This window comes from Rosa chinensis, chromosome 7 (genome assembly GCF_002994745.2).
Source record: "Rosa chinensis cultivar Old Blush chromosome 7, RchiOBHm-V2, whole genome shotgun sequence".
Classification (NCBI taxonomy): Eukaryota; Viridiplantae; Streptophyta; class Magnoliopsida; order Rosales; family Rosaceae; genus Rosa; species Rosa chinensis.
In genome coordinates this window covers 38475587-38538796 of record NC_037094.1, presented here as the reverse complement: position 1 = coordinate 38538796, position 63210 = coordinate 38475587, and the positions used below count along the sequence as shown (strand labels likewise).

General features: G+C 38.0%; 2 protein-coding genes and 1 pseudogene across 2 annotated transcripts; all 3 read right to left on the bottom strand.

The window, feature by feature from the left end:
- Positions 1-2710: 2710 nt before the first annotated feature.
- Positions 2711-3406, bottom strand: LOC112177894 (annotated as a pseudogene).
- A 16320-nt stretch (positions 3407-19726) lies between these two features.
- Positions 19727-31902, bottom strand: LOC112175352. The gene is made up of 12 exons (XM_040512231.1): positions 31680-31902; positions 31368-31594; positions 30291-30365; positions 29546-29617; positions 29361-29459; positions 28968-29036; positions 28783-28897; positions 28128-28196; positions 27670-27967; positions 27506-27593; positions 27365-27413; positions 19727-20184 (listed from the first exon to the last, which is right to left on the bottom strand). Exons 1-12 carry the CDS (start codon positions 31849-31851, stop codon positions 19742-19744), a joined length of 1776 nt encoding a protein of 591 aa, XP_040368165.1. The 5' UTR covers positions 31852-31902; the 3' UTR covers positions 19727-19741.
- Positions 31903-49572: 17670 nt separating this feature from the next.
- Positions 49573-57597, bottom strand: LOC112176810 (auxin response factor 1). Its single transcript, XM_024314899.2, has 15 exons — positions 57403-57597; positions 56775-56862; positions 56501-56613; positions 55665-55760; positions 55489-55545; positions 55212-55364; positions 54963-55047; positions 53634-53724; positions 53377-53541; positions 52822-52941; positions 52668-52743; positions 51503-51668; positions 50911-51407; positions 50452-50642; positions 49573-50176 (listed from the first exon to the last, which is right to left on the bottom strand). The coding sequence occupies exons 2-15, from the start codon at positions 56818-56820 to the stop codon at positions 50005-50007; spliced, it is 2028 nt and encodes a 675-aa protein (XP_024170667.1). The 5' UTR covers positions 56821-56862; positions 57403-57597; the 3' UTR covers positions 49573-50004.
- Positions 57598-63210: the final 5613 nt, after the last annotated feature.

Genomic DNA, 63210 nt, shown 5'->3' with positions numbered 1-63210 from the left:
AAACTTTGTCTAAACAAGTGACATGTGTCCCATGACTGTTGTAATTGTGAGTGGCACATATGGCTGCTACTCCTTGGCCACCAAGTCATGCTTTCGGCCAATAATGAGTCGCCACGTCGTCACCTAATTTGTTTTGCATCCAAACTTCAAAAGATTCCTTAAAAATAGCTCGGGAACCCGAAAAATTGACCGAAAAATGCTGTGAACTCGTGGCGACATCTACTTTCCATTTCCAACCTAAAAAATAAAATTTGACAAACTTCAAAATTCAGGATCTTACAGTTTTGGTGTAGCAACTCTAATGCATCCCTCTCGTAGACATACTACCTACTTATGGTGCTGATAAGAAGACTCCACCTATCTCTGAAGCTGTGATACTGCTAATCCACACTCAAGCAGATTGTGCTCTTTTTCTCCTTCGATCAAGGTTATTTTTTCCCACATGGTTTTTATTAATTGGCAAGGTTTTTGACGAGGCAACTTAGAAGCGCATAGCAGGGGCAACACTATTGACATGGAATATCCAAGGGGGAGTGTTGTAAATATTAATGTGGCTATTCATGTAATAGCAATTAGTGTTGCGTGATATACGCCAATTAAAATTGATTGGTGATTAACATAATATAATTAGCGATTGATTGATTGTAATCAGATGAGTAATTGATGTAATCGTTAAATAGTTACCTTTTGTAAACTTGAGATACTCCTATATAAACCTCATTGTGAGATGAATAGAATGACTTCATTCTTCACACTCTCTATTCTCTGTGTCATTTCTCTCTTCTGTCAAACTCTCTTACTTTTCATTTTACAACAATTTACATTTATTTTTTTCCACTCAAAACCTAGCCTTTGTGACAGTTTTTGGTTTTGCTAATTCACAAGTAGGGATGGTAATGGAGCGGGTTGGGGATGGCGATCACAATACCATCCCCATCCCCCGGGGTCATTCTCCACCTCCATCCCCGCCCCAATCCCCAATAAAAATATACTGGGGATTCCCCGTTCCCATCCCCACTGGGACTAAGCCTCCAAACCCGCCCCAAATTCCCAATAAGAATTTAATAAATAAAATAATTTTTTTCTCATATTGTCTTTTTTAAAATTAAAATCTACAACAAATAAAATTAAAACATGATTAAATTCATAAATCATAATTCAGTGAGTGCACAAGTAAAAAAAAACTATTAAAGTAAAAGTATAGCCATTAAAGTAAAGTAATAAATGTATATATTTGTGATTTATATAATAAAAAATTAATATATATAAATTATATATATATATATATATTATTGGGGCGGGTTTGGGGATGGGGATCATAATACCATCCCCACCCCATCCCCAATCTTAGATAGCGGGGATTGGGGATCCCCATCCCCATTCCCCATTTGTCCCCGAATTCTCCCCCCATTAGGGGCGGGTATCCAATGAAGCTCCGCCCCGCTGGGGATTTTTGCCATTCCTATTCACAAGCCTATTCAAAGACAGTTTTTGGTTTTGCTTAATTGCTATGGGATAACATGGCTCAGCCACAAGGGTTATTACAACCCTTACCCAACAACCTAGCTAGTTAAGAGCTTAAGACCAACTCCAAATTGAAAGGAGGCGGTATCGGTTGTTGAGGATTTACTCAGACTTTCCATCATTACAGATTCCATGATTTGGCAATCTTTGTATGGGAAGTCAACAGTGCAATCTGCAACGAAGTTCCCATTCAAGGTTATGAAAGGAAGCATCTTCAGCCAGCCAGATTTGAGCATGGTTATCTCTTTGGAGTTGGTTAATGTTTGATTCCTATAAATTGTGTGAGTTTTTTATTTTTTTTTAACAGTATAGCATATGTGTTGCACTTAATACACATATACTCGCAAATAAACACGAGCCAAAAAAAATGCAAAAAATTATAATTGTTTAATGAATTTCTTTAGCCACTTTGACCTGTATTGGTTTCTCTTGCATAATGTTCATCTGCTTGCAATTAATAATTTGGTTATGACAAACGTGAAATCTGGAAAGGCATTCGTCATAACAACAAAAGATTCAAATACATCCAAAAAAAAAAAATTCCATTTCTTTTGGCACTTGAAAGAAATTCAACCTAAAATAACCCTTTTACAATGTGACTGTGGGAGCAACCCCAAAGATAAAAATAAAAAAGAAATCTTGGTATATGTTGATAGCAAAAGAAACAAAACTTTAGTCCGAAGTTTGCGAAATCGGAGCTTGAAAAACAGCTTGCATGAAGATAAAATTGAGTTGGCGCCCCAGACATTTTAAACAGACTTGAGGCCCCATCTATTTCCAAGTGAGAAACTTGCAAAGACGGGTTGCTGTTGTGAAGACTAGCGATGATTAAAGATACAAGAAGATCTTACCTTATAAGATAACAGCTCCATTATCAAACCAATCTCTGATACAATGTCCTACAAAAGTCAAAAGCCAGTTAGTATACAAAATTGTATACCTAGAGAAATATATCTGCATGCAGAAATTATAGCTTATGTGCAATACAAGACTAATGCAGTGCTTGATATATGTGATTGCTCAAAATAATTAGAACTTTTATGTATCAAGCAGGCATTATATCCAAAACTTTAGGGATGTCACACATGCACTTACTGGAAAAATCACTCTTCTAGCGGGTAAGCTATGCTATAGGAACTAGGAAGGAAAGAAAAAATATATATCTTGGCAACGGTGAGATGTAAGTTCAGAAATGCCATCCCCTAGCACCTCAAATTCTCTGTGCCTTGTCAAAAAGACGAGCAGCTTTAATCTTCAAATACAGCTTATAAGCCCTCTCTAACTTATTTGAAGCAAGAAGTTTGTGACTTAGTTTGCTATAGGTAAGCCTGCTTGGGCAAAAACCTTTCCGTATAGACTCTTCCATGACAAGTAGAGCATTTTCAAGCTGGCCTATTTTGCAAAGTCCACTGATTACAAACTCATAAAATTCGATATCAGAAGCATAACCACATTCCTGCATCTCATCTCAAATATTTAGCAACATTCCACATTTACCAAATGTAGAAAAGAGCATAAGCAATAGCTTATAAGCAGTCAATGATATTCTACATCCGACCTTTCTTGCTTTCTGGTAGATCATCATAGCAGCATATGGTGGACCATAGCTACATAAGGGCTCCATAAAAGAGGTTATAGTCCCCATAGTAGGAACAAATCCTTGACTTAATATCTCATCAAACATCTCCAGTGCATCTGCCACTTTCCGGGCTTTAAGCAAAGCAGCAATCAATTTGGTATAAGTATCAACATTTTGATCACAACTATTACTCGACATACACTTGAAGTAGTTTACACATTCATCAATATTCCCAACAGAGATGAAGTTAGAGATCACTGCATTGTATGCACTGATGTTTGGCACGCAAACTTTCCCCTTCATGCTCTCAAAAATTTCAGCAGCATCGTCAATCCGATCAGCTCTTCCTAGACCTCAAGAATGTAGCTGAAAGTTGCATTATCAGGACTAAACCCATCTGCTACCATTGCTTCCAAAGTCCTCTCCAACTCACAAACTTTATTCATACTCTGATTGAGCATTAAGAGTTTAAAAGAGAGACGATGAAATTGGGGAATGAAGGTGAAGCAATGGACAGTAACAGATTGAGAGTGGTGTGTTGTCTGAGTGCCAGGCAACATTGCCGCCTGATTCTTTTATCTTTCGATTTTCAGTACCATTTCATCTCAAATGTATGTTACATAATTTTATAAGAAAAAGACTACAAAATTAGATTCTGGGGCAAACCTATATAAAGATATCAAAGTCTTATGTAGCAACAATGATAGGGGAAAGATTACGACTTTATATAATGTTTGCATTGAGTAGGTAACTCTTCTTTGATGGTCCATCAACAGAGTCAAAAAAAAAAAAAAAAAAAAAAAAAAAACAGTAAATCAATTGATATCTTGAATAATTGTTTTTAAATTTGAAAGCAGTTCATCACCTCTGCTTTACATATTGAGCTGTTGGCATTAAAATCTGGAGTGGAATTTCTCCAAGCTTTGGATGTAACGAGGGTAGTAATCCATAGTGATTGTCTGGTAGCTACTCAAGCTATTAACTCAGCAGAGGAAGATTGTTCTTCTTTGGGTAGTATTGTTGAAGATATCAAGCTATTACTAAGTCACTCTCCTCAGATCTCTTTGTCGCATGCACCTAGAACTTCCAATAGAGTAGCTCATAGATTGGCTAGCCATAATTTTGAATTAGATGTTCAATCTGAATGGTTTACTCATGCTCCAGACTTTATTCTGGATGCCCTTTTGTACGATTCTAATCGTTTTTTTTTTTTTTTTTTAGCGCAAGACGATCAACTATATTAATGAAATCAAGAGAATTACATTAAGTACAGAGGAGTTCCTCCAGTATTGTGGGAACAGATCCACACTCCGAGAGTGCCAAACCTGTGCCTAGAGCACACTTGGCCAGCTTATGAGCTAAAACATTAGCATCCCTACCTACATGAGTAAATTGGCAGTTCTGGAAGAACAAAAGAGCATGAGAGATATCATCTGCTAACCTACCAAACTCCGAAGTATCTTCCCCATCAGCTTGAATGGCATTAACTAGCTGCAGGCAGTCAGTTTCAAACACAACCGGAGCCAAACTAAACTGCTCCACCAAACGACAAGCAAGCCGCCTAGCAAAAGCTTCAACCAAAGCAGCGGAGAGAGCAACACCTATCCTAGCACAAGCCCCAGCAATAGTCCGACCATCAGTATCCCGGACCACTATCCCCATACCACCCCTATGAGCAACTGCATCATAAGCACCATCCATATTAACTTTTAGCCAACCTGCGGGAGGAGGAGTCCACGGTCTAGAACGACGCCCTGACCAAAGTATGATCAATAGAAGAGAAAAGTTGTTGTTCCAGACTCTCTTATTAGCCAAATTTGTTGTTCCAGACTCTCTTATTCCTTTCTTTCCACACTGACCAAAGTATGATCAATAGAAGAGAAAAGTTCCCACGTGAAAGGGAAGCATTACATGCCTTCAGCCAAAGCAATAGTGAATCAGAGGACAATACCGATAGCACCCCTTGCAGCGAAGGCACCATCGTTAACAAATCCCGTACAAAAGGACAGTCCGCCATAATATGCATAATAGACTCATCTTCCTCATCACAGAAATAGCAACCACCCACCAAACGCACCCTCTTCCCACGAAGCTGAGATAAGGTAGGTAAAATGGATTGACATACCTTCCATGCATGCACTTTGACCTTGCCAGGTACCTTGGCAGCCCAAACACACTTCCAAAAATTAGGAGGTTCAGATGAACTAGAAGCCTCCACCAAAGCAGAATGTAGTGAACCAAAGGCCAAATGATATGCACTTTTAGTCGTAAATCGACCTTTAGAATCATAATGCCAGACAACTCGATCAACCACCCTATTGTTACTTAAAGGCAAAGAAAGAATTAACAAGACATCCTCAGGACTGAAAATAGTCTACACCAAATCCCTGTCCCACTCCCCATTCCGAATCAACTCACTAACCTGAGAGTAAGGTACATCCTGGAGCCGTAAAGGCCTGAAAAGGTGAGGCTGTGGGATCCATGGATCCTCCCAGATGTGAACAGAAGAACCATCCCCTATTTGCCACCGTATACCCTTCCTTATAACCTCAATAGCACCAAAAATCCCACGCCAGCAAGCAGAAGGAGACCGGGGGCTCGGGGCCTGTAAAAAGGAAGTATTGGGAAAGTATCGTGCTTTGTACAAGCGACTTACTAGAGAATTCGGATTCTTGATTATGCGCCAGCCTTGCTTAGCAAGTAAAGCCAGATTATGAGCATACAAATCTCGAAAACCCATTCCGCCTTCACATTTGGGCAAGCAAAGCTTCTCCCAAGACAACCAATGGATTTTCCGATTATCATCCTTACTACCCCACCAAAATCTAGCACACATTTGATGCAAAGAATCACAGAAGTCTTTAGGAAGCATGAAACAACTCATGGAGTAGGATGGGAGAGACTGCGCCACCACCCTAATCAATAGATCCTTTCCAGCTCCACTAAGGAGCTTAGCTTACCAGCTAGTTTCTTGCTCAGTCGCTCTTTGATATAGGCAAAAGACTTCGTCTTCTATCGACCCAAATAAGTGGGTAACCCTAAGTACTTCTCATGCTTTCCTTCTATCATTACACCGAACAAAGCTGCCATCGCCAGTTTATCATCCACAGGGACTTTCTTACTGAAAACAATGCTGCTCTTAGCAAAATTAATTTGTTGACCCGACGCCAATTCATAATCCTCCAACACCGCTTTTATGTGATTACATTCAGCAGAGTTTGCTTTACCAAAAAGCAGACTCATCAGCAAAAAGTAAGTGATGAACGGCCGGAGCCCCTTCACAAACTTTAATACCAGACAAGGCTCCCACAGACGCTTTACTTTCCAAAAGAGCTGAGAACACTTTCGTACATAACAGAAATAAGTATGGAGATAGAGGATCCCCCTGTCGGAGACCCCTAGAGGGAATGATATAACCCCGAGGTTGACCATTAATCAAAAAAGCATATCGGACTGTAGTAACACATTGCATAATAATTCCAACCCAGGATTCATCAAACCCTAGCCTCAACAGAACCTCTTCTAGAAACTTCCATTCCATTCGATCATACGCTTTGCTCATATCAAGCTTCAAAGAGAACACTCCCTCAGTACTGGAATAACAGTTGTGGATATAATGAGATACCTCATTGGTTATCAGAGTATTGTCTGTAATCAATCTTCCCGGTATGAAAGCACTCTGAAAAGGAGAGATGATAACATCCAAAATTTTCTTTAATCTGTTCGCTATAACCTTGGAACAAATCTTATAAATAACATTACAAAGAGCAATTGGACGTAAGTCAGCGACAGACACAGGATTCTTCACCTTTGGAATCAAGCAAATATGAGTGAAATTAATTTCACCCAATAACTGTCCTGAAGTAAGAAAACTCTGAACTGCAGATACAACATCACTCCCCACAACATCCCAATATTTCTTAAAGAACAACGAGGGCATACCATCCAGTCCTGGAGCCTTAGTAGGATACATTTGAAAAAGTGCAGCCCTAATCTCCACCTCCGAGTACGGAGCATAAAGGTCTGCATTCATACCAGCAGTGACTCGTGGTTGGATTAAATTAACTGAATCATGCATATGATTAAAATCAACTGTCCCAGCCGAGAACATCTTTGAAAAGTAATGAAGCACCACTCCCTCCATCCCTTCCATAGAGTCTTTCCAAACACCCTCATGATCAAAAAGCCCAAGCAACCTATTCTTGGCCCTGCGGTTAGAAGCTTTGCGATGAAAAAACTTGGTGTTCCGATCGCCTTCAGTTAACCATGTAACCTTGGAACGTTGTTTCCAAGAATCGAGTTATGGAAGGCGTATAGCAAGGAGGAGAAGATCCACGGCGGCGCTACGTTGGGGGCTCATCGGAACTCGAGATTTCGGCCACTTCAGACGACAATTCTTGAGGGCTTTTAGAGCCCAAAGGACGTTGATACTTTTCCCCCAAGTGGCTTGCAATGATTCAAAGCACAGAGATCAAATTTTGGAATTGAAATTCTAGGGTTTCAATCGGCCCTCTTCCTTCCAAGGTAAATTTCGGCCAATTGGCTTACAATTTGACTTCAGTGTAGTTGTGAAAATTGTTATACATGTTGTGAGGAAGATTTTGGCATAGGTATTGTGACCTAATTTTGGAGGTTGCCGGCAGCAGCGTCGTCGCCTGTGGAGATGCTTGAAGGCGTTTCCGGCCATGTCAAGGGTAGTTTCTGGTTCTATATACTATCTACTCGTTGATACGAGCATTTCGATATACAACATGTAATTTTTAGAGATCATATGAATATGTTAGGTTTTTACCGGTTTTGATCGTCTCGATTTTTGATCCGTGAGGATCCAGCCCTTCAATCGACTTGCAGCTTTGTTGTATTGACCGTAGAAGTGTTCTTGGGACTTTGGGTAGTCTCAGATGAGGATCTGACCGTTGGATGATCGTTTGAATTGAGTAATTGATCTTAGAAGTGTATTGGAATTGTGATTAGGTGCTTGATGGAATTGCGTTCAACGGACATTTTGTGATTGTGTGATCTTGGCTGTTACAGAAGGCGCAGCTGGATTTAGAGGTGAATAAATCTCACGAGGTTCATTTATGAACAAAATTACTTTTATTAGGAATTATTTGTTTAATTATTAAATCATTTTCAAAAATAAATATTTGTTTTAAACTATATGAACTTGATCGTCTACAGTTCATAGGTAAGTAAAATTTTTCATGGGTTTTATATTTGTGAGCTATAGTTGATATTAGTGGCATCCCTGAGCGGATGACTACGTGTGTGTGTGTACGTGAAATATATATATATATATATATATATATCTTGGTGGAATTGTGTGTTCAATTTACAATTATTGTGCAATGTGATGTTGAGGAAAATAAATGAATTTGGAAAGAAAAGACGGTTTTGTCGGCTTTGAGTATTGAAAGAAGTAGGTATGATTTTGGTGATGGTTTTGAGTTGAGAAAATAATAATTGGAAAATGATTTCGTTATTTTTTTGAGGTTGTGGAGATGAGGAAACAATATTATGTGATAACCAGTGTGGTGATCTGTGTGATGATTTTGTTAAATGACGTGGGTTGTGGTTGTTGAGTGATTGGTGTTATCAATGATTAAGTGTGTATTGTTTTCTAGCTTATTTCTATTATTGAATTGCTTTTTTTCTTTTGTAATCTTCTGAACTAAACTATATGCAGGGATTATTGTTTTTCTGAATTGATTGGCTTTAATATAATCTCCTGAACTAAACTATATGCAGGGATGACTATGATTTTGGTTTGTGTGATTTTGGTGATCTCCTGAACTAATTTTCTATGCAGGGATTGCTGGTTTTGTTAATTTAATTTGTGAGTGCAATTGTGGATGAGACTCGTAGCGAGTTTAGAAATGTTTTATCACGTCATTGTGGTGATAAATGCTTCCTGTCGAGAGGAAAGAAGAGTGATTCTTTGATTTGTTGTTGAGCTTTCAATTGCTTTGGTTTGTCATGGTGGTGACATGTGTTCCCCTTAAAAAGAAAAGGATTTCAATTTTGGAAATAATCATTGTGTTGATTTGTTTTCCTTGAGTCAGAAAGGTGTTTTGTGGTTATTAGGGTTTACTCACACGAGCTTGCAAAAGCTTACCGGATTTGTTGTTTCAACCCGGTGCACTATTAAATGGTGTAGGGGTTATTGTGCAGGTCAGAGTAACCCTCGTCGAAGCTAAGGTTTTGTATGTTGCTGTCGTAGCATGGATATGGAAGTGTACTTTTGGTTTTAGGATTCCACTGTGAAGTAAGTGTGTTTACTTATTGAATTATTGTTCAGTTTAATTTATAAACTCTCTGTAATGTAATATGTGACTCTAAAGAACGAGTCGGTATTGACATTTGTAGTTTAGTTTGTTTTGTTGCTTAGTTTAAAGGAAAAAATTTCTGAGTGTTCTTTCTTGTGCTTGTTAAGTTATTACGTTTCGGATTCGAATTTCTTTATTCGAAATTCGGGGTGTGATATTTTCTCCCTATCCTACGGCCGACTAGGGTTTTTCAAGAGTCCTTCGCTCTCGTCCGGTAGTCCCGCGCCATGCCTGGCCGGCTGGCCTTGTCGGGGTGTGTGATGTGCTATCGGACGAGGAGTTTTGCGGGGGCAATTTTCGATTCCCGATGGAGAGGCGTGCTCTAACTTGGTCGAGGTCTGTTCTCGGTGGGTAGGATCCGACGATGTAGGTCTAGGCAGGCGGAGCTGTCGAGTGCTCCGATTACTTTGTTTCTAGGTGATCTAACCCTTCGGGATCTAGGTTCTGGTGGCGTTGAATGGCTTTCATCTGAGTTGCGGCGCAGTTTTGGGGATCGGGTGCTTGGCTTCTTAGGTGATGGCATTCGACGGTTCCCTCGGGCTCTAGGCGCCGTTGACTGGTGGCTGGAGGTTGGGCGGCAGCAGCGGGTGTCGCTCTAGTTTCTGTTGATGGACTCTAAGGCCAGTTCATTCTTAGACCAGGCCATTGTTGGGCCTGCTTTTGGGTCTTTTGTTTACTCAATAAAGCTCCTCCTTTTTGGACGTTGTAGTGGGCCTCGGCCCTGTTTATGTCGTGATCTTTTTGTTGTAACAGTGTGTTCAATCCAGTGGCTAGTATTGATGTACACCAGGAAGGTCTTAGGCGGATATATTGGTTTATTGGTTGAATTTTGTTGCTTCAATTTGATTAAGTCATTTTATATGTGCAGTCAGTGCACTACTTGAGCAATGAATGTAATGGGTGATTTTCAGATCCCCTAGATTGACCTTGTATGGTCGTTATGATCTTTTCGATCATTGGAATATAATCCATTCCCCTTAAAAAAAAAATGTAGATTAATTTCAGACAATACTCTAGTAGCGACTAAGGCGGCTCACTTCATGCATAAGCTTAAGACACAAGAGGAAGGTTTTTTCTCTCTTAAGCTAGACATCAGTAAGGCCTATGATCGGTTGGAATGGCCTTTTAATTTCTACATGCTATGTTAGTAAAACTTGGTTTTTCGACCAAATGGATTGCCATGGTTATGAGTTGTGTCACATCTGTAAGTTATGCTATTCTTGTGCATGGGGAACCTTCTGATCATATTTACCCCACTAGAGGCATCAGGCAGGGTGACCCCCTATCACCATACTTATTTATCTTGTGTGCTGAAGGCTTATCTGCTTTAATATCACAAGCTATTGATTAGGGGGCTATTCGGGGTTTGAAAATGTGCCCACAAGCTCCTACTTTGCATCACTTATTCTTTGCAGATGATAGTATCTTATTTGGAGCAGCTACAGTGGAAGAATGTCTCACTTACAGAAATATCTTGAACACATATGAAAGGGATTATGGTCGATCAGAAAGTTAACTTTCAAAAGAGTAGTGTGGTTTTTTCTCGGAATGTTCATGTGGACACTCAAGCTGCTCTTGCTACCTTATTGGAGGTAGAACGTGTGGAGGAGCATGACAGATACTTAGGCCTTCCAATGCGTGTGGGCAAATCAAAAACTTAGGTTTTTCAGTACATCAAGGAGAAATTGTCCAAGAAACTGGAGAACTGGAAAGCTAAAATTCTAAGCTGTGCAGGTAAAGAAATTTTAATAAAAGCGGTTGCTCAAACTATGTCGCTTTATGCTATGAATTGCTACTTGCTGCCCAAGACTTTATGTGATGATATCCATAAGCTTTGTGCTTCTTTCTTTTGGGGTGACACAAATGAAAAAAAGAAAATTCACTGGCGAAGTTGGGAACGGCTCTGTCTCACAAAGTATGAAGGAGGTATGGGCTTTAAAAATATCTATGCGTATAACCTTGCCATGTATGTTGGCTAAACAAGGTTGGAGGTTAGTCACTAATCCTACTTCACTTATTACAAGACTATATAAAGCAAAGTACTTTCCCAATTGTGAATTTTGGGAGGCAGAACTCGGTGATGCTCCCTCCTTGTCTTGGAGAAGTATTCTTGTAGGAAGACCTGTGTTGAAGGCAGGAACTAGGTGGAGAATTGGAGATGGTACGAAAGTGCATATTTGGCATGATCATTGGGTCCCAAACTGCTCGCAGTTCCTTATCCAAAGGTCTACATTTTCTCCAGTTGAGTATGTAGCAGATCTTATTGACTCCCACACTATGCAGTGGTTACCGGACTTAGTACATGTTGTCTTTCACCCCACAGTAGCCCCTAAAGTCCTCAGTATCCCTCTTGGTCGTCATCATAAGCCTGACAAGCAATGCTGGTGCCTGGAACGAAGAGGATGGTTCACGGTCAAAAGAACCTACTGGATTGCTAGAGAACGAATTCTAGACCATGTTCTTACGTCACCATCCGGTGGTGATCCATTCCGAGAATTGTGGAGGAGACTTTGGAAGGCTAAAGTTCCTGGTAAAGTGCAAATATGTGTTTGGAGAGCTTGTTTGGACATCTGCAATGCTTCTCTAGTCCTTACAGAATATGGGACTTTAATTGATGACATCCAAGCTGCCTTCAAGAACTTGCATCAGGTACGCTTATGTTTTGCTCCCCGAACTTGTAACCGGGCAGCACACAGACTAGCTAGCATAGCTTTTGATTCTGATCTCTGTAACAATTGGTTGAACTCAAGCCCGGAATGTGTCCGTGACATTGTACAAAAGGAGTCACCTCCTACTTAATCCAATAAAGCTTAGTTATGTTTGCCTTCAAAAAGAAAAGAAATGTAGATAACTATTAAACATATATTATTTGAAAGTCAAATTCTTTAAATTTTTTAAATTTAGGTTCATACTTTAAACCTAAATTATTGACTATTAATTGTTCTAAAGTGAATTAGTTATACATATTAATTAATAGGGATTCAGGGCGGGTATGAGGACTTAATCCTCAAAGGGCCAAAGGTTACAGGGAAGGGTAATCCCCAATATATTATAACGGGGATTGGAGTAGAAGGAGGGTACAAAATGAATTCGGTTACGGGGATGATAAAATAATTTGCATCAATCTAGAGAAGTCTAGAGCAATCAAGAGAAGTCTAATCTATAATTATCATGTAATTGTAGTAAGATCTAGGAGGATCATCAAGATAGTCTTCAGCTACATGAATAGGAAGATAATCAAAGATAATGAGACCAAGCTCATGATCGATACTATCCTTAGCCAAAGCATCAGCAGTCATATTGCATTCCCTGAAAGTGTGAGTAAGATGAGCATTCCCCATAACAGCCATGACATTTAAATAGTGTTAGGATCACAATGTGTACTAGGCCAATAGTTATGCATGAGCCCATAAGTACTGAACCCATTTTTAGTTGTGGTTCTGATACACGTGTTGATCTACCGTAGCGTCAAGGACAATACAATCCATCTTATATTCTCTGGATTCCAGCCATTTTGAGGCATCTATGAAAAATCAGTCTTTATCTTGTTAGTTTCTTTAGCTTTAATCTTAATTCCTTTCCTCTGCGATATCTCGTTCCATGGCTACGATCCCGGGGATGGTAACAATTGGTATCAGAGCCCGCAACTGGGCACTTCTCTGGCGGGTTACGGCGGTGGGATCTCCGGCGGGTATTACAACACACTCCTTATCATCCTTACGGTAGCTCTACCTGTGCGTTTACCCAATTTTCATCGCAACCAAACCCTTACCCACCATTGCAACTCAACCCTTCCGCAATCATCATCAATGGCCACCTATTCCCTCATCAATTTGCAAGTGTTGCTCAGCAGCCTCTCACCACCACTCCTCGTGACCCATACATCCCAACTTACCACTCACCTCATCCTAACCCAAATCCATGGCTTCATCCTTCAATTTCACAAAGCCATTCACATGAACCATCAATAAAATTCCCACAGTTTGTCCCCACAAAAACCATGACTGCACAACCTATTTACCATTCTGCTCCTCCACCTCCCGCTTGTGAGCAACCACATACAATTGCAGATCCAAACCCACTCTGTCTCATACCCGAGTATGACCGAATTTCTCTTGAAACTGACCGGGTACATAATTGGGATTGATTCATCCTACTCCTCTTTCACACCTGAGCCTACGGTCAAGCTTAAGAGGGCTGAGAAACCACCGTCACCACCACGAGGTTCCGGCCAATTACAAATTCATAAAGAACACACAGATGCTAAGCTGTGTGAGATGCAGAAATCTTTGAAGAGCTCGATGGATACCTTCATATCTGAATTCAAGGAAGAGCTACGGTTGTTGAGGGGTTCCGACGAGCCAAGTTGATACTCCACCGTCATCAACACCCAAATTAATTGCAGCTACAACTGAGGCTTTGTCATCACTTATTCCTGCTAATAATGGTATTATTCGTAGAACCCCTGTCGATTGTGAATTGATTTTGTCTTCCACTGATATGATATTGGGATTTAGTGATAATGCTAGTATGAATCATGTTGTGGGCAGTACACCTACTGCTTCAATTGCTACATTAGTTTGTGGTGATCAAAGTATGGAAGTTGTGGGAGGTGTTAATACTAGTTGGAAAATTGATAAAAAAAAAAAAAGGTGTAATAGATGGATTCAACCCAGATGAAAGCAAGGAATTTCAGGAGTTGCTTTATGATAGCACTGATATTCATACTGGTTATATTGGAGATGATTCAACAGACTTGTCAGGCGGCAATTTTCCCCAGCCAACAATTAAACAACATATAGATAAAAGATCTATGTCAGCTGAGAGGGCTCCATAGCTTTCCGATGGAAATAGGGACTGTGCAATTGTGGCAGTTGAGAAGATTGTTCCTTGTATCAATGGAGAACGATCTCATCCTATATGTGCTCAAGTTGAGAATATAAATGGGCAGGAGTCAAAGGAACTCTTGCATAGTTTTCCTTGTCAAAAAGAGATCTAAAGAACATTCTGATGTTGAAATTGAGGTTAGCAGTGTGGCTCATAAAGGTGGGTCCAAATTGTTCCTAGTGGTTGAGCCGCTCAAACAAGAAGCTGTTGAAAAACTTGTTTCTGGTGTCAAAGGTGCACAAAATCAGCCTCCTCTTTGCATGTTCATTCAAATGTCAAAGGTAAAAGGGTTATCTCTCTATTCAAGGGTTATTCCTCAAGTGTTCAGTTGTCAGTTTCGTGACTTTATCTTGTTGAAGGCAAATCCTTGTCAGCCAACAACCGCTGCACAAATGGTTTCTTTCAGGTTTGACACTGTGATGATTTGCTTGCTGATTCCAAAGGTAAAGCCCACCTTCATTAATTGTGGGATGACTCATAGAAATTTAACTCATGCTGCTCCACCTAGTGTTTTTTGGTATGTTCAAATGTGCAAGGACATAGTTCTGTTACAAACCTGTGGTACAATAATCATTACAATTGAAATGGGTGTCATTTTTGAGAATATAATTAGAGCAATCTTTCAGCCAAGAAGTTTTTCTATTGTTGAAGCTATTGATTTTCTCCAAAGCAATTTTGCTTTCTCATCTTCGGGGTACCATTCTTGTCCAGTGGTTCTAATGACTACAATTGCTATTCAACCTATTGTGCACCTAACTTTCCATGCTTGCTTGCTGTTGATTCCTGAAGATAAAAGCAATATTGGCAAGAGCACTTCACTTCTTAAATTTCCATTTTCTACTCTGGTGCCACAATGGTTTCTCTTGAAGCCTATCTTTGATTATTGCCAGCTGTGCTATTTGATAATATCTCTCATCACTCCCACTGGAGCATTTGCTACTAGCCCTGTTTTTTATTTTGGTGAAGACTTGCACATTAACAACTCAGATTCACAAATGGCTCACTATAACATGTGTTCGCTGCACGCAAAGGTGATATCACTACAATCTCACACCACTTGTACATGGGCATATTACCTAATTTCTTCTTACTGTGATCTTATGTTTGTCTTGAGAAACTTCAAGGACAACATGGTACAAAATTTTGAGGGAGCTATTTCTACATGGGGTTGTTCTGAACACAAGAATGAAACAAAGGTTATGTTGTCTGTGCCTCAAGTTGAATGTAAAGTGGATGTTCTCAAGGCCTTACATTTCCTTTTCACACCAGTAGTTAATATTGCACATCAGGAGGCATGTGGTGCTATTGAAGCATATCATGTAGAGTTGAAAGTGAAATTGTTTGCTGATTCACATCTTGGAACACTCCAAAGAGTTCATTCGTTAGTACACAAGTTGACAACAGAGCTGCACTCAGGCTACGGGCTGGACCAATATGCTGATAAATGTGGTTCTTTTCAAAACGTCAATGAAGAATGTATTGCTTCTAAGTCTTGGCACAGGGTACTGCAAATTTCTGATTCTACTGTTACCATGGATGATAAAAGCCTTCTCTTTGCCAAGGTTTCAAGCCAGAAGAACTGTAACATTATACATCTAGTGTGGATTCCGGGATTAGAATTTTCCTTTTGTGACTTGTGTGGTCGATGCGAGGAAACATTTGCAAGCATGCCACCAAAATTAATATGATCTGTGACAGTCTTCAAGGCTGGCCCTATGCACTTACCACCACTGCAGTTTCTGAAATTTCTGAAATTTCACGTTTGGTTATCGCTGCAATTTTTGAGAAGACTTGTAAGCCGCATGTGTTCAGTGGGCAACAGAGTTTTGGAGATCTTGTTAATGAGTATGAGGAGCACTTTAAAGAAATTAAAGCTTTAGGGATATTGCCCAACGTCATGTGCTATTGCATGATGCATCTTGTTTATGCAAGGATTGACTGGTGGGATGATGTCACTAAGTTGCTGAATGAGATGCTCACAAATAGGGTATCAGATATTCATCAAGTGATGGAGGAGATGATCAAGGGAGACTATGATGGCAACTCTAACTGGCAGATGGTGGAGTGTGTTTTTGACAAACTAAAATCTGAGGAATGTGGGCTAGGAATGATGTTCTACAACACTCTGATAGAAGTATTTTGGTGGTTAAGTCAGAAACAAAGAGCTGAGCTTTGCATATGTACCTCAAGTCCTCCTTCAGGCACAAAAACATCATTTTCCGATGTTGATAGTGTTCGGTATAATGGCACCAGTTCAGATGCAACAAGTAGGACGATTGCAGCGACAAATGCTCTTTCTACTAAGAAGCTGTCACTCTTTCTACTCACAGGCTATTACTATACCAATACTCTTGGTCAGCATACAGATACAAGAGCTACTACGACCTGCGGTTTACTGTGTTCTTTACCAAGGCATGAGGACATGCCTTCTTTCAAGGGGGGAGGATTGTTAGGATCACAATGTGTACTAGGCCAATAGTTATGCATGAGCCCATAAGTACTGAACCCATTTAGAGCAGCCCATTTTTAGTTGTGGTTCTGATACACGTGTTGATCTACCGTAGCGTCAAGGACAATACCATCCATCTTATATTCTCTGTATTCCAGCCATTTTGAGGCATCTATGAAAAATCAGTCTTTATCTTCTTAGTTTCTTTAGCTTTAATCTTAATTCCTTTCCTCTGCGATGTCGTTCCATGGCTACGATCCCGGGGATCGTAACAAATAGCCATTAAGAAGAGAACCGAGGTGATAAAGAGAAAGATCAGCTTTCTGCATCAGCTGCACTAATATAGCAGAAACAAACTCCACTTCAAGGTTTGAAATGTGAATGCTTGAAGCTAATCTGAAACCTAACAATATTCTTGAAAAATTAACAAGACAACACAACATTTTAAAAGCTTTATATGCATTTAAGTACGAATATGCAATTTCTTAAAGTAAATTCCACCGGTGAATATATTGAGATGTTCTGGTACTTTTGCCTTGATGACTTTTACCGCTTTCCTTTTCATCAAGTTTGTCATTGACCAGCTGAGAGAAACAAATGTTAAAAGCAACGTACAGTTCCTTCAGTGATTTAGTAATCATCATCAATCATCTCAAATTCTTCAATGACAGTAGAACCATATTGACCCATGTGTTTATTGAAGTCATATCTTTGTCGTGTCAAAAAAAAAAAAAATTGTGAAACATAAATGTGAAATTGTTTGGTTTGGGATTCCATTGTGTTATACAATTGATCCTGCAGTAGTGACTACATTGGATGATTGGCTTTTAAAGGTGTCCACTGTCCACACAACTATCATCTTCTAAATCTGGTTCAAAATTTCCTATGTGTTGGGTGGCTTTTACATTATGAATTATTTGGAAAGCGAGATATGAAATTGTTTATGAGCATTTGTCCCCTAATCATCCTATCGGCATTATTCATAGAATAGGAGCTGCCGTTGCTGAATTCCTTGATACTACTAAAGTTTCCACTCCTATTTGTGCTATTTTGCCAATCTTAGACTCTGATGAGTTTAAATGGATAGCTTCTTGCCCTGGAAGCATTAAAATTAATTGTGTTGGTGCTTGGGATGCTGTTACAAGGAGGGCAGGAGGTGGAATAATCATCTGAGGCAATTGGTGGCAGGCTCTACTATCTCTTTTATTTCAAAATCTGCTATTGTTTCTGAAGCTTCTGCTATTTTGGAGGGGTTGAAGTTGGCAAAATCACATGATTTCCAGGATGTCATTATTGAAACTTATTCTGAACAGATGCTTTTGGCTGTCAAGAATTAGTCTCAGAAGATCCTTTGGGAAATCTACCCTCTTCTCATGGACATTAGAAGACTTCAGAGTATGCTTCATTGTTGTCAATGGAATTTGGTTAAGAGATCTTCAAACGCAGCTGCGGATTGGCTTGCTTGTCAAGTTAAAAGAGGGATGGATCTTGGTAATTGGGTATTGCACCCTCCATCCTCTCTGTGTAGAAATAGAGGGCTTTCTACAAAGCTGAAATAAGCTGTTCAGTTACTATCTCAATGATAGTTTCGTGAAAAGCACATTCCTTGACTAAAGAAAGACCCTCGATGACAGTAAAAGCTTCCAGTTGCAGAGTTTAAGCCTGAAATGAGAGACTTGGTTTCTTCCAGCAATCAGGCTAGGGCTCTTTGAATGCAAATTGACCATTTAAGGAATAGAATCATAGCAAGCCTCCATAAGAGAATTACTAGCTAGCCTATGGAATTCCAGGGCACTCCCAAAGAAGCTTCCAGACCTTAGAATTAACATTGCAATGAGGGTTTAAGCCTGCCACCATGACTCATGGTAACCAGATCTAATTGGAAAACTCCCAGATTTCTCATAGAGCCAAATGAACCAAAGCAGATGCTAGTGGGATGGACTCGGAAGAATTAATAGTGTCCTCGATTGTAATGTGATGGTCAAATTCCAGCATAAATTCACCCAATCCACCAGATCAGTAAATTTTTGATGTGGAAGCAGCCAAATGCTGAGCTTGGAGCAGAATCCCAGAAACACCAGGAATCCATCTATCTGCCAAAGTAGTACGTTTCACCATTCATCACTAACCCACATAGCATATTTATCAATCAACTCCAAGCCAGGATGATCTAGAACCCCGAAAAAGTGATATCATTAATATCCCTGGAATCCAACATAGAACAAATATTGGTAATTATGAGTGGTTGGAGAAACATTAGTCTGGCTAGAGTTGTTAAGAGTCACGCTCTCACCAGCTCAACTTTATGCGGTATACCTAATCATGTAATGTCTTCTTTGAAGTGTCCCCCTCAAGTCACTAATGCCTTTGGATAATAAACAAAGGAACTTCTGGGGTTCTCATGCTCAAACTTCCTCGAAAAATGCCTCCACCCAAAAATCGATGGCTTGATTTGGGAGTTTAGCCAGAAATGGTGAAATTGATTTCAATATTGCAGCTCTGGCAAATCTACTGAGATTTCATCTTTGACGTCTTATGACATATTCTTTAACTTCCTAGGCATATGAAATTGATTAGAGCATATAGCATATGGGATAATCACATCTACGTGAAAGAGCTTATGGAATCCATCAATCCAAAAGAAGGGTCATCCCACCTGCATTCAATAGTTTTGCAAATTGCAACGTAAGAAAATTTGGAGAACTTGTTATTGGGGGAAAAGAACAGAACAAAAATCAACTCTAGTCGTTTTCAACTTCGCATACATCAAATAATACATTGCCATCAATTTAATACAATGTAACAGTAGTACGTATGTCCAGCATTGTCTGTCAGCTATACAACACACAAAATTGGCTACAATGCACAAGCCTTGAACAAAATGGGGAAAAAGAACAGAAAAAAAAAAATATATATATATATATATATATATATATGGGGGTTTTGTGAGGTACAGATAATACAGTGGATTGCCGGTTAGAAAGCATTCCAATTATCAGATCCCTTCTTTGGATTTTGACTCGAAGAGCCAAATGGATCTGCGTCATCGAAAGAGTATGTACTGTGGCCGAAATCTTTTGTGCTGTTTATGGAATCGAACCTTGTGAGGCCATGACTTTGGCCAAAGTCTTTGCTGCTGCTTATGGAATCCAACCTTGAGTGACCGAAATCTCTAGTGCTATTCATGGAATCAAACCTTGTGAACCTCTCAGGTTGAGAAGAAAAACCACTGTCTTGCCTGCTGCTGAATGAATCAAACCTTGAGAAATTGTCAAAGTAGTGATCCCCAGCCTCACTATATCTTGGCGAGTTGGCAAACCTCGAGACTGGTGTGCTAGGAACAGAGTCTTCAAAGAAAATGCTCTTCTTCTGAAAGGCGGTATCTGCATTGGGGGACCCAGTTCTTACTGGGTTGACACTGTAAAATAACCATATACATGCTCACAACATATGCACACAATCATAAAAGGGATTAAGGCTTACCTTCAGCAATTACTGGCATGGATTCCATCTTATGCAACTGCAAACACGAACACTGAATATAGCCTTCTGTTACTTACCAACTTGCTTCTCAATGGACAGAACAATATGCAAAACGTCGGTAGTAATCAGGGACCAATTCATCTGTATATATAGGTGACTTAAACCTCAAGAAGCTTCCCATTAAAGCTATCCATATCGGTTTAGGTTTCCTAGTTAGATTCTTAATGTATCACAACTTGTAGCCTTCCTTGTAGACTAAGCAATAGATTACTATCCTTAATGAATTGATACACTATTCATTAAGTCACTAGTATTGATTTACTGTTTGTATCCATGTTAAACTAGGATTGATATTAAGCTAATCATCAATTACTTTATGATGATATGTGTTATGTCCATATTTGATCTTACAATCTCCCCTTTGGACTCACACATATCATGCTCGATGATTTGCACCAGAGAACATCAAAACCTACTTAACTTACTGAAGTGCGCGCCAGATAACAAACTTAAATCGAAAATCCATTCCAACATGGTTAGATCACAGTTACTTATGCAGAGCAAGAAACAGTATACATTTTAACAAAAATGCAGAGTTTCAAAACCACAAACACAAGCTCCTGCAATCCACATATGTCAAACCAGAAGTGATACAATATATGTTAATGTGTATCAACAAGTAAACATATATTAGGTCCTACTTTATGTTTCTAAAACCAAAAACTCAAGCAAATTTACTGAACACTGATGGCTTAAAGATATTGCTTGAACCTTAACATCATGCTTCACATGATTTAAGCCATCTGATAGCAAGTATAACTTTAAACACAAAATCGATAATTTTCAGAACATTCAACAAAAACTGCAGTAATAACCAAAATCTGAAAATACCTCAAAATTTATTAATAATAAAATCTGTCATTACAAACAAGTTGTGATAAACAAAATAAAAGATCACAACTAAAACACAAGAACTCAAAAAACCTTAGAATTTTAAATGCTCCAACTGGACTAACTCTCTACTGAACCTAAGCATCTATATTAGCTAAAATTCCAATGCTTGCTGTATGTTTCTGGAATGCTGCTACTGACAATGCCTTGGTGAAAGGATCTGCTAGCTGTGAATTTGTGTCAATACTCAAAACAGCTATTTCACCATGCTTTACTCTTTCTCTAACACTGTAATACTTTAGATCAATATGCTTGGAATTATTTGACCTTTTACTGTTCTTGCTAAAGAAAACTGCAGCCTCATTGTCACAATAAATCGCAAGTGTTCCAGCCACAATGTGACTCAATACTTTGGTCTGCATGAGAAAATTCCTAATCCAAAGTCCTTCACACACAGTTTCATATACTGCAATAAATTCAGCTTGCATAGTAGAAGTTGAAACAAGTGTTTGTTTCATGGTTTTCCAAGCAATAGCACCTCCTGCAAGCATGAACACATATCCACAAGTCGACTTCTTGGAGTCTGGATAATTCCCTGCAAAATCCGAGTCTGAGAATCCTATGAGTTTCAGATCCTCCACTTGCCTATAAACTAGCATATGGCTTTTAGTTCTCTGCAGGTATCTCAACACTTTCTTCCCAGCTACCCAATGTTCATGGCCTGGATTAGATTGGAATCTTGACAAAATCCCTACTGCAAAAGACAAGTCTGGCCTAGTGCAGACTTGCGCATACATGAGACTTCCTACAAGTCTGGCATAAGGCTTTGACTCCATATTTTCCTTTTCAACATTACTATTGGGACTTTGCTTCTTGGTTAACTTATCTCCTTTGGACATGGGAACTTCTCCAGCTGCACACTTCTCCATACCAAACCTCTTTAAAACTTTGGTAATATAATTGTGTTGAGACAAACCAAGTAGTCTCTGTGCCCTATCTCTTTTAATCTCAATACCTAGTACATAGGATGCTTCTCCTAAGTCTTTCATGTCAAAATTCATTGACAGAAAACTCTTAGTATCTTTAAGCAATTTAATGTTACTGCTAGCCAAAAGTATATCATCCACATAGAGTACCAGAAAAATAAAATTGTTCCCAACAGTCTTCAAATAAACACACTCATCAACAAGATTTTCTGTAAATCCAAAAGTAGAAATCACAGAATCAAATTTCTTGTACCACTGTCTAGAAGCTTGTTTTAGGCCATAAATTGATTTTCTTAACTTACACACTAAGTTTTCACTTCCAGCTTGTACAAACCCTTCTGGCTGCCTCATATAAATCACTTCATCTAGTTCGCCATTCAAGAAAGCTGTTTTAACATCCATCTGGTGCAGCTCCATATCAAAATGAGCCACTAAAGCCATGATTATCCTAAACGAGTCTTTTGTAGAAACTGGAGAAAAAGTCTCAGTAAAGTCAATGCCCTCCTTCTGTGTAAAACCCTTGGCAACTAATCTTGCTTTATGTCTCTCTACATTGCCATTTGCATCTCTTTTGGTTTTGAAAACCCATTTACAACCTATAGGCTTCTGGTTGGGGTCAGGTTCAACTAATTCCCAAACTGCATTTTGACTCATGGAATTAATTTCTGCTTCCATTGCTAGCTGCCATTGATGAGATTCACTACTTTCAATGGCCTGATTAAATGTAGTTGGATCATTGTCCTCTGCACAGTCCATTTCAATTTCTGCTTCTTGTAGATAAACAATGTAGTCACTCTCTTCCCCCCATAAGTTGGTTTTCTTGCTCTCTGTGATCTTCTAGGTTGAGCTACTGGAGGATTTTGAGGTTCAGTTACTTGACCAGTTACGTGGTCAGTTACTTGGTCAGTGACATGGGCAGTGACTTGACCAGGTACAGTTACTTGGGTAGTTACATGGTCAGTGACATGGGCAGTGACATGGGCAGTGACTTGATCAGGTACAGTTACATGGTCAGTGACTTGGTCAGTTACTCGACCAGGGACAGTTACTTGGTCAGTGACATGGTCAGTCACTTGACCAGTTACTCGACCAGGGACAGTTACTTGGTCAGTGACATAGTCAGTTACGTGACCAGTGACATGATCAGTTACATCTTGTTCTAAAGGCAATGCTACACTTAAATTCTCATCTGACACAATTTCCTCAAAAACTGAGGTTAAATCCTCAAGGTTTGTATTGTGAACTTTTTCACTTAGAAACTTTACTTGATGTGTTTCAAAAATTCTAGGTGAATGATGAGCAGAATATAACTTATAGCCTTTAGATTTATCTGGATAACCTACAAAATAGCAACTAACAGTTTTGGGGTCAAGTTTATTCAAGCTTGGATTATAAATCCTAGCTTCTGCATGACATCCCCAAACATGACAGTGATGAAGACTAGGTTTCCTGCCACACCAAAGCTCAAAAGCAGTATTTTCTATGGCTTTGCTAGGTGTTCTGTTGCAAATATAATTTGCAGTTTTTAAAGCCTCACCCCACAGAAATTTAGGCAAACCAGTTGTACACATCATGCATCTAACCATGTTCAAAAGAGTCCTATTCTTTCTCTCTGCAACACCATTCTGTTGTGGATTATAGGGTGTTGTGTATTGAGCTTTAATTCCATTGTCTTGCAAAAACAAGGCAAATGGACCCTTTTGTTGGCCGGATTCAGTGTACTTTCCATAGAACTCTCCCCCTCTATCTGACCTTACTGTTTTGATTTTCTTTTCTAGTTGATTTTCTACCTCAGACTTAAAGATTTGAAAGGCTTTCAATGCTTGTGCCTTTTCTGAAAGTAGATAAATATAACTGTATCTAGAAAAGTCATCAATGAATATGATAAAATACACATTCCCACAGATAGTTTGATGCCTAAATGGTCCACATATATCAGTGTGTATGAGTTCTAATAAATTTTGGCTTCTATATGCAGTCTTCTTTCTAGTATTAGTTATTTTTCCCTTAAAGCATTCAACACAGTCTGTTAGATCAGAAAAATCAAGTTCATTTAGGATGTTGTTTTTCACCAAAATTTTCAGTCTCTCTTTTGAAACATGGCCGAGTCTTCTATGCCATAAAAATGCAGACTTTTCATTTAGTTTGGTTCTTTTAACACCTGTTAAAGTGCTAGTACTGTTTGTGTTATCTTCAACAAGTAAAATTTCTTGTTGAGCCATTGAACAACTTAACTGTAAATAATCATTCGAGATAACACCAGAACCAATTTGAACAGAATTTTTAGAAATAAGAATTCCATTACTATCAATAACAAGTCTACAACCAGATTTTACTAAAACAGAAACTGAAACCAAATTCCTTCTCATGGAAGGTACATAAAAAACATTATCCAAAACTAACAATTTTCCTAATCCTAGATCGAGCTTTAAGGTTCCAATAGCCTTGACTGCCACTCTCATGCCATTGCCTACACACAGGTTCACTTCATCACTTTTTGGGATTCTGCTCCTTATGAATCCCTGCAAAGAATTAGTAATATGAATAGGTGAGCCTGAATCTATCCACCAAGACTGTGGTTCAATATTTATAAGATTAATTTCTAAAGAAAAAACTGTATTAGAAAAATCTTACCCTTTTTGGCTAACCAATTTTTATAGCCAGTGCAGTCCTTTTTCATGTGTCCTACTCTTTTGCAAAAGTAGCACTTGAACCTAAATGGCCTGTTTTCCTTGGCCACTGCAGCTGTTGAACTCTTAGTTATGGCTTTGGTAGGCTTGAGCTTATTCTGGGGCTTTTTCTTCTTAGGCTTCTCTATGAGATTTATGGCTGTAGCAGGTTCTTTTTCTTCCTTGATCCTAGCTTCCTCATCAACACAGATGGATATAAGTTCATCTAAAGTCCAGTTTCCCTTTTGAGAGTTGTAACTGGTCCTAAGATGACTAAAACTGTTAGGCAAGGAATGAAGTGCATAATGCACTACCTGCTCATCCCTAACGCCCATCAAGAGCTCCCTGAGTCTGTCATTTATATTGATCATCTTCATAATATGTTCTCTAACTCCCCCTGAACCCATGTACTTCAAATCATGAAACTCCTTGGTTAGTCTAGCTGCTTCTGCCTTTTCACTTTCTTTAAACTTAGCACCTATGAGTTCCAGAAAATCTGATGCTAGCTCAGGTTCTTCTATACTTCCCCTGACAGTCTTGGACATAGAGGTACGAATGAGATTCTTAGCCATTCTATTGGATCTATGCCACTTCTTGTAAAGGTCAGTTTCTTTCTTGGTGCTCTTTTCATTCAACTCTATAGGCTTATCCTCAGTAAAGCAATAGTCTATATTCTCATGCATTCCCATATAGTTTTCTACAGAATCTAGCCAAGCTCTATAGTTGGTTCCAGTTAGCATCAAGACACTGTTCAAGTTCATGTAAGAGTTACCTAAGGAGCAAAACAAAAATTCGTGTGAGTTCTCAATTTGTAAAGAAAATAACTTTAAGTTTTCTGTGTTTTATTTAGCTTTAAGCAACCAAAACAAGAACATACAGAAAACCTAAACAATCCATACTTGCATTCATATCAGTCCATAACCAAAAATAATGTTAAGCAACACTTTTGAGCAGAAGCATAACATCCTGGAGTTCTTTATCAATATACCATGTTCAATGAAAACAAGTTATCCAAAGAAATTTATCCACATCTTTAGACAGAAGAAAAATTTCTAAGTATCCGTATTTATTTTCATCAAGCACGCATATTGCTGTTTTGTATTCTAAAACCATACTTGACCACTTCTTTGGAAGATAAAACTGAGGCATAGTTTTAAAACACAAAACACAATTTCAGTTTTGTTATTCGATCAGTTACTTGATTAGTTACCTGACCAGTTACTTGGTCAGTGACCTGGCCAGTTACATGGTCAGTGACCTGGCCAGTTACATGGTCAGTGACCTGGCCAGTTACATGGTCAGTGACCTGACCAGTTACATGGTCAGTGACCTGACCAGTTACTTGGTCAGTGACCCGACCAGTTACATGGTCAGTGACCTGACTAGTTGGTCAGTTACCTGATCATCGTTTTCTGCCAACATCAATGAAGAATGCTTTGTGCATCATAATCACTTATGCCAACAGAAAACCACAAAACCCATGAGCTTTTAACTTTATATTCTACCCAGATTCATCCTTGTAAGAAAATTAAGCTCTCGTATCTGTCAATTTTAATAATGTGTAAACAAAATCTGGGAGATTTTTGTTCTTCATGCAATTTTTACACAATCACAGATACAATACCATATCATCAATTAATTCATCATGCATATTCAAGCACAATCAAAATTGTTTCGATTCCAAGAAACCACAGAACAATCAAGAAATTGTAAATTTCATCCGGTCACCATCTACTCTAACCTAACGCACGCCGGGAATGCAACTAGTGTTCTTGAGCACAATCAAAATTCAATTATCATGCTATGAATCGAAATCAATTTCACAGAAAAACCTGTTTTTGCTTTTTCCCCAATTTGCTGCTAAAAATCACAGCGGAAGCGTGAACTTGATATTTAACCAGATGCAGCAATTGACTTAAGTAACTTACCTTGATCAGTTACATGACCAGTTACATGGTCAGTTACCTGATCAGTGACTTGGTCCGTAAAGCAAAAACCCTTTTTTTTTTTTTTTTTTTTTTTTTTTGTGTTTGTTTTGCAAAACCCTAAAACGATTTTGATACTTGTGAGCCTATGCTCTGATACCAATTGTAAAATAACCATATACATGCTCACAACATATGCACACAATCATAAAAGGGATTAAGGCTTACCTTCAGCAATTACTGGCATGGATTCCATCTTATGCAACTGCAAACACGAACACTGAATATAGCCTTCTGTTACTTACCAACTTGCTTCTCAATGGACAGAACAATATGCAAAACGTCGGTAGTAATCAGGGACCAATTCATCTGTATATATAGGTGACTTAAACCTCAAGAAGCTTCCCATTAAAGCTATCCATATCGGTTTAGGTTTCCTAGTTAGATTCTTAATGTATCACAACTTGTAGCCTTCCTTGTAGACTAAGCAATAGATTACTATCCTTAATGAATTGATACACTATTCATTAAGTCACTAGTATTGATTTACTGTTTGTATCCATGTTAAACTAGGATTGATATTAAGCTAATCATCAATTACTTTATGATGATATGTGTTATGTCCATATTTGATCTTACAGACACCATAGTCATCAGATCCAAAGAAATCTCTGTGCTTCTCAGAATCTGTGCCCTGCAAGTTGACATCATACGTGGGAAACATCAATGCATTTGCTGTTGTCTTATAATCACTAGCTAGAGCGGCACTTCAGATGTTAGTCTCACCTTGCCCTTGTCAGTATTAAATCCCCAAACAGAATCAATATCATCATTATTGTCAAAGGCACCACCCCAGGTCGATTCATCAAAACTTCTGTCACCAGAAATACATGGTATCAATCAGCATTAACCTAAACAAATAGCATGGAGAGAATTATATTAACACCTACCCGTGTGTTTCTCCATCTGCTTCGGAATTTTTACCATAGTGGATGTCTGAGAAGTCTCGAGACGGGCTGTCAACAGCAGTCGTTCCAGCTAGACTGCCATTGGGACTTCTTACATGTTCATCTTCACCGTGGGTGAAAACAGATTCACTTTCATGTGCATGATCACCATTGCTGTAAGAAATTCCTGACTTTCCATCAGTAACCGATGATGAATCAGCAGTTGAACTACGATCTGGGGAAGCCTTTTCTCTCTGGACAGATTTTGTTGAGGAATCAATTATGAGATCATTGCCAAATCCTGAAAAGTTATTGGAACTCCTATTACTAAGAATGAACAAGTATTTTCACATTTTGGTTAAAGTGCATCTGCATATCAAATAGGAAAAAGAGATGAAGGAAAAAAAACAATCATGAGGTATAGTAACAAGAAAATCTGCACTAGGAAATTTAGGACAAACCTTCATCTTCAAACTTGTCCCAATCTTCGTCCCAAACAGCTGCTCCGTCTTGAATTCCAGGTTGCCAACCTTAAGAACCACCACATGAAAAATGTCATGGAATAAAACCAAAATAAGAAGGCAGATTGTTATGATATGCGATAAGGTAATTTTCAAGAATAATGAGTGCATATGGAACAATATAGTCACATTCTTTAAAATTATCTGCCTTGGCTCCAAAAGTTAAGGTCTCCTTGATGATTATCCTTTGGGGTATAATGGCTTTACAAATAGAAATGATGAAGCCAAGGCAATCAATTACTTTTGCAATTTTCCATGCATGTGTTGAAACAATTTTGTATAAAACAGAGGTGAATTATGTTAATTTCTATACTCGTTGTTTGTCAGGCACATCATATTCATCCTAGATCACTCATCAATCACACAATGAAGTTTCTTCAGATATCTCTCCTAAAGTTTTATTTACAATTTCCATGTTCTTCTCACTACTTCCCTCATTTCTAACTTTTATTAGTTTAAAACTTTGAGATATCCATTTTCGGAGACTAATATATTCAGATATTGGGCATAGTATGGCATTTTCCTCCAGTGCGGGTCCTTGCTTAATTGAAACAACACAGAATGAAGGTTGGAAAAGATACGAGAGCCTGCATACCAGTTGGAAGCTCAATTATTGCAGCTGACTTCATGTCTAGCCCATGTTTCTTGCAACGTTCAGTAAGAGCCTTTATTAGCTCCTCAAGATCATATTGTATACGATCAGCTCGGACGTAGAGCAGCAATAATCCATCAGCGGTAAACAAATTAATAAGCCCATATAGCTAATGGCAGAGAGTGTACCTGAAGGATACCATCAGCACTACCTCCTTGCTCCATTTTAACAATTGCTTGATGCAATTCCATCTTCCTCTCCCGAGATGAATCAAGTGAAGTCAAAATAATGAAATACTTTCTCATGAATAAAACACTAGGTCATTCAAAGAAGATACACATCTAGACAGTCACCGAACAAAACATCAACAATTATTTGCAGCTATGTGACTGATCTAAGGATGTCCTAATTTGTAATACCTTCGCCCATAAAGAGAATGTAGAAAAGAAAGCTTGGAAAAAACAGATAGAAGGAAAATGACAGACATGTTCATGCGCGAAACAAATGGCATGGTTCTGAGCTCACAACATGGAAACTGAAGATAATAGTTACTACCCACTTGAAATAAATAATGGTATTACCTGAACTTCACGAAAGGTGGCCTCTTCAATGGTTAACTTAGATGCTATTTCTGCCACTTGTTTATATTTCTCTTCATACTTCTTACCCAGTAGTTCAGCCTGTACAATCACTTGTTAGGACAAACTAAAGGGATACCACTTGTGCCAAATGAGAGCATTGTGATTCTGTATGAATTAGCAAACACCTCACGCTTGTCTGCCAGTGCCCTTTCTGTGATCTCATTTAATCTGTTATCACATCTGCTTTTATACAGAGCCTGTAAGCAAAAATAACAAAATAGATGAAGCACAGAAGAGTCAGCCATGACCAGAATTCTACTGTTCAAAAAAAAAAAACAAAAAGTACATGATATCTACATGAAATATCTAGACAGCTAGTTAACCAAACAAGGAACCAAAGGCAACGAAATAATGTACTTATATCTCATAACTTAAGTTACTTTATAAGATAATTCAAGCATCAGTTCAGCGAATAGGTAAACCCTACTCACATAGAAAGATTACTAAGACGTTTGCGATTACCAAATCAAATTTTATTTAGCATCTGTGTTTAGGGTATGTTCAAGCTGTCAACCAACATTACAGAATCACTAGACACCCAATAATGATAAATTGTGAACCAGCATGCACTTCAACTACTTAGTTTTTGATACCCTGAAATCCTCAACCCCGCTTCACAGAACAAGGCTTGAAACTGGGGCCACCTTCGCTAACCCTACAATATTTAGGAGGCTGAAAACCCTAGCAAATAGCTAGTTAGGTAAACTGAAACCCCAACCACATGAGCAAGGCCTGAATTGTTCTTGCATCCGTTTTTATAGATCAGCATAAAAATATATATGTATCTGAACCTTTGTACTTAGCAAAATTTAAACAGCATGCCTCTAATGACAAGGAGGACAGGAATAAAGAAAGATAGAAGCTACTTACAAGCTCCTGCATTTTCGTGCGATAGAACTCAATCTTCTCTCTTGAGTCCAAAATCACATTCTCAGTTTCTTCAACCTATCAAATCCAGTGATATATAAGTATGAATGATTTGCAAGGAAGTAAGCAAAAGGCACGTATAGGACTTGGGAAAGAAAGAAAAAAAAGGAATTTGGAAAAAAACAATGTGGTAAGTCAACTAAAATATTGAGGTTTCTGGAAGCCAACTAGCAAGGCGTAGCCTAAGTAAAAGGACGAGCCAAATTAATTAAAATTATAGATTTAAAGATTCAGAATGAGAAAAGGTCATCCCAGTCTATGCACAAGTGAAAGCCAGGGTCACAAGGCCCAATCCAACGCCAAGGGCAAGCAAACACCTAGGGCAGAGCCAATACGAAGGCTAATCTAATGCTAGGGCAAGGCCAAGCAAACACCACATCGAGCATTGGCCAATAGGACGAAATAATGTCACTCCTAAACGATATGATGAGACCTAAATCAATTATTCTAATACTGTGCAACTTTCAAGACTGTTGCACTTCACCTACACTTTCAACCAATATCTTGAATAATAATTGACATAGAGGGTGTGGCAGGTGACTCAAACTAACAACGTTCCGTTCCGGTTATATTTATTTAGTTGGGATGCATCAGGTCACTTTTTCCAAAGGTCTTAGTTCAGTTCATTCTGTCTAAAAAAGTGTAAGGCGTACAGAATTTTTTCAAACCTTGGGCTTTGTATCTCTGTGGTACTGACTATCTTTTTTGAAAAAGTTGCTTGACAAAAGATAATGCTTTATTCCATAGGGGAGCAAAAGGAAGAGCAAGGTAGTTTGTTCAATAGGACTACATGACCAGCCTCTCAGTGCGGTTCTAAATTATTTAGGATAAATCCTAATCTGGAATTGCTAGACTAACTCATTAGCTTATACAAAACCTGGCTAGTGACTATTATTACTTTAATAACATCATCATATCCCCATCCTATCTCCCAAATGAGACTGCAGAAAGTTAAAGGGCCTGATATACATTTCAAGCAAGATTGTGGTGAGTGATAACTGAAGGGTCAAAGGAACTTGCCTCTTTCCCTGCACCATTAGGGTCCTGAGGTCTTGAGTTGGCTGAATCCTGCTTCCCATTGTCAAGCTGGTTTTGAGCCAAGCCCTCCATCCCTGGCACCCTCAAATTTTGCTGATTCGGTTGCAGTGTACGATCAGCCTGAGGGGCGTTTCCCTGAATTGGTGGCCTCAAACCAGTGCCAGGTGGCATCATCTGGGAACCTTGCATCCCTTGATGTTGTCCAAAGCCTAAATGCAAGAGAAAGAAATATCCCACCCATAAAAATCTAACAAGTAAAATAAAAGATGTCGGAAAAGAAACCCAAAATGTTACAAGGGTGGGGACTCCAAGCTGCATTTCCATAACCCACTTTTGGTTGACCTGTCATTGACAGCAGTGTCTCATCCAACATAACATTGCTTGGAAGTGTAGCTGGAAGAGGCCGACCTTCCCTGTAACGTTCCATCAAATAGAGAGAAAAGCAGAACTCTCTCAAGGAAAGCATGCTGTCATTATCCTGATCAGATAAGTCCCACACCTGCTTTAGAACCTCTGTGAAAGACCCAAATGGATATTATTGAGCATTTGCAGAACCAAACAAAGTCTTCTGAAAGAATCTCCAAATTCAAGTAAAAGTATATTCATTTCTACTACACCGTCATTATCAAGGGTGTCATAAACATCTTCGACGAAAATCAAAGTACCAAAAGTAAATGAAAATTCTTAAGGTGTCCGGTAACAAGAAATTATATTATATCATGAAAAAATTAGGATGGTTCCCAATTAAATACATACATGTTTGATCTCCCATCTATCCCCCCCAAAAAAATAAAAAAATAAATACATAAATGTATAATCAGCATTAGAATGGGAAACTGATTAAAGCAGCCAAATTCCCACCTAAACTTCATTAGGCATTATCTTTCTGAGATGATTACCAAGAATTTCCTGTTCTGATAATAAAAGCACACCAGATCACCCTACAATCCCAAAGTCAACCAAAAAGATATCATTTTAATCAACCCCTTCACGAGGCACACATTACCAATTTGATCTAACAACCAAGAAACTTAAACAAAAACCATGTAAGCGCAGAATGATGGCCTGAATTTCAAGAAGAAATCAGTAGGTTAGTTAGTAAGTTTTCAAAATCGTCAATCAAAGATTAGTCATCCAACCCAGTGCATTGTCTATGATTCATCCAAATGGGAAAACCCTTACCTCTTGGTAACGTGTTGATAACGTGTTATAAAGTAGGAAAAAGATGAAGAGAGAATAGTAGGAAGGAAGTAGTAGTGTTTTCATTCAGTCTCATTAGCCTCTTTTAAATAGTAGAGTTTACATCAAAGTACACAACTAATGAGTATTTACGTGGACAGTCATATAGATAATAATATTTACAACATATATTTCTTTTTCTCATTGTATTTTTTTTTTTTTTTTTGTCTTTGGTTAACGTTTTTGTGTTTAGCATTATTGTTTGAGTCTTGGCTTATAATGCTCCACCATTAGGCAGTGTTTCGATGAGGGAGATTCAATTTGGAGGGAGATAGAAATCCTCAGATCAATGTCCCTTGTTTGGCAAAATGATGTGAAGGGACCTGATCGTCCCGTTCCGCCTCCGTAACTTTCAAATTCTCCGCGACAGTGCGAAACTCGCAATTTGCTTATGGCTTTCGTCTTCCTCCCTAGCTAATCTCTATGTTCCATGTCCTCTATGGTCTTTCATTTTCTGTTTCTATTATAGGGTTTTGTCCCAGATTCACTCCCAATTCTGGTTTTGTCTTCTTCATTGCCTTCATCAAAGAAAACAACACTGATCATCTTGGGTTGAAGGATTTCACGAACCCACTGTTCCTCTCTCTCGGATTTGATGGCAAGCAAATTGGGTTGTGCAAAATTGAAGGAAAATCTTCGAATCAAGTTAAATGGCAGAAAGAGCTACAATTCTGCATTGTTCTCTGTTTGGGCTTTATTACATTCATTGTTATTGTTCTTGTTCTTAACCTTGTGCGCTGTAACTGTTTCAACTATGCATAAGCTATTTGCCATATCAAATTGTTAATTGCTTAATTAGATTAAGCCAGATTGAGGCTGTTCCTTGTTAAGTTTTGACTGCATTGAGCAGAATCTTTATTTGCATTTTATGCTAGATTATAGATTAGCTATGGTAGTTAATTAGTTGAATATGATGCTTCTGTGGTAATATATTGATTTGTTGGTTGAAGTTTTGAAACAGGAAAGTTGTAGAGAAAGAGTGAATCCCAATATTTCTTGAGGCTGAAATGAGTTGCCTCTGATCTAGGGAACTCAGGTTTCAGTGACTTTCTGGTTTTTCTGCATTTGCTTCTGTTTGGTTCATTTCATGTGTTGGTTTCTCGTCTTTTCTCTTTCCTCTGAATTACTGGGTTGGTGAAAAGGTAGAGAGATAACACAAAGAAGATTTTGGTTCTTATCGTATTCTGTTTCTGTGGGTGATAGAGAAGAGTCCAGAGTTGTAGAGATTGAGAGTGATATGGAGCGTTCTATTTATAGCATTTAATTTCAGCATATTCTTCAATTTACCACTGGAGCATCAGATTCAACTTACCATTTCCATTTAATCAGTATTTATAGGCATCTTAGTGCTTCTAATACGTGTCTCAGATAATAGGACATTGTTTTCTTATTGAAGAAAGAACTTGTTCTTTTTCATTCACCAGGCATGATACGGTATATATCAATAGGTGTTGATACTAGAAATAGTTGTAAACTTTCATGTGTTTGTAGAGTAAAATGAAAATTAGAATTATTGTGTATGTTAAATGAACTAACCAACAAGATCTTGAACTGGCTGGGCAATTACATAACTGAGAATTGGACCTTAAGACACCGATCTCACCAGTAGCAGAGAAAGGCAAATGATAAGTGAGGCACTGGATCATGTTAATTGTCGCCCTATATATAGCAATTTTCTGTCAGAAATTTCAGTCGACTCTGGAGGCCTACTGTTCTCACATCGGAAGAGCATAAGCTTTTTCTTTTCGATCGGAAGGTGCTGAGAACTTTTAGGACAGTCATCATAACTGGAGGAAGAAAAAAGATGGAAAGACAGTGACGAAGGGCAAGGAGAAGCTTAAGGTAAGCACATCAATTGTGATGTTATAGGTTCAACACTTTTTTTTAAATGTATATTATAACAAACTTGATTCTAGAGACATGATAGATGTCAATACCTACAATTTGATGAGGTAGGGTAAGATTTAGAGACTCTAGATTGTGATACTCTGCTTAGAAAAACAGAGTGAAACTTAAAAGGAAGCTGGATGAAAAGTTCATTAGGTAGGAGGGATGATTGTTTGTTGAAGATTGATTATGTTAGGAAAAAGCTCAGGTTTCTAGTGGCTCGTGGAATCTGTAAGTTAACTTTCATAGGTTGAAAAGTAGCTAAAAGGAGTGTGTATATAAGGTTGTTCTTAGAGCAATTCTTGGTGGTCTTTCTTTACGTCTCCACTTTTTTCTTTCTTTCGTTTTTCTTTCCCATTTCCAATGATTGCTCTTCCTTTTTTAGCTTACATTAAGAGTTACTTTCTCAGAGATTCCTTTGTTCTCAAATTAAAGTTACTGATAAAAATTACATCTTTTCAGGTTGGAAATGTTAAGGTGTTTCGCTGCTACTATGACCATGGAGAAGAAAATAGGAACTCAGGATGGATATTTGTCGTAAGCGTGCTAGAGAAGAGAAGGAGAAGGGGGAGGTGGTGGAGGATGAAGAAAGGATAGGGAAAATGAAAGCCTTTTTGGCTGCTGTAACTGGATTTACAGAAGCAATAGTAGCTTGGTAGCATTGTAAGTTACTCACAAGAAGAGAGCCATTGCCTGATTGGGATGAACATAGATGATTCTATTTGAATCAATTGAGTGGATCTGAAGTTGAGTGTATGAAAAACTTAAAAGTTAGCATGTATGGATTTTCAAAACTTTGCCAAGTCTTATATGACAAAGGTGGATTACGAAGAACAAGGCATGTATCCAATTGAAGAATCTGTATTTCGCGAAATCAAAGAAGAGGAGATTAGAACTGTTGAAGCCACTAATGAGTCGACTATATTTCATGATCAATTGGTGATGGATATGTTTCTTGACTATTAAAGGCATCGAGCTTAACAAGCGTAGCAAGAACAAGGAGGACCTTGCAAATGTTCCATAATTTCGAAGTTTTGTTCTGATCTTTAGGATGTTATCACTATAATGTTATTAAAATGTTGGCGTTATAAGTCTATGAATTCAAACAATACCATAATCGAATTGTGACTTTGAAATTTCAGTTGTTGCATTTTTTAAATTTCTAGTTCCTTCATGTTTTTTTTTCATTTTAATGGAAGTTTGGGAATTAATTGGTGAAGCACAAATTTTTTTTGTTTTACATCTATTTGGTTAAAAAAAAATGTAATTAATTAGAAATAGCAAAATATAAAAAAATATTAATCTTGTCAAAAAATAAATATATTTACAAAATCCCATAATTAAATCCCGGGTTTTTTGCACCAATAGTGTCTGGAGACTTGGGTGACTGACAATATGATACCCGAACTTATAAAGTTATCAAAGTGATACCCAGACTCAATTTTTCGTATCTCTGTTATACCTGCGGTCATTTTCCGTCACGTTTCCGTTAATTTGACCACGTGCAATGCATGTGACTGGTTAAATGAGGCTAAAAAGACTGATTTGCCCTCAATTCGTTTTTCTTTTTTTTAGAGAGAACATTCAATTCGTTAAATTTTCTCTCTCTTACTCATTATCCCTACCTTGAAACAGATTGGAGTCACCCATCATTGTTCTTCCATCAAATTCAACCTCTTGCAATTTGCTTTCCCATTCAAATCCACCACCAGCCCCATCTCAGTGACAGCAATCAAGATAAGTATTTGAACCTAGAAATTCTTCATGTTCATCATTTTAAACCCAACAAAAAAGCAAAAAAAAGAAAAAAAAAAAACTAAGAAATCCCAGCATTTGTTCATGTTCTTGAACCCATTCATATTCATCATCTCAAACCCAGCAAACCCATCTGAGCTTTCGAGAGAAGAGAGATTGCTGATGGCGGGATCACTCGATCCCAGCCTCACCTCTTCCAGCCCGCCGCAACACCAACAAGAAAACGAAAACATTAAATGCGCCTCTTCAACAATCTCCACCCAATAAAACCACCCAGCCATATACTGTTGGTGCCACTGGCCACCCATATCTGCAAGTCCAAAATGGCCGTCGACACCGCCTAGCCCACCTCCTCCCCTCGACCCACAACCCAATTGTCCGAATCCGCCCGGACCCGGACCCAATCCCGACCCACCTTCACCTCCTCCTCCTCCAAGCCCTCCACCTCCATCTCAAACACAAGCTACAAGCTCTCCTCCACCGCCTCCACCTCCAGCCAAACCTCCCTCGCCAGCTTCCACCTCTCCCTCCCCGAAAACCCTAACCTCTACGACCTCTCCGAAATCTGCGCCGCCACCAACAACTTTCTCGCCAAGCGCTTCAGCTCCTCCTCCTTCACCCCCTCCTGGCGCTGCACCCTCCGCGGCAGAGACGCTGTCGTCTTCCAGAGCAAGTTCCGCCACAGGCTCGAAACCCAAGAACTCAAGAACCGGCTCTCCATGCTCTGCCACAGCCACCACACCTCCATCGTCAAGCTCTTCGGCGCCTCCATCTCCTGCGACAACGTCTTCTTGGTCTACGAATTCGTAAGCAACTGCGCCAGCCTCGCCGCGTGTCTGAGACACAAGAACAACCCCAATTTCACCGTGCTATCGACGTGGGCGTCAAGAATGCAGGTCGCCGCCGACCTCGCCCAGGGCCTCAATTATATTCACAATAACACAAGCCTCAATGTCCCGTGACCTCCCTCTCCACCGATTGAGATTTTTGGTTAATAAAACAAAGTAATAAAAATAATTTTTCAATATAATAATTTATTCAAAAATTTGAATTTATTTATTTAGAGTTTGATATAGTGGAAAAGTCTATTTTGCCCTCATTTCGCTACTGATGTGCGTCACACATGGTCGAGATTGATGATGCCGTGACGGAAAATGACCGCAGGTATGACAGAGATACGAAAAATTGAGTCTGGGTATCACTTTGATAACTTTATAAGTTCAGGTATCATATTGTCAGTCACCCAAGTCTCCAGACACTGTTGGTGCAAAAAACCCTTAAATCCCTTCACTCAAAAAAATTACCCAAACAAGTCATTTAAATAATCCACCATTTTTATCCCCTCCTTTTAAGATCTCATCACCTCATAATCCCTTCACCTTATAATCCCATCACCTTGAAATCACTCGGAACCTCCAAATCCCCTACCCAAGCACTACCTTAAAGAGTCATATATGCATCCAACTTACATTCATGTGTAGTCATGCATTGAGCTTCCACCTAACATGCCAGCAATTTGATCTTATATCTAGCTTGATTCAACTCCTTCCTATATTTGATTTAATGGGTTAGAACTTGAAAAAAAAAAAAAAAAAAAAAACATGAAAATCCGTATGAGCATGTTAGAACTTTTGAAGACGCATGTATGCAATGCTTAGTAACAATTCTATTCCATAGATCTAAGGTTAAAATTGTTCATTCTCTCTCTCTCGAGTATTCAGTGCATTGACGTGCACTTGCACCAACAAAAATGAAGGGCTGGATAATATCAAGTACATCTTTTAATTATTAGAGAAAAGATTGCCAATAAATATCAAAAGTTGAGTGATATGCTAAAAGTAGCACCAATTTAACCCTGAAAAATGTCATCGTTAGTATACAGTTAATAGGGATCGTTCAAATCCGAGGATTGAGGGTACACATGTCATTGTAAAACAAGTAAAGAATTAATAAAAGTATAAAGTATAATATTTACAAAAATAAAACAAAAGATATATACAAAATAATAAAATAAGGGGGGTTTTAACATTAGGGTTTCAAAAATTAAACTAAAAAAAATAAAGAAAATATAAAAACACATGTACAAGAATGAAACGTAAGAAACAAAGATCAAAACCAATTCCATATGATTATTCACATCCTATAATTGATCATCTAAGTCATGAGAAAGAAGTTGATCATGTGAAATATTCGAAGCAAATGATTACCCATATTTTACTTTCATTTACTAATTAATCTAAATGAAAGCACCTAGATCAGTCCTATTAAACATGTAATCAAAGTCTAGAAAGCTAGCTAATCAACACATGTTCAACGCAAGAAGCATAGAGAAAGGTTATCAACTTAAGGGCACAACCTAGTATGAATAAGTTCATCTATTTGCAATCCTCTTCAATTGAATTCGACATTTGTCCAAAGCCTTTACTACTTTCGATCTAGGTTCACAAAACTATTAGGTGAATTGTTAACCTAAATCTAGCACCAATTACATGCAAATCCTATAAGTGTCGACCCATATAAGATAAACATATAAAATATTTCTATCAAGCAAATTCAATCGAACAAACTCACATAAGCAACTTAGAATCACAATTATGGAATTTGAAATCTTTATTTAAAGATAGAAATTGGTCTTAAACTTTGCCCTAAAAGTTAGGTTAACTAGTAACAAATTCATACGAAATCAAACAAGGAAATCAAAAGATTACAAGGAAAAATAATGAATTACACCGTGAGGGAAGATGGGGATGGAGAGCTTCAACGTTGGATCTTGAATCTTGGAAGCAAGTCTTCAAGGTGGATGATGGAGGCTAGGATCTTCACGGCTCCTTCTTCTTCTTCCTCTCCTTGCTTGAAAACGCATAACTTGAAAACTAGAGAGTAGAGAGAGAGGGAGAGCTTATGACGTTATGGGAGAATTTTCTGAATGAGAATGTGTGTGTAAAACGTCAAGCATAGGGGGGTTTATAAAGGGGACGGCCAAACTTCATGAATCTTCTTTCATTTTCCCAAGAAATTATCCAATAATGCTACACAACTTCGACCAATCACGTAGCTCCATGTCAGCTCTGTTGTGTCATCCAACCAATCAAAAAACTCCAAAATAAGTCCATAATCCTTTAATATATATATTTGCCGAATTTCCAAGGATTATTTCTGATTGTATTCATCATTTTCGGCTAAATATCTAGGGATGTACCTAGACAACGTATCTGGACGCATTTTGAACATTTTCTCCCTTAAAACTCTCCATGGCCTTATCTTTAATGTCTCCCCTTGATTTTCTCTTGATTTTCACATTAAAATGCAGATTTTATTCTTTATTTTCGTCCAAAATATCTTGAGGGGATTTAGGAACGAATCTGGACTTGTTTTGAGCCTTATCTTGTTGCACAATCCCTTGAAACTCTCCAAAGCATATCCCAACGTCATTTTCTTGATTTTCTTCTGATTTTTCACATTATCTTCATGATTTCCCACTGCAAAATCAGATTTAATTCCCAAAAATCTATCTTTGACGTCCAACAACCCAAAATCCAATGGGCCTTCTCTCATTTGCCGAAATCCAAATTAATCCAAAAGATTCTTGGGCCTCCATGTGTCATCTTCAAGCCATTTGGGTTGTGTTTGTTACGTGGGACTATTATCCCCCACCTTATTTCCTATAATAGTCTAGGACTCTTCTAGCCTGGGATATGTGATGTTAATACCTGACCCATGTTTGGTACTGCTTAGGACTAAAGTGCAGAATAGTCAAAATAGTCCTATCCCATGTTTGTTTGTGCATTGGACTAAAAGTTAGTAATTTGTAGAAACATTCACAAGTCCACCTATTAATACAACACATTCACAAGTCCACCTATTAATACAACACATGCTAATCGTGCTTGTAGTTAATTTTTACACATTCACAAGTCCCTAATACACAGATTTAACATTCACAAGTTCTATCTATCAGTTACAAAAATGAATGTTGATCTAGCAAAAGAAGGAGCTTGCCCAACATAAGCTACTGCAGCAACTCTTGCAGTTTTCCAAACAAAAAAAAAAAGAACATATCCTCATGCAGCAGTTAGGTAGATCCTCTAGCAGTGCCCGCAAGCAAGTTATCCACATACACTTTTCTCACTTCATCATCTAAGGACATGAACACAGAGATATTTTGGGGCTTATCCAAAATGATTTTCAATGCCTCAATTTGGTCTATAACAGAAAGTCCCATTTTCTTAAGTTCCTTGGCAATATCAGATCGATCTTCATTACCTTTCACTATAGCATCAGTCACTGCTTGCATTCTTTTTCCAGATTCTTCAAACAATTTATCCAATGCAATAATAATTTTATCTTCATCATTTCTTTTCCTCTTTTTCTGACTAACCTGAGATTGTCCTGTGCTCATTGACATGGGGCTTGTGTCATTCTCAACTTCAATGCCATTTTCATTGTTGCTCTGCTCCTCCATCATATCAGCAGGGGCCTCAGCTCCAATTCCAGTCGCACGGTCACTCCCAAAGATGGTAGCTAGTCTATCAAATAATGGATACTTCTTGTTTCTCCATCCCTTTGCCTTTTTGTTATGCTATGATAGAAAATGCATAGGAATCACCATCACAGTGCAGCAATGAAACCAGTTAGATTAAAAATGAAACTTAATGAAACTTCCTCATTACCTGCAAATATGTATCCCATACTTCATTACTATCAACTTCAATGCACTTTTTGATATCATTCCATGCAAATCCACTCTTGTTCATCATGTCATAGATTATGCTATAATCTTTCTTCAGTTTCTTCAACTTTGACTCAATATGTGGACTTGCCTTCAGATTGGAATTGGGACATAAAAGATTTAAAGCATTCTCGATTTTCAGTAAAGTACCAGATTTGAAACTTCCAGTGTCGCAGCGTTGTCCTCCAGCAATGATTCCGTCAAGAACATTCAACAAAGATTCTTCTTCAAAGCTGGTCCATACACGCCTTGACTTCCCTTGCTCTGTATTTTCATCACCACTTTCCATTTTCTACAAAAAAAAAATCAACATCTCATGGTTAAAGAAGCATAAATATGATCAAACTGCAACAATTTTCTAGTTCCAGTTTAGTTTCCACTCACTATCAACTTTTCTGCTTTCCAAAACTAATCCTAATCTCTTCAGAGTATTTTACTAATTTTCTTTGGCAAACTGCACATTTTCTTGGCCAATCTGCAATGTTCCTAGTTTAACAAACTGCTGCCAATACTTGATCAATTTTAAATATGTGCTATGTGACTATGTCCATGTTAAGTGTGAGCTTTCAACTGCAACAATAATTTGCAATGCAATGCCAAAGCAAACAGAAGAAACAATGCAAATAAACTAAGCTAACTACCCACAAAAGAGAAAACTCGTAAATTAATGCAACCAAAATCCAAGGGAATGTAATGCAACCAAAACTGTAATGCAACCAAAATTGAAGACTGTAATGCAACCAAAACTGTAACCAAAACTGTAATGCAACAAAAATGCAACCAAAACTGTAATGCAACCAAAATCCAAGAGAAAACTCGTGCAAGAAAACAAAACTGAAAAACCCACACTTTCTCACCCTCCAACTTGATTCTCATAACAAAAGAACACAAATTCACAAATCATGAAACCATAAAATCAAAAGGCCAAATATATCCTAAAACCATAAGAAGGTACTGATAAGTCTGGAAGTCCTTCATAGTTAGTTTTATAGATTGTCACTCAAGCAAAGCACCACGGTCAGTAGACTTGCCAACCGGGGTTGAAGCTACAAGGAAATTCACATTGAATCAGAAAGGCAAAAACATATCACTTTAATATAAGGGCAACCACAGCTCCAAACAAAAATGAAAAATAAAGCTCGAGAACTTTTTCATGGCAATCAACTTCGTTTCTAAGCTCACTTCATCCAGTCAACCTCGCACCATTTCCTTCTCATTCAATCATGATTAGAATTTTTTTGTTTTAAGGATTCCTAAATATTTTTTGTCTACTCTAGAGTTCAATGACAGTACTGTAAGTCCCATCCAGTGAAGGGATCTTACCACTTGAAAAACATAAACATCAGCTAAAAGAGCATCTGAGGGAAACAAGAGGCCACTTAGAGAGCAAGACACATTCGATCAACATGATGAATAGTGAATCTCAGCGTCATAGACAATAAAAAAGGGTCAAGACGACATTTTAAGAGCCCTGCAGGTAATGTCATGATAGTCACATTATATAATAAAGGTTGATAAACAATAATAAGGTTTCAATAAGTCTGGAAGTCTAGACTGCTAGTTGCCAATTGGGTTCATGCTGCAAGGAAATTCACAAAAAATCTAAAAGAATGGCAAAAACAAATTACTAGATTTTAAGGGAAACATATATACGCACATACACAGTCCCTACCTCGTTGAATCCAACATCAAAAGGGGGAAAAAGAAGGCATTTTAATCTAATCTCATTAAAATGCAACTTCTTTTAAAATACAATACAAGACCATTCTCAAATCATATACAATTTCTTTCAGCTAGTATTTCAGAGCAGAGCACCAACAAAAAAGAAATTTAAAAAGAAACTACCATACATGAAAAATCTTAAATCAGTTCAATTCCCAAATGATCAAGGGAACCCATGGTTTGAACATATTAAATGGCTGAAACCAAAGGAACAGATCACAAGAACCAAGCAAAAAAAAGACGAATGACTCTTCTAAAGTTAAAATGCATTCCCATTGTCATCCAAGCCAGCCAAGATGTCAGAGCAATATATCAATAAACACTCTAGAATCAATTCATAATGATCAAGTGTGAAACATAATCGAGTCGTTTCTACACAAATTAAGACTAGGTCTTTACACTCCTAAGCATTAAAATGCATTAATGTATTCATACAACAAATCAAAAGCTACATAAATAATGATCCTTAGTACTAAAAGGCTTATAAAGCAGAAACTGCATCATTTATTCTCTTGAAGCTGGAGCAGCCCTTGCAGCTCTTCCATCCCCTGCAGCTCTTGCATTCCTTGCAGCCCTTGCTGCAGCACCTGAAACCCCTGTATCTCCGGCAGCCCTTACAGCCCTTCTTCCCGTCCATTCATTATGCATTTGTAAAGCTAATTCATTCCTCCAAGTAGTCCATTGATTAGATGCTTCAACCGTGCCAACTACATCAGCTTCTTCCCCATTTTGTGCATCTAATTCACATACTGCATACTCCATCGGATCAATGGACATCTCTCTCCTAATAAAATTATGCAAAAGACAACAAACCGTAATTATGCGGCATTGTGTCTTTATTGGATAAAATGATGGACTCCTTAGTATTCCCCACCTTCCTTTTAGCATTCCAAAACACCGTTCTATCACATTTCTTGCCTTGGAATGCTTCATGTTAAAATATTCCACATGATCAGTAGGCATATTTCTTTCATCCCATTCCGACAAATGATACCTTGTTCCTCTATATGGTGCAAGAAATCCCTCACCATTTGTGTAACCACCATCTACAAGGTAATAATAACCTAATAGCCAAAATATAAATTCCTATTAGTGTGTGAAATGAACCAAAACTGCAGTAATTGAATGTGCAGTGTTTATCCAATAGCCTCACCAATGGGAACTCTTAACCCATTCGGCCTAGTCACTGCATCGTGAAGAACTCTAGAGTCCGATGCAGATCCCTCCCAACCCGGTAAGACAAATATGAACTGCATATCACGAGAACAAGCAGCTAACACATTTGTAGCGACTTCACCCTTTCTTGTGCGATATCTTGGCTTGTCAATTGTAGGTACACGCACTCTAATGTAAGTTCCATCTAGTGCGCCCAAGCAATTCTATTAAAAAATATGTATATTCATGAAGTTTATAAACTGCACATATAGATGAACATGCTAACAATCTGAAACAATGCAAATAAACTGCAGTCTCTACAAAAAAACTAACCTTAAAGCACTTCCATCTACGTTCTGTGCAGTCAGCAAGTACCGGATCAGGTACCCTCAACAAACTACCTTGCAATCGTAAAATACCTTGTAGTATAGAATGGAAATACCTACTAATAGTCTCTCCGGATCGAAAAAATCTACCTCTAATAGTACGATTCTTCACATGATGTGAAAGTATATGTAAAAACATACATACTTGCTCTTCCACAGACACCAAACCATCACTCTTTATATTTCCATCTGAGCGAAGCAGTTCACACAAAAGGCCAAAAGTCCTTCTATCCATTCTTAATTCGTGTACGCATTCGGTGTCACTATTGCCTATAATACTATCTAGATAACTCAAACGAGTCTCACGTCTAACGAATGAACGATTATTTAGAGCATGTCTTTCAGCACGTCTTCTTCTCAAATTAAACATCAGTAGCACAAGCATAGTACACGCACACATTGTCTCTAGGTGCCACAACTCCACCAATAAGAGCAACATAATTTGCCTTCGATCCATATCTAAGATTTCACAGTAACATCCAAAATCAATGAAAACAACCAAGCAAAGAAGAAGATAAAAACACAGACTTTGTTGAAAGAAAAAAAATCCAGAATTGATCAACTTCCAAAATCAAAGAACACAACCAACCAAAGAATGCGATAAAAACACAGACATTGTTCAAAGAAAAAAAAAAACCTAGAATTGATGAACATCCAAAATCAATGAAAACAACCAACCAAAGAAGAAGAAAGCAAACACAGACGTTGTTAAACGAAAAAAAGAAAAAACCCAGTCTTGAAATTTATCAATTCTTAGCAAATCCAAGCTACCCAAGCACCAATTGTTACAACCCATAAACAATTGTTAATAGAAAATCAATCCATAGTCTTTAATTTAACAAATCACATTAGATACAGGAGAAGAAGAAGCTAGAGGGGTCGAAGGGAAGAGGGAATCAGAATCAAAGCAAAAGGAGCATGAGAAAGAAACGAAATTGAACCTGGAAGTTGAAGGAGGATGAAGCGCGATCGATAGTGGAGACACGAGGTTGAAGCGCGAACGAGAGGGAGAGACGAGGTTGAAGCGCGCGAAATAGATCGAGAGACCCACGAGCGTTGTTGAAGCCCTTGCTTCCACAGTCCGATGAGTTTTGGGGGGTTTATGTAAGAAGGTCGGGAGCCTGACGCGGGGACTCTCTTATCTCATTTAATTGAGTCCCGTGTGTGCCAAACATGGGATACAACTAATTTTCCTATATAAGCTACTCCAAGCCAGTCCAGTCCCATGAAACAAACACGGCCTTGGTCTCCTAGTGCCTCCAGGACTCTTCTCTCAACATCATTTTTTCTTATTATTTCGACCATACTTCCTGGTTGGCTTAGGAGTCTTGCTTTGTCAAAGTTTCTTTTTCTGAACAGGGTTTCCTGGTTGAAACAGGATTTCCTGGTTGGACCAGGAAAACTTCATTTCTTTGTTTCAGCTTGTTTGCTCCATGGGACCAGAAAATAGAAACTTGATAGGTGCATTTTTATGCGACGTTTTAATAATTATTTCCACATATTTTTCTTAGTTATTTCCTTTGTTTAATCATTTTTAATTTAGTTTATATTTTCTAGGTACATTGGAATAAATGACAAGGAAATGAGCTGAAATGAAGAAATGGAGTTTTCCTTGTCCAACTAGGAATCCCAGTCAACGCAGGAATCCTGATGAGTCTAGGAAACCTAAAGGCATTAAGAGACCACATGGCTTGAAGATGACGTGGGAGATATTATGGGAGAATAAATCTGATTTTTGCATGGGAAATCAAGGAGAGAATCAAGGAGATTACGTTGAGAATATCAAGGGAGAGTTTCAAGGGATTGTGCAACAAGAAAAGGCTCAAAACAAGTCCAGATTCGTTCCTTAATTCCCTCAAGATATGTTGGCTGAAATTAGAGAATAAAATCTGCAATTTTAATGTGAAAATCAAGAGAAAATCAAAGGGAGAACATTAAGGATAAAGTCATGGAGAGATTTAAGGGAGAAAAGGTCCAAAACAAGTCTAGATTCATTCCTATTTTCACTCAAGATTATTTTGGCTGAAAATTAAGAGAAAAATCAAATAAAATATTAGGAAAATCAGCAATAATATATTTGGAAAGATTATGGACTTATTTTGGAGCTTTTTGATTGGTTGAGTGATATGGCAGAGTTGACGTGGCATTATTTGATTGGTTAATGCTGTGTGGATCAATCTTGAAGACTTGGAGACTAAGTTGTCATCCTCCTATAAATAAGAGAACCACCATACCACAACACAACACACACCTCTCCGCTCAGAATAATTCTACAACACACCACCACAACACAACACCTCTCTCCCTTAGAACCCAAACATCAGAAAAATTCTCTCCATTCTCTAGTCTTCAGAAGCTCTGCGTCTCAACCAAGGAAGAGAAGAAGTCATGCAATACATCAAGATTCTATCCTCCATCCACCCTTGTGTCGTCCCTAGAAGATTGCTTGCTTTCAAGGATCTTCGAGTTCTTCGTCTCAAGGCCATGTCATCCATCTTTCATAGTGTATTTCAAACTTTCTTTTCTTTTCCTTTGTTTGATTCGTAAAGTTATGAATTCTAGTTAACATGACATTAAGGGCAAAGTTTATAGCCCATTTATATGTTTTGAAATAAAGTTGTGATTTCTTTATGTTGATTTATATGTTGCTTATGTGAGATTGCTTGATTGACAAAGATTACAGAAAACTTTTATATGTATGTGTTCTTTGGTGGCCAACTTAGGATATATGCATGTAATTGGAGCTAGATTTAAGTAGTAAAGGCTTTGGATAAAAGTCGAAATCAATTAAGGAGGATTGCAAATAGGTGAACTTATTCATAACTAGGTTGTGCACTTTGGTTGACATCCTTTCTCTATGCTTCATGCATTGAATGTGTTCTTGAGTAGCTAGCTTTCTAGACTATGATTGCATGTTCAATAGGATTGATTTAGGTTCTTTCACTTAGATTAATTATTGAAGGAAAGTAAATATGGGAAATCGTTTGCTTTCTAACGTTTCACATAGTCAACTTATTTCTCATGACATAGAAAATCAACTATAGGAATTGTGATTGGATTTCTTGCATATGATTGTGGTTTTGATCTTTATTCCTTGTGTTCCACTCGTGTATATATGTTTTTACATTTTCTTTATTTTATTTATTTAATTTTTGATTTAATAATCCTAAAACCCCTTTTTGTGTTTACTTGTATATATTTCTTTCTTTGTTTTATTTTTGTAAATAATACTTTTTACTTTTATTAATTTTTTTTGCAATTACATGTGTACCCTCAATCCCCGGTTAGAACGATCTCTATTTACCATATACTAACGATGACATTTTCAGGGTTAAATTATACGCTTGCTTTTAGCGTATCAAAAATATTACTAAAAATAGAAACTTCTTAAAAATATTAACTTTCCTAAACAAGAAGGATTCATTTAAGGAAATAATTAAGTAAATATGAGGAAAAAAAAATTAAAACGTCGCATTAAAATGCTCCTATCACTGAGATCTGCTGCTTTATTTGCATCGCTGGTGTATAATAGAACTTTCCCTCTCTTTCTAAGATAATGCAAAATGTTGGTTATATTCTTTGATCTTTAGGTCAATAAGGTCTTGGAATAAGATAAATGTTGTGTTCTTGAAAGGAAATTTTTCTTATCACGAGACATTAACTTTAAAAAATGATGAAACTTGGGGGAGATTTAAAAATCTTTTGAGAATTTTTTTTTTTTTCTCTCTCACACGATAGCTTTGAAAACCGGCAGCTAGTCAGTTACATTTATGAGGACTTCTCTCTCAAGATTGCATATTTATTGAGTCTATTAGTTGTGGAAATTTTATGTAAAAGGTATGATGAGGACTTAATATTTCTTGAATGTGGGAGCTGATTATCTTCGTACATAGGATGCGGCAGTGATAACCCTCAACCATTAAGTTAGAACTCCAAAAAGCCTTTCTCTGATACGCAAACAGAGTGGGGAGTGAATTTGGACTAAAATAGAGAAAAATCAAAATATGAGAAATATGTTGGAGTTGCTCTTACAAAGATAGATAAGCAGAACTGCTGCTCTGCTATCTTTCTTTCTTTCTCTTAATTTCCTCATGAAGGTGCAGACAACAAATTTAAACTAGGAGAGGAGGGTTTTAGAGACCAGTAGAGCTCCAAGACAATGAAAATTTTAGAATACTCTAGCTATGACAGACAACACATTTAATGCTAATTTTAGCAATACAAGATTACAAATTACTCTTTTAACAAGTAGAAGAGTTTTTGCACAACTGACCAGAGTCGGTTATCTTTCAAGTAACACAAGAATTTATAGGGATTCAACAACAGTCCATAGTCCCAACATCCCCCATAATAGACAAAATGACAGTACCAAGCAAGGTTTAAAATATCAATTTTTACATGTTTATTGAAATTTTGAAAAAATGAGATATCGGAAATATCAAGGATATTCCGAAAAATAAGTTTTTTTTTGTAAGTCATTTTATTGGATTTACATATAAATAAATATAAATGTTAATTTCATCTACATCCAAAAAGAGGCTATAGGTGGTTAAAAAGTCACTCAATGATCTACAAAAGTATAACAATCAGACAGACATATGAATCAGATAGTACGAATTGTAGTGATGAACATGATAGTCATACTCTTGCAATATCTGTCAAATTTTGAGTGGATTTCTCCTCACACAGATGCCTTTAGGGAATTCCTTCTCACCCAGATTCGGTATGAGGATTTCTCCTCAGCCAGATTCGCCTTGAGGGGATTTTGCCTCACCCAAATCCACTTTGAAACCTCGGGACATTTTTTCCAAACAAGTTGCGCTCTATCAGGCAATTTCCCAACTTGAAACCATTTTTAGAATTTTACACCGCACTTAACCTCCATATTCCATAATATATGTTTCTTCTTGAACTGAGTAACTTTAAAAATTTTTGATTCTTTTGTCAGAATTTATAGATATTTCTTCATTTTACTGGAATATATCCTATATATCTTATATATCGAGGATATTTATCGGAGAAATTTCGTAGAAACGGTGAAAAATAAGATATTCTTCCTATATGATAGGTCACTCCAAAAATAGATATATCAGGGAATAATATCAGAGATTTTGCAGATATTTCAATGTCCCAAGACCAAACCTGGTCCGAAGCCCAGCCCAACCATACAGCAGGCACAGGCAACAGCCGTGGCGTCAACACCATATCACCGCAGCCAGTAGATCCTGAGTCTACGAGTTATTTGTGCCTTGCGAGTTATTTTCTTATGTTCTGACCCCTGACCCCAGCCATCAGTTGAATGAAGACTACTGCGTGCGTTTGTAAGAAAGAAAGCTATATATTTATGTACAAAAGCTTGATACACCATGTCTTGATAACAAACAAAAATAATACAATATCAAAGGATGAAGAGCATATACCCCTCATTTTCATACACAGCAGGAAAAACTTTGGTAGCTACAGGTGCCCATTCAAGCAACCACCATGAGATCCTCGTGGAGATACTAGACTATTTCACAAACAAAACACCAGTACGCTGTCGCAACCAGCGACTCCAAATTGCACTCCCTCCAGTTCAACATGCTGGAAAACTGTACCAGTTATTCCGGCTTGACTACTTTGTCCATACACAGCATCATCCAAGCAGACATTCTCTGGAAAGTCGTGTTCTATTCTTTCAATTTCAATTTCTTCTGGTAATTTTTTCTTTCCATGCTCTTCATATAGCTAGATCCGTGCTGGCATATCAATATGCCGTCCCCATAATAGACGACCCATCTTCTGCATTGATAGCTGCTTCAGAATCTGGCTTGCCTTGTTTAGCCTCTCCACCTACTGGAAGTTTTATCTTGGGTGACAACCTCTTCACTTCCTCCACTGTATAGATGAAAATCTTCCTTACCATGCTGCAGAACTCACTACAAAACACAGATTTTACAGAATGACCACATTGCAACAGTTAGATTCATTTCAACAGCTATAGGGCAGACAAAGTTGATATTTCTTTGTTCAAAAAATTTAGATTCAGTATTCTAATTACTTCTAGCTAGGAGGAATATAACAGATCTGATTAGACACCATCAAATCATTTGCTAACTTTAAAATCACCGTTAGCTCTAACTGAAGTACTTGAGAATTCATTTTCAGGTGTGAGACTGGAAAGAAGAATTAAGGCGTTGGTTGGATCACTTACTGCCATGGGTCATCCCCAACCATCATCATGTCATCCTCATCATCAGTGTAGACAACTTGCCATTTCTTGGTAGATCCACTCAGCTCGCCTTCAATATCAAACATATATTCCAGTTTCTTAAGCAGGTCCTCATATCCCTCAAACCGTGCTAAATCTACAGCTCTTCCTACTGCAATCCCTTGCATATGAACCTAAAGAGGAAAACAGAAAAACAAAGACCTAAGACATTGACCAACAAAACCCAACACCACATTACTTCTGAGAAGGATAGAAGTCATAGAACAGGATAAACTACTGCTAATAGGATTTCATAAGATCAAAAAGAAAAGCGCAGAAGTTATATGCAAGCTCCCAAATACGGACACAAATCGCCCATAGCTTACGGAACCAAAAACTGCCCCAAAGGCAGTAAAAAAGACAGAATACTATATACTTGAGGGTAAAGGAGAGATGAACTACCTTTGTGCAACTCCGAATTTGCCTGCTTTGCAATTCCTGAGGTGATCTGAGGGATGATTTTTCAGCGTCACAACTTCCTGAAGGAAGATCAGATCGGTTGACATTTGATGGTTCTGAGTGTTGGTCAGATTCAGCATCAAATGAAGAAATTGGTTGAACATCCCCCAGCTTTCCAGACGCTACCATGGGTGAAGTCTCTTCTACATTAGAGTTATCAAGCAACTGAATTCCAAACAGCCTATAGCCATTCCCAGTGCTTTGTCTCCTTTCCACCGAATCTCTCATAACAGGTGATAAAGACTCCGTAACGGCTTCAACTCGATTGGACCAAAACATTGGGTTCGCAGAAACAGCAGCTAGAGAATTATTGCCCTTAAAACAAAGAGAATTGGCTTTTGAAGCAGAACTATACTTGGGTGATGGATAGAGGTCTCGACCACGCTGTGGGTCATTATATGAGAAAGCCGAAGGAGATTCTACTTGGGATTTCCACTCACCTAATACCCGAAGACCATACAGAATTAATTTTGAATCAAAAGTCTACATGAAGACAGATTGGAATTGACACGTCATTAAGAAAACAATCATATACCCAGTGCAGAAAGATCTGGGGATGAGGAAGGTAAAACAGGAGGTCGTGCCCGCTTGTTTCTCAGTGCAGGTTGGGAGTTTAGTGGAGTAGTTGCTACCAAGGGCTCCAATTCCCAAGGTGAGACTCTATCTGGCCGCAATATAGATGAGGGTTCATCCCATTGGACCTGGAAAACAAAAATATGTAAAATATAAATCACCGCTTGATAGAAATGCAATTTCAAGAAATGGAAAACTCAAACAGATAAAGTAAAACCAAGTGAAAAGTACATGTTAAATGCTCATCAGAGTAAAAAGGAAATAAAAATAATAATTAAAAAAGAAGAACTTGTTCCATATTTGATTACGTACGGACACAGGTGCTAAAGAAATGGTCAAGGAAAACATAAGTCACGCTCTTCATACCTAAACAATAAGCACCACATGCAATACTAAAGGAGCAACTAACGTCTTGCTCCCCCTGCTTAGCCAAAAAAAGAAAAATAAGGATAGTGATCACAAAGTGATAGTATAATCAGTAGTGACCAATATCAGAATTCTTAGGTTCTTTGGCTGGAGAGGAGCAGCAGAATATATGCAGGTATAAGTGGGGGAGTAGAGGTCCTGTTATGGGACAGTATAGTTTTTGGCATCTCTCTGAGAGGTTTCCCCGGAGAGATTGGTGTTTTCATGCAATGAGATGTACTTTTAAGTATTTGTTTATCAAACTTTGAATTATTTAGACTTCAGAAACAGGTTATACATCTTCTACTTTGCGACATGCTAATAAAACTTAACAGAAATACAAAAAATTTCAAACATAAATCTGAATCGACTTGAGAGGGAATCTATTTGAACTTAGATAACCTAGGTTTGCTAGTTATATCTCTTCATAATTCATACATGGTCCACATGTACTCAAAGCTAAAACATTACAGAAACTACTATAACAGGCCCAGCACCCTCTCTCTCACAAACACACACCAAAAGAAAAATTATATAAACTGTGTTATGTTATTCCTCTTCCATTTAAAAAGGAATATAATTCTAATTTCCACTCAATTTTATAACTACATTATAATCTAGTATTTACTAGTAATTCCCCATCACAAATTTATCACCATAGAAAATATGTTGTTGGAACCGGTCAACACCAATTAGGATCATCATTAGAAAATATATAGAACCTTTAGAGATCGCCACTCAGAATTTGCCCATCCAGGTGATGTATTATCCCCAACACCAACAATCGTGCCACTGAACCTGCAGTTCAGTAAAATATTTTAGGTCAGAAAATGCTAGTGGATGATTTTAGAGAAGAACCATGCATCGAAAACAGACCTTCTTTCAGGAACTTCCTCACCCTCAAATCTCATCTTAAACCTCATCCCAACAGAGAGTTTGTGACTACGAGCTTCAAGGTACTTGTTGACACTAACAAGGAACTCAGATCGACTTGTTCTGCACAATTGGAGCCAAAAAGAAGATTTTACTTTATGACGTATATATGAGAAATACAAAGAGAAAAGAAACAAACAAACACCGAGAAATAGAAAGCAGTGTGCAATCAATGGGGCTTGAAATTTTAAAATGCCACAACCCTATTTAGAGATGTCTAATTTCTCTAACAAGACTAATAGACTCTAAAAGAACAACAGTTCATGTCAGCAGAAATAGTCAAATTCTGACAAACTAGACATATCAGTCAAAGAAACCACCAATACATATATACAAAATCTGTCGTATGATATATAAAAATATAAAAATTATATATATATATAATAAAAATTATTTAAAAAAAATCAACAGTCTTGAAAGTAGGAACTATAGTCAGATTACAAGAACAGCGAAAACACATAAGAAATGAACAGCCTCCACGTGTAAAAGAGGCAAGACCTTGGCTTGTAGAAGACCGAAAATAGTGTCCCAGTTGCAATGGCATGAGATGCAGTAGCTAGGACTCCAAGATGCATACTGTGACTAGAAATGACAGAAGATGGCATATTGCTTGGTTGTCTCATCAGTCTCCTGACACCGACACGCAGCTCCCCAGTCTCACCTCTGGAACATAAATGTAATGCATAAAAAAAACTATGCAAATCTTAAAAGTAACGAAAGAAAAACAACTCTTCTTCTTCATTTACCAGACTTGCCTTAGGAATATAAACGCATCACCAGCTACTAATTTTTTGGAACTAACAAAGACACTCCACCCAGTTGTGAGTAAGTGGCGCCTAGGTTGCCCTGGATTGTTTTTGAAGAGATAGAAAAGCTTAGTAACACTAACAAAGTGAAAAAGAAAAAAAAAAAATATATATATATATATATATATATATCTGAATCCCATGCAAAATGGCATATATGGATATGATATACATGCTAGATATGAAACAGAAAGGTCTTCAGGAATAAATGAGTACAATAAATAGATAAATAAGGCTGAACCAAGATGCTAATAATGATTAGTCAGTTCAAGAATGCAACATCCCAACCAAAAAGCAGAAAGTCTAGCACAAAAAAGTCCCTAGGACATCCATAGGTATTTATTTCCCATGGCAAGTAACTTTTTGAGGACTAACTTGACATGGTAATGGAAGGAACTGCATGCGATGTGATGGAGGACAGAAAAGAATTAACACAAAGAAGATAAGCGTTATCCAGAATTTGGCATCACACCAGAGGAAGAGACTACATACGATGTGATAATGGAAGAAACTACGTACGACGTGATGATGTAGGACAATCAACACAAATAAAGCACAAAGAAGAGGAGTGATCCAGACTTTGGCATCACACCAGAGGTTTCTAGGAATAGCTCGAAGAGAGATTAAAAGATTGTGCCTTGGACTCACTCCAAGTCAACTTATTCTTAACACATTAGTGAAAAATCTCAAAAACTTTTGACTGTTCTCTTTAAAAACAAACTTCCATAAAAGAGAACAAAAAAGACCCATCGACGGGACAAGAAGTCCCCTGTAAAAAACTAGACAACTCTAAATGTATGAGCTACCTAAAACAAAAGCAAACAGATAAACACCAAGACACTTGCATGAAATGAACACCGCCTAACTCAGAAGATACTGATGACCAAAAGGAGGGCCCCAAAAGGGACTTTATGGCAGTGACTGTCCTCTGGCTTTCAAAGCTTACATAATCACCGTTCTGTAGGGACTATTGGCATATGAATCATTGAAAGACTTAATCTATAGACTTCGGATGTCAAACACGACTCATGCTACCTAGGTTTTGATCACTGCAATATCCCATCAGACCATAGGACATTGCACAAATGAAATGCCTACTCAGCACCAATCACAGGGTCAACCCCTGTGGTGTTAATTTAGATTTTTTTTAAAAATAAAAAATAATTAAACAAAACATTAAAAATCGTTTGTAACATAAATATAATGCAAGCATAGACACATTCCCCGTTAACCAGAGTGTTCATAACCATTCAAAACAAAAATTAAAAAGCAATCAACCTCGAAATATATGCCGAAAATGCCATTCATTTCCGTGTAGATCAGTTGCAACTAGTTCTTGCCAAGGAGGCTGCTGAGACATATCCTAACAAACAAACAAAAAATTAAATTTAGGCTATGCACAGATAAATGAGCAACCTAATCGTAGAAAGAGAAAACACACACACACACACGACATAAAGTATGTAACCAAGGTAGAACTTTAATTTAACAAAAGGTTAATAAATGAAAAGGATCAATGATGCTAACCAGTGGTGGCAGACAATCATCAGCATGCCTCCGAAGGACAGAGAATCCCCCATGTGTGCTTGTGTCAGAAGCAGTAAGTGTCTTGCAAAATGAATGGACTGTACAGCGTGGAATTTCTGGGAGAGGAGGATCTGGGCTTGTTACCTCGCTTTGCTGATTCATTAAGGTTGAAATCAATTACGACTAGATACAAGATGCAACTACAAAGGACATACTATCACCAAAAATGACTAATACAGTTACAGGTTACGATTATTTGGAGGGACAGATAACTCACATCAGTTTCTGGTAGCAGAGTAACTTGTGCATAAACTTCGTCGGTTTCTGGTTCAGCCTACACTCAGGTTTATGAACTAATCATATAACTAGAAGGATGAAAATAGGCCAAATACTGACCCACACCAAGCAAAAGGATCGACAATGGCAAATAAAAATAAGCATGATGTCACCCACCCGAAGCTGAACATTAACAACTTTACATAAAATTTTGGATGGCAGATTGAATGAAGGCATTTGCTGCTCCGACATCTGATGCATTGACGCCTCCAGCTATAAAAAAAAGATACTCCCATGTAAACAGATTGAGGTAGACAAAGTAAAATGACGGAGGAAATGGAGAATTAGACAATTCTGGTTGACTTTATGATGATAGATAATTGTCAGATACGGGGAAACTTACAGAAGAATAACTTAAGATACTCAAAGAAAGATGCTGACAGATTTAAAACCCTAAACCCTATTATTATTACTTAAGAAAAAAAGTTGGTTAAATATAACTCTAGGAAACAAAACAGAAAAATCAAGATTCACCTTACAAATTGATATCATGGTGGTATAAGCTAAGCCGATTTGAGCTCAACTTCAGGTCACAACTTATAAGAAAAATGTGAATACAGGTGACTAACAAGTCACTCGCATATAATTCTGATTCATTTTACAAGTTACACTTTATGTAAAATTACTAAAACAGAAAGAAATTTGGATATCGAGAACAAGTAAAATTATATAAAAGAAATCTAGAGATGCATTGTTTCTTTTTTTTTTTAAAGAAAGAAGACAAACTATTAACTCACTATATTTATCTCCATAGCATGGTTTTTTCATTTTAACAGCAACATATACATCATTCAGGAACACATGCTATTCATAATCCGTCACTGAGAGTATTAAGAAAAAGACATTTCAAAGGAGGAAGTTCCACAAACCAAACGCACTGCACCAATAAACCAAAGTACTAAGGATGAAAATCGCATGTGCAACCATGAGATAAACTTAGAACTCCAACTTACCTGTTCCATGTGTCCCTGGGGAAAGTAATAAACTCGCTCCCCTTCACGTGGCAGGGTGACAAGGGGTCCAGCACAAGCATGCCATAGCTCCTTAAACAAAGCATCACTTGTCCCTAAAAAATAGTTGACAAAGTTAAGCCTTGACACCCCAATAGTCAGGCAAAGACATTTCCAGCCTGTTAGAGACCCCTTGCTATAAACACACTATTTCTATTGAATACAGCACATCAGAAAGCATCCCATAAACTTCTTCTTTTTTTTTTTTTACTTAAACCTGGACGGGAAACTCCTGAGGGATGATTTGAAGCCGAGAGCGCCATAGCAAGACTAACCAAATATCCTCCGACCACCGAAGCTTTATTCTGCGGAAACCCTAGTGTTACACGGCTATTTATATAAAAACAAAGGCAAGGAACTAGAAGAAACCACCCATAATGAATGCAAAATCAGCTCAAGGAGCCAGCTTTGAGGGTTAAATACAAAGTTGGAGCTCAAATTATGAACCATAAGGCCTGAAAATTTAAACTTTTCGGTCTACCTTCGTTTTCGTAATATGGGCAATCTTTTCAGTAAAAGTAAATTGGGAAATGAACTCTTTTTTTTTCTTCTTCTTCTTCTTTTCTAGAATTGGGAACAAAATCAATAAAATCTTCCATCCAAGGCGATCTAAAACATTGTTGCTAACTTTGAATTCCAAAACACGAGTTTCTCCCTTGGTTCTAATTCATTATGACCAAAAACAAAAAATTGAAGCATTCCATTTCAGACCAAGCAAATCAAACTCTGGATCTCTTACACAGAAGGGGAGCAGACCAAAACCCCAAATTTAATTTTAACCAAACAAAGATGAGAGTTGAAATGTAAAAAAAGAAGAAAAGGTTTTACTGAGCAGTAAGTGATACCTGACGGCGGCGAGAGATGAGTCACTGGAACTGGAACTGGATTAGGGTTATTAGGGTTTGTGAGAAGATCGAGGAGCTGGGGGACTGGGATTGGGATCGGGAAGATGGACGATGAGAATGAGAAGATGGATGATAAGGTCGTGTTTGGTTGAAGCCGACACCACCCCCCTTGTCTGCTGCTTCTATTTTCTTTTTCTTCTTTTTCTTCTTTTCTTTTCCACAGCAATTAATTCTGGTTATTATTATTATTGAATTACTTTCTAGATGAAAAATAAATAAATAAAGCTTTTTTTTTTTTTTTGGGAGAATAAAAGCTTGAGTTGGCTTTAAACAGACAGGAACAGGCGGAGAGAGAGTGAAAAGTTTGGTGCTGAGTGTTGGTTGGTTGGGTGGGCGGGCGCGTAGTTTGCACTCTCCCTTGTTGATAAAAAAAAATAATTAAAGTGTTTGTTGGTTGTGTGAGGGTGGAGCGGAGCCAACAGCGATGCTATTCGTACCCTGAATTCCCTACAGCTTACCTCTCGTGTCTCCTACTCGTCGCTTTCAATTCCAGCCTTTTTTTTTTTTTATTGCCAATTATTCATGCCTCTCCCTCTCCCTATAAGGTATTCATCGGCTATTATTATTATTATTATTATTATTATTCAACTGTTAAATATTGTCAAAATTAGTCATAAATATCATTTTGACAAGTTTTAAAAATACACAGCTCCAATGACTTAATACACACGTCTTAATAAATACTCCACCTATTAATTTGCTATCATAGCATTTTACTAAAAACACAGTCTGAAAATATCTAAACTACCCACAATTCTCATGAACCAACATCCATTATCAATCATGCAAACAAATTCAGGATCAAGGCAGCACCATAATCAATCGACCTTGTGTCCAAAATCACAGCAGTAGTATATACCATAATCAATAGACCTTGTGTCCAAAATCACGACAGTAGTGTAGACCAAAATTAATTTTTGAGATAAAAATTAAGTTTTTAAAAGTATATGTTTGGATGAGGTATCTATGTGGTATTTTTTCTAACATTTTCGGATATGATTTTTAAGTGCCACGTGCCCCTTTCGCAAGTAAATCTCTAGATTCTCGATTAGATATAGTGTCGACGCGCGTGGCAAAACTGATCATTGTTCGGATAGTATTTGTGAATGCCATGTGTCGCACTGTGATCAACTCCCTAGATTTTCGATTAGATTTTATGCATATGTGGCTATTCTATCTTCAGCTTCAAACCTCAATAAAAAGAGTGGTTTTGATTGCATATATCACTATCTCATCTTTCTCTTCTCTAATTGTTTGTTCAGTTTATAACTTTTTCTTATATTTTGCAATGAATTCCAACTAGTTTTCTCAGTGGAATGAGAGGCAACGTGAAGACGAGAAATATGACGAAGAAGATGAAGAATATGATGCGCATAGGCAAAGAAATACAACACAACTTATAGCGGAAGTAGTTAGCTGGTTGGCTACTAACCCACTCCAACAACAACCGCAATGGGAAGATTCTATTCCAGGCCGTGCTACCAATCACCAATCACGCAAGGTAGCTAATGAAAAGTTGTTAAATGATTACTTTGTAGCTAACCCTATGTACCCTACCGAAACTTTCAGACGACGTTACAAGATGAGCTAGCGTGAAGTATTTGTGACTTCCCGAACCCGAATTTACCAGTTTACAAGTCTTTCGATGGGTAAACGACATTTACATTTACTTTTTGGCTCCGTTTCAACATTTTAGGGGGCCTTAAAAGTTGATTTTTTGTTCGGGTTAAAATTTGAGAAAATTTCCTTCATGAAATTGTAGAGGACGTTAAACCGAGCGCGTGCATATGTGGTATATAAAATCGGAGTTTGTATGCAAAAGTTATAAGCGAAATAGTAAAGTTACTGTTCATGGTAACTTTCTATAAATAGGACGAGTTACTGTGGTAACTCGTCATTTTCTCTCTCCCCGATTTTCTCCCCCTCTTCCCCCGCGTCGCACTCTCTCCTTCTTTTTCCGATTTCTTCACCGTCCGGCGTCCGATTGACTTGATTCCAGTTGTCCTTGGACCATCTCTTCCTCCTCTACATGATGGTACCAGTGGGTATCGGCGATTTGGCCGGAAAACCCCAAATTTATGCAAGCATTGTTACTGTAGCAGTTTGCTTCCCCGGCGAAATTCCCTAGTTTCCGGCTATCTTCGGCGGTGAAATTGGCTCTATTAGGAGCGCCTCGAGTCACTGATCATCTCCCCTCAAGACTTCTAGTTGGAATTTCCACGTTTGGAAGGTGAATTTGAAGGATTTCCAAATTGGTGGGTTTGGAGATTTCCGGGTTTGTGTTCATCGGCAAAATTAGAGCATTTCAAGGTATTTTCTCACTTGGTCACAGTTATGAAAAGTGCTTAGAATGTTGAGATGATTCTGTGGTTGAAATTTGGTGGTCAGAGGAGGAGTTGGGCGCCGCATGAACAGTGTAGCCGTATGAATAGTGCGATGGTGAATAGTGCGGTGTATGAACAGTGATTTATATTCTGTTTTTTTTTAAGCTAGTTAAATCCTATATTTGTTGTAGAGTTTGTAAATGTGATTTTTGGTGGATTTTGGAGTGATTTGATATGGATTAGGAATTTCTGAACTTTAGTGAGACGGGTGTCGATTATGGGAATCCGACCTTCGTATTTTTCCCTTGTTTCCGCTTTGGAATACTTAATCGATAAATTGGTAATGGTGGTAAAGTTTGGATTGAATCCAAGAAGAAGTGGATAGGTGATTTATGAGGATATGATGTGGGAATGGTATTTAATTTCCAGATTGTTATTCACGAATTATACTTGTGTACAGGACGACGTACCAAGCTACTGCTCGACGAAGGAAACCGTTTGTGTGGTCGCCTAAATAGTATAGTGAGTGGACATTTATTTTTAAATTAATTCCGCATGCAGTATTATTATTTTCTTCCAATTGAGATTTAATTATGTTTTGAATATTTGAACGTTGATTTATCGAAATTTATTTATGGATTACGAGATTAGTATTGAAATTCCTTCCCGAGGGCTTTTAGTAGATTTTTGAGATAGTCATTCATGAGTTATTGAGTTGAGGAATGATTTTCGGGAAGTAACTGATTTAGCAAATATTATGAGAATTATGGATTTCGAATATCGGTTTTTATGAGGATTCACGAGTACGAATGTTTCATCGAATTTTTGAGCATGATTGAATTATCGAGATTTATTGAGCTTTAAGCTCCGTACTTATCAGCCTTGAAGTTAGATTGAGTTTTCTTTCCGAAAGCATTTATTGATTTACAGAGTATTTGATTTTATGCTTTCGAGGATTTATTGAGATATTGAGGTTTGATTTAGTGAGTTAATCCTGAGTTATGCTTTCGGTGAATTATTATTGATTTATTGAAGTAATACCGAGTTTTTTTCCGAAAGCAAGTAATTGAAAGAGGTTATTTTCAGTTTCTTGAGGAGGCTATTCAGTTTATTAAGGAGGCCAGTTTTGGCGCATGCGTATCTTACCTAGTTGGCAGTCCCTTCCATACTACAGCCCGGTTGGCAGTCTCATCCGATGCGTCACCTGGTTGGCAGTCCCTTCCAGATGACATGAGGTAGTTAGTCGGCAGTCTCGTCTACTATCTGTGGTTAGTCGGCAGTCTCGTCTACTACATGTGGCTAGTTGGCAGTCCCATCTATCCACCGCCTCCTATTCCGGTGGGCAGTCCCTTCTGATGCGTCATCTGGGTGGCAGTCCCTCCTAGATGGCATGAGATGACTAGACAGCAGTCCTTTCTAGTCATCAAACGAGCCTCATGAAAAGGATGTTTTTATAAGGATTGAGGATGAGATTTTAAGAGATTTCAAGATGTTCTTGTTACGTGATTGAGATTTCAGTAAAGAGGATAATTAAGAGTGTTTTCAAGATTGTTACTGCATGCGAGATTTTAGAGAATAACTTGGGAAAGCATTAAGTTTTACTTATACATTTGAAAGTACTTATTTTTCGTCCACTCACTCTAACGGATTTTAAATGTTTTCCCCTGGGCCCTTCGGTGTTAAATTCCCAGTTTGCAGGCCAGTTTAGCTTGAGGTCGAGCGTACTTGGGGTTGAGGCATAGCTGTCATAGCTTCCGCATTATAAAATCATTGGTCGTTTATCTTGTATTCTACCTTCTTGTACGCCTGAGAAATAGATTGCTCTGATAACTCTTGAGATTAATATTCTTAAGTTTCAGAATTGTTTTGTGATATGGGAGATGTTATAATATAGGGAGCAGGGTGGCTTCAGGAGAATAAGGATGGATGATTTAGAAGTGTAAATGTTTTTTTTTACAGGTTTTGGGTTGTCCATTTTTAGGGGAAGTTCTGTCAAAATTTTGGTAGAATTTCTTCTAAGGTGGGCCCCGCAAGGCCTCTTCGGATTTCAGGGTGAAATCCGAGGCGGGTCCTGTCAGTATTCCTTCGCATGTTAGAGCATGCCCAGACAGCGGACCCATACTTTAGGCAGTCACAAGATTGTGCTGAGTGTTCGGGCTTCTCGCCTCACCAAAAATTGACTTGCGCTCTTCGAATGCTAGCTACTACATGCTCGGTTAATTCCTTAGATGAATTATTTCGTATGCCTGAATCGACTGCCATTAAGAACCTTAGTTGATTTTGTCGTACTATTCTCACCATTTATCAAGAACGCTACCTTCGGGCTCCTACAACAGAAGATTTGGATAAGCTTTTACAAAGAGCTGAGCGACGTGGATTTCTTGGAATGATAGGTTCGCTTGATTGTATGCATTGACAGTGGAAAAATTGTCTGGTGGGATGGCAAGGCAGCTTCAGCGGCAAATCAAAAAAACCAACCATTGTTCTTGATGCTGTGGTAGGTCCAAACACTTGTATCTGGCATTCTTTTTTTGGAATCCCTAGAGCCCAGAATGACATCAATGTTCTCAGACGTTCACCATTGGGAGCATTATCGACAATCATGTTGGCTTGCATAATACTTCATAACATGATTATTGAGGATGAATGAGATGACTACTACAATGGCGAGTTCGACGATGATGAGCCGAATCCAAATAGGTCAAGGAGAGCTCGAGCAAGAATATATGATGGCCCAAATTTGCCGCGTAATCCAAGAACTGGACATATCACAATGACTGAATACATGTCTCGTTACAGAAGGATACGCACTCGTGTTGGAAATAATAATCTACGAAATGACCTTATCCAACATGTTTGGTCAAATAGACGATGCTAGGAGAATATCTATGCTAGATGAGGTAATAATTGACAATTTATTGTCATGTTATAATCCTCATCAATAAATGTTGTTGTTTTTTTCTTCTTGTTATTATTATTATGTGGCTTGTTTTTGTTTTCTTTTGATTATGTGGTTGCTTACTTTAATTTGTAATGAATAAAAGTTGTATTTAATTTTCTTCATGGTCCAACCATTTTATTTCATAAGATTAAAATTGCATAAACTTTATTGACATAAAACAAAGGGAAAATGATTATTTACTCAATTTTAGTTTAAAAATTGCCCATTTACCCAAACACTCTAAGAGATTGCCCACTTATCCAAACACTCTAAGAGATTATTTCCCTAATACCCAATTAAGTATTTTTTAAATTTTTTTTGGGGACAATTTTGCCCTCTCCTTCTTTGTTACTTAGAGAGAAAAGGATGGGAGACCTTGCCGGATTCAGGTGACCGGACTCCGGCGACCGGTGGCGGAATCCGGAATCTGGCTACCGGTCCGGTAACCGGATTCTAGCGTCTGATTTTATTACCCCCCAATAA

Excerpts from the sequence above, each read along its gene's own strand:
- LOC112175352 (XM_040512231.1), bottom strand. The coding sequence starts at position 31,851 with ATGCTTTCCTTGAGAGAGTTCTGCTTTTCTCTCTATTTGATGGAACGT. Across the intron at positions 31,595-31,679 it reads AGCTTGGAGTCCCCACCCTT|GCTTTGGACAACATCAAGGG; the intron begins GTAACATTTTGG and ends TCTTGCATTTAG. Across the intron at positions 29,037-29,360 it reads CCACCTTTCGTGAAGTTCAG|AGGAAGATGGAATTGCATCA; the intron begins GTAATACCATTA and ends TCATCTCGGGAG.
- LOC112176810 (XM_024314899.2), bottom strand. The coding sequence starts at position 56,820 with ATGGCGCTCTCGGCTTCAAATCATCCCTCAGGAGTTTCCCGTCCAG. Across the intron at positions 55,546-55,664 it reads TTGTTAATGTTCAGCTTCGG|GCTGAACCAGAAACCGACGA; the intron begins GTGGGTGACATC and ends ACCTGAGTGTAG. Across the intron at positions 52,744-52,821 it reads GAGGAAGTTCCTGAAAGAAG|GTTCAGTGGCACGATTGTTG; the intron begins GTCTGTTTTCGA and ends ACTGAACTGCAG.